Here is a 70,401-nt window from a genome sequence, read left to right on the forward strand (position 1 = left end):
GTTACTTTGGGCTTTCACTAAATATCAGCATATAGCCTAACACATTTCATCTACATCTTTTCCACTGAAGGTCAGTAATGCCAAAGAGCTCAGGCATATTAAAGATATGAATAACATGTTCCACCTTTTATTGACCCTTTTCACTCCCTGTTTTCTCTCTCACCAAGAGCCACTGCTTGATCCTGTTGGTGCTTTGTGCTAAAACACGCTTTGTAGTAGGAAGAGATAGTTTCTATGGAAATTTAAATGGTTTTGACAAAAACAAAAATTCCACAGAGGATTTGTTTCACATTCAAACAGTTACACATATGCATAACCAAGCTGCATCATTATGCTGAGATGATGCAGCATTTTAAAAGTGTAGCTTGGATGGTTTCCAAAGAAGAAAGAAAGGCCAGGATGTCCAAGACTCCAACAGCTTACATGCTGATCCCTTTCTGACCCGATGTCCAGCCTGAATAAGTGGATATATGTAGAGTGGTGGCCACTGAACAAGTCTCCCTATCTATCTACCCTGCATTCATACTAGAACATTTTTTAAACAATTCCTGCTAGGGGTGGAGCAACAATGTAGTAGCAGTCTAGCAAGCATGTTAAAATGAGGGCATCTTTGTTTCTGACAAAAAGCTGTCAGAGTTTGAAATAGCACATTTTAACAGGTGGCAGGCCCAAGCTCAGACCTAGCTCAATATGATCGATAGACGCAACTGAAACTATGGTTTAAAAGCAGTCTACCTACCAGTGCTCCATGTGCACTGATTATACAAACACATTTTACATACACACATGACCATGTAGTGGTGAATAAAAAGGTGGGGGGAAACTATGAATTCTAGTCTGTGATCACTAAGGCTAAAAAACCCACCAATATGCAATTTGTATTTTATTTTCTTGAAAAGACCCTATTTTCCTTATAATTTACACCAGTCTGATACTACTTGATATAATGTAAGCTATATCAACTTCAAACTGATATCAACTTAAAAACTTGAGTCAACAATTTCACAAAAAATGGAGGGTTAATTGAGTTTAGGTGTGTTTACCCACTACTACATCCCTGTAAATCACTCACATGCAAAATGGACATCTATACACACCTTCACATGCAAAACTAAATTGGAGCAGCCAGGCCACACAGGCTACCAGAGGGCAATTAGAGCATGAGCCCTAGTGGCCCCTGCAGCCTAGCAGCCGGGGCCTCCTGACACCCCTGGTGAGGCCTGATGGAGTGGAGCCTCATCTGCCTAACGGCCTGGCAAGGCTCCACCGGCCTGGACCGACACAACAGGTCTCCCTCAGGCCGGCTCCCTCTGCCGCAGCTTACATTGGCCTATTGTACACCAGCACTCATTAACGGCACTAAGTCATGTTGGTGGCTCGCTAATGCATGTGCGGAAAGAAAAACAGGATCCACAGTCACAGTGTTTCTACAGTACTGCTACTGTATCTTTATTCCGTATTTTGCACATGGAACACCAAAGTCAAATTCTAGAGACTTGAAATGAGTAGAATGAGTAGAAATGGATGTGTGGTGATATGGAAAACTGCAGAACAGATAATTAAACATAATAAACAACTTAAACATTGTCACATTTATAAACGTGTATTCTAGTCAAAAAGAAATGTTCCTTTTTGGTTTCTTTGGCTTTTTGGTCCACTGTTACCAACAGGGATTGTGATAACAAAACAAACAACAAAATCTATAAAAACAACACAGTGTGGGTGCTGCCATTTCTAAAGGTCATAATATACAGATAACATTGCTGATGATGACAGTTCATCACGATATCCGCAATGGATTTATTCCATACCAGATATCATTCTGTGGCCAGGGACATTTGTCCTTCTCTACTGCCTCAAAGCATTGCGGATGCACTCCATCATCACCTTTAGATATGTGTTAGTTAACCCTAAGCTACATAGTATTCTTGACAAACAATGGAAAGCATGGGTAAAATGTTTTACGAGTTCCTGTTCCCTTAATTCCTTAATATGGGTGTTAACATTTGATGAAGTCTTCATTTCATCTCGTACTAGTTGTCCTCTCTCTCTTCATAAAATTCACAAATGCACTTTATATGAGGGATCTGCATTGGTTATGTTCTACAAGAGTTTGTTTTCTAACGAGAGCCACAGACAAAACAAATGTTGCTTCATTGGCCCAGCAGAGTGACACATCAGGTTGCGCCCCTTTGCATCGACTCCATGCACACACATCAGACTCACATACTGTATAAACACACACACAATCTGACCATGACCTTATGTCTCTGAGCAACGTAATGCCCTTCTGAATAGTTGTGATCCGGTATAAACAGCAACCAGTTGCTACTTCCAAGAGGTAAGAGAGGTTGCCAGCACCCATTAACTCTCCCACTCTAAATCCACCTGACTACAGTCAACATTTTGTCAACATTGCAATGAGGAGCATCCTTTGCTAATAAGGATATGAGGATTAGTACAGTGCATAATAAGCAACAACATTCATGTGTTGTGCAGTATCTCTAAATCAGAAATAATATAAATGGGCAAGTTTGAACAGAGGGGCGCAGTTTGTCAGGTCTTGAATAGGGTTTTGGGGGCATCTGAGGGCATTCTGTCTATTGTTGAGAACCTAGGGTTAATCGCTTTAAAAGCAGTAATTAGGTGTTAAGAGGTATGCTTGTCTGCTCGAATTAGCCTCTGGGCCAGATTACGCTCTGTGACTTCCTGAAACCTCCCCCATCACAATCAATGCTCTCCAAAGGGACATGTTTATTATGCAATTCTAGAAATATAAAACATTTATATTCCCTTTGAATCCAAATCAAACTGAAGTGGGAGAGATGGTTCTAAAATGCACATGAGCGCGCCCATTGAGAGTTTCAAAACAACTAAAAGTGTTTTATAAAAAAATCACCCATCATGGGAGCTCATTAATACTGTGCAAAAAGATGGATCAAGAGAAAACCTGATCCAACATACATACGGGAAGCATGACAGAAAAAACTCTCAGAACAAACAAAATTAAACCAAAACTGGCTAGTTCTGAGGAGGAAAAGCATGGAGGCATTTGCCAGCAAAACCCTGTCAAACCGCCTGTCAGGAGACCTAAATAAATTTCCCTGACAACCACAGTGTTCATCATCCCTCATAATAGCCATATAACCAATATAGCCAGTTCAGGAGAGCGGCAAAATCTGATAGGGAAGCCAAGATATTGGGAGCTAGGGTTAGGGTTAGGGTTAGGTATAGGGTTAGGGTTTAAAAAAAACTTCCACAAAACAAAACAAACAAACAAAAAAACAAAAAATGCCTAGAACACCTTCCCTGTTAAGACAACAAATGTACATGTATGTATTTGTTGGAGAAGTTTGTTTTCAACTAAAAATACTGTCAATACTGTAGTCTGAAATGCATCAAACAAACATATTCAACATTAAACTCGCCACACAAATTTCCAGTGGCAATCAAAATATCCACATAGAGCATTATCTCTTTTCTAACAGTGTCAGAACTTGGACTAAACCAGAATAAGTGTGTGGTAAGGAAGAATGTCAAATATGAGAAAAATCTTTCCCATTTAAAGTCTAAAACACTTTTAGACTTTTAAAACATTTAGAGTTTCAATCATTTCCCCTCAGGGCTGACAAACTGTTCATTCAAAATTCACTCCATTTTTAAAGTGAATTAAAAAAAAAATTACTCTTCACAGAAAGTTCATTTTGAGAGTTGCTCGTTTATTGTCACTCCAAAAATATCTGACTTTCAAACTCCTTTGGTGCCATGTGTCCTCTCCACTGCAACATGAAACCAGCGGTGAAAAAAACAAAAACAGTTTGTAAACATTCACTGGAGCAGCTTAAAATCAGTCCAGAGTTGTCTCCATCAGATCACATGTGTTGCCAGGTTTTATCCATTGACTGAATGTGCTCTTTGGCCTTCATCCTGAGTGCTGCTATGCTGGAGCTCCTCTCATCCTCCATGGGGTATTTGTCGGTGAAGCTGGGCGGGCACTGGTAGGGGGGCGGGGCCATGGACTGCATGCCTTGCACCATGCCTGGGGGGGTGTTGAGGAAGCTGTGGCTGGGATAGGCGGGCTGCAGGCCCTGTGGTGAGCCCATGAACCCCGGGATGGTGTGCATGGGCGTGGCACTGGAGATGGGCGAGGTGAGCCAGGGGTCCAGGGGCATCGGGTTGGTCATCGGGCCGACGCTGGTGGGCATCGGGGGGCGGTTGAAGGACAGCATGGGGGAGTCGTGGAGCTTCATGGTGCTGGTGTCCATCTTCTCTTGACGCCTCCACTTGGCCCTGCGGTTCTGGAACCAAACCTGGACAGAGAGTGACACAGTGAGAAACAATGATACGGATGCAGTGACAGAGAGGCATTGAGACACAATGGCAAAAATCATCAGCAGTCATAAAATCACAAAATCCTGGAGCGACTCAAATAGATAAATAGGCCAAGTTTCCCACAGAGATCATTAAAGTTTAATGTAATCTAATGTCCTTTTTCACCTAAGCTGTCAAGTAGCTATTACAATATGCTATAGGCATTTCCAATAATTTTCATTCAAATAAATTTGATGCCTAAATCCCTGAGATAAATGAAAGATGTGACCGTGGTTCTGCTGTCATTCTGTTGTCACTTGTTGGTAATGGTTAGGAAAATGCTATATATATTGGAATAGAAATTTTCTGACAGATGTTCAAGGTTCAAGGTTTATTTGTTCCAAAAGTGGGCAATTGTTTTTGTTAGGTAGAAGGACACAAAAACATAGAAAAGAAAGGATGGGGGAAAAATATCTGATGACTAAACTCTGGATGCTACTGGTGGTGTAAACTCTGGATGCTACTGGTGGTGTAAACTCTGGATGCTACTGGTGGTGTAGCATGCAGAGTTTAGTCTAGATTAAAAATACTAATTATTCAACATTTTAGGGATATGGTTAGGGTTAGGATTAGGGTTAGGCTTTGGTTACAGGACAGTGTTTCTACCCACTTGGCCACCATTAGGCAATGAGAGAGTCCATACCTGAACACGGACTTCAGGCAGGTTGACCTTCATGGCCAGCTCCTCACGGCTGTAGACGTCTGGGTAGTGGGACTTCTCGAAGGCCCGCTCCAGCTCATGGAGCTGATATGTGGTGAAGGTGGTGCGGTTCCTCCTGTGCTTCTTCTTGGGGTGGTCATCCTCTTTAGCGGGCTCTGGAGACCCCTCAGCATCATCCACCTCCTTCTGCAGGTTGCTTAACTCCCCGTCACACTTGTCACTGGAGAAGAGGTCCGATTCTGAAATGAAGAAACGACAGAGAGGATACACATAAATATCAGAAAGATTCAAGATATTGTACTTGTAATCACTGCTAAAAATTTGTTCAGATTTATTTCACGAAATTCATTAGCATATCACCATGCTTCTGTAATTCTTGCACTTTATAAGGATGAATAATATTTAGTTTAGCTCCCATTTTCATTGTGGATGTTAGTAGTAGAATGTCAGAAACTAAACTAGTAATAATATGACAGCTAGAGATTGCCATTTGTTCTTGTATGCAGATAATTCTGCCTATACCAGTGTTTATATGAATCCACACCCATCAGAGTTAATTCAACACTTTTAGATAGTTTTGAACAGCCGCCCAAAAGGCATATCAGCTCTGTGAGTGAACAAGCAACGCTCCAGTCAAGACTTGTCAACTCCAAATAATTGTCACGGAAAAATGCTGAGCAGGCTAAGGTTAGTAATTGGTTTAAAGACAATAGGCTATTCTTGAATCTTGGCAAATCTTATTTGGATCACCAAGGTTGAGTAAAGCCAGGACTAAAGGCAGAGCAAGGTGGAGCGGAACAAGAGCTAGTTGGCAATTTGGGATGGGTAAGAGTAGAGAGACTGAGGTAAGGTGAGGTAAAACTGCAGCATTACATTTATAACCACAAAGGCAAATCTCTGAGCCAAGGGCTGTCTCAGGTTATTGGCATTCAGCTTTGTGCAGTGCATTTTTAAATATGCCAGTCAAGCTTGGTGCAAAGTCTGTCCATGGCAGTGAAGAAGAAGCTTTAGGTGCCACAGACCTGGTTAGTGTCATAGGTGTTGGCCCCAGGAGTAACAGCAGGAGCCGCTTTAAACTCACAATTAAATGATAAATAACTTCTTCATCTTGTCAGCTAATTCTCCATATCATATATATATACCATCATATCAAAATCCCATTATTTTTTACTTCCTGCAAGGCGCCATATTTTTATTTGTTACTTCAAAGCGTACCATTAAAACGTACATAAAAATGACCACAAATAACACATCACAGATTTTTATAAAACCTGCAACTTCACAACTTTCAAAGTGAAATAAGTGGCAGCATGGTATGATGGTGCATTTTTGGGTGTTCACCCCTAACCCGCTGCATTATATCCCACCCCAGCATCCTGTTTCAATCTGAAATATGTCAGATTATGCAAGACATCATTGAATAGAATAAAAATGAAAATTAAATGAAATGAAATTTCCTTATTACTTTAAAGAGCTTGGTTGCCGAAGTACCAGAAAGTTGATGTTAGTGGGATGATATCTGGATCAAATGAGAGTCAGTGTAGCCCAAACCAGGTTTAACATTATTCATTGTCCACAGCATTTCCAACATTAGATCCTCCCTCCTCTTTATCAATTATTTCCCTCAAACTGGGGACAGTCACAACTATAAAACCTAAAAGATCAAGCATTGTTAATCTGCATACTGATAGATTTAAAACTCTGATTACTCTGACTCTAATACTATAGGCAACTCTGGAGCAAAGCAGTGGAACAACTTCTTTCTTGACACCAAACAGATCTTTACAGAGAACAAGAAATAGCATGAATACATTTTCTCAGGGTACTTTGAATTGTCTCTGTTCTTTTGTCTAGTTTTAAGACAAAGTATTGACAGCATTTTTTTTTGTTATTGTTTAAGATGCATCTAGGTTTTTAACACATTTCAAAATGTCTAGAAAGATTCAAAATATGCCTGATGAGCTAAACTAGCCTGATCAAAAGGCAAATTTTCATCTTCTCTTTTTACAATAAAAACAACTTCTCCATTGATGCCCTTTATACTGTTAAAACACCTAGGGGGCTGCGGAAGTGAAGTTGGGTATGAACTGCAGGGGGTCAGCCTGGCCAAATGACATCAGTCTTTCACTGAATTCTTCCCTTGCTGTAATCCCACGAGGACAGATGCTACCGGTTAAACCTGTGAGTCCCCGCCTCCTCTAATCTAACAAGAGACCTCACTTGGCTTCTGCGCAGTCCAAGTAAACAGTCAAAGTCCAGATTGTCTATTCCAAGAAATGGATGGATAGAGTGCAAGCGAGCCATGTGTGTGGCGAACCAAAGCTCATTAATCATACCAAATCGTTTTAGGCAAGATTGTCATGAGATCATTGGCTTGGAATAATGATGCCAAGCAGCAAAAGCAGTGTCCTGAAGGTAGTTATTGTAATATTTAAAGACTTAATTGCACAATAAGTTTGTATACCAACAACTGCAGCCAATAGCCATACTTTTAATTGCTTAATGAAATAAACCCAGTATTAAGATAACAGTGTTTTTCAACATCAGCATTAACCCATTTTAACCTTATTAACCATGGATGTCTTGTGGTGAACTGTAGTTTAAATTTGACATCAAGTGACACATTTTCATTAAGATGTAAGTCTGTAGGTTGGTCTGCATTTAGCACCTTTGTCGGTGCCCAGGACTTTATAGGACTTTATATTCAGGCTACAGATATCAGCCTCGACTGCATCAAAATCATAAAGTCAGCCGTCCATATCGGTTATCTCCAGTGAGCAAATTGTCATAAATCCAAAAGTGTGGTATTAAAAAAATTAATCCCTCAGATTGATTTTTCTTTTGAGCTGTTAATTTAATTTGATTAGCCACTGTTGAGCCTTTTTCACGTATAAGCTGTCAAGTAGCTGTGGCAATATACTGTATGTGTCAACACTGTCCTTCATTTTCTGCTACTAAACAGAAACAAGCATGCATTTGCAACCATTCAAATAGAGCCATGAAACAAAATACGTAATGCTCAGGGGGTCATAGGACAGAAATGTAAATATGTTGACCCAAAAACAGTAGGACAGGCCTTATGAGTTACAAGGCCTTGTGGCTTGACTGGCATGCAGGATGTTGCAGCTTTGTAACTATACTGTTTTCAGCTTTTAACAGGAATTACAACCCATGCAAAGATCAATAATGCACACTGTTTGTTTTTAGGTTGTTTGTAAAAAGTGTTTGTAAAAACGGAAATTAACAAAATCAGAGATGTCATATAGCTACACTGTCAGTTCAACACATTACCAAGCAAGCTAGAAATGCTAGTAAAAAAAAATATGAAGTTGGCTACAGCAGACAAGAATTCAGCTAGAAGATAGCAAGTTAGCTATCAAGTGGTCATTTTGTTCATTTTCAAAGTAGCAAAATAACTACATAATGAGAGTTATTAGTTATTAGTTACTAGAATAAAAATTTGAAAGAATACAATAATATTACATCACCTAACTTTAGCATAGAGGGAGTGAGTATGACATTTAAAGCGCCATTTACATCACAGCAAGGTTTCAATTGGCTGGTTAGGATATAGCAGTAAACCAAACGTGTTGGAAGATTGAAGTACGTATCAAACAACACCGTCAAATGTAACCTCCCTAGTTACTGTTGAAGTTTAGTTCAGTTAAGTTGATTGCTCTTTAGCTCAATAGCTAGCTACAGACTAAGTTAACTAGTTAACCACAAGCCAGGATGCTCACTAGCAAAGCTAACATTATCTTTGGCACAAGAACAAGCGTGGGAACATTGTGTGGGAGTATTGTGTTGTAAGCCGGAGACACACTACAAGACTTTAACAGACGTAGGGTCGCTCCAGTTTCACTTGTTGCACATTGTGAGCCAAAATCAACCAAACCGAACCATGATGAAATGCGTCAGACAGTGTGGTCTTTCCTTAAAACACTCACCATGGTAGGAGTGTTGTGAGGTGTCACCCAGGCCTGGAAGGTGCCCATAAGGGTCTGTTGGGACCTGCTTTTCTGGGTCCTCCGGGTTTTCTCCATTGGCCTTGTGGCTCTCGTCGTCTCCCACCGGCTGGAGTAAGGGGTCCTGGTCTTTACTGAATCCCAGTATGACATCGATGCTGTGGACCCTGCCTCCACCACTCGACCCGGCACCTTTCGCCATGTCATAATTGTCCAGGCAACCATCGTCCACTATTCCCAAGGTATCCATTGACAAATGCATCCGAGCCCTTGGAGACACTCTCTCTCTTCCTTGTCAGAAATAATAAAAATGCCGCCAAGTGAGACAAGGTAGAGCCGTGGTCCCTCTTCTCAAGCTTTACGCAAGGCCTAGCGAAAGGGTCGTATTCTTCTGTAATGTTTCCACAACAACAGAAAGTAGAGACAATAGAAGATAAAACTCTTCTATTATTGTCTGTAAAAGAGAGAGTGAGGAAAAAGAGAAAAAGTGAGAAAACTCTTATAGTGTAAAGCTGTGCACATAGATTTGAAAATCATTCAACAGTTTGCTTACACTTTATCTTTCCGGGCGGTTCTTATGAGTTTCTTTTTATTCTGATCTGCAGTGTTACATGGTGATGAAAGAGATTGTCAAGATGAGATATGTATTGGCATGCAAGTTCCCTTGGTTTGAATATTCAGATAAATTAAAGTAGTTCAAATAGGGATTGTGAATGCCTTTCCAAGCCCATTCATGTTATTTTCTTTAAGTAATGCTATTTTAATATTTTTCCAATTACTTTGTCTGACGGATGAGCCCATTACAAACTGTCATGTGTCGTTCACTACAAGCAGGCCATTATTCTGCCAACGCATTGAGACAGACTTTTTTTCAAAGAAAAAAATAAATAGTAGAAGAATTCAAGAGTGAATGATTAAAGAATCTTTGCATTGCATACTGACACTTCTTGTATCACTGTACAGGACAACTGAGTGACAAAGTGTGGTGAAGTCTGAAAAAAAAAATCTGATTTCTAACAATTTTTGGATCATGTCTTTCCAATTTATACATCCGCTTTTTTCATCATCACTCTACAACTCAATTTTATTTAGGTACAAATCAATGTTACTTTTAATTTAAAATCCAACAAAAGAAATGTGAGAACTTGTTTCGCGACACAAAAAAGCAATCTGCATTTGAACATTAGTTTCCTCACTAACCGGAATACATATAATTAACATAGAAACCCAAATAGCAATATCTGTTATAATTGACAAAATGTACAGTCTGTAAAGTAAATAAAGTTATCTTACCCTCGTTCAGGTTGCTATCACAGGCTAGGCTGCGCACATGTCGGCTCTCTAGTCCATAAGTAGACAAATGACACTTCCGATATCTACTGTAGGCACTTGTTACTCCCTGTTAAGTCCTTGAAATCCCCTGCACACAAGTGAGCAAAGGAGCCACTATTGGAGTCCTGTGTAACAAGCGCATGGAATGTCTTTCTCTGCTGACAAAACTCTCCTTAACCACACAGGACACCAAAGCTTGCAGAGGAATGGTAGTAAAACCAAAGGGTTTAAGAGGTTTATTAATTGGAATCCTTCCCCTTTAAGAATGACTGACAGTTGTTTTCTGGTCAAGTAATTGCTCCAAATGTGCCCTGCATTCAGACCACAGAGGGAGGCCATTGCTAATGAAGCCTTGACAAAACTTGCTTTCAAAAAATCTATTGTCTGAAAGATAATGGCTCGTACTGAGAGTTTTCACTAATCCCTTCATTATAGACAATGTAAGGGAGAAAAGACACAGAGATGGTCTTTAACTAGAATGGCTACAAACAGTAAAGACTTGTATTCATAAAATAGCTTTATTCAAACAGGTCCTTCTCTATAAGCACCTTCGTGTTTGGAGTGTGAAGCTTCAATAGAAAAAAAACAGTGAACCACTTATAGTTCAGTGATATTTTTATTTATTGCGGGGGAAAGAATAAGCAATGGTTTTAATTATTTACATATACATTATTTCAGAGATATGGCTACTTTAAGATTTACTGTGATTAGTAACTTGATAGTTACTCTGATTAGTGCTGATTCTTTATGCAATAATAATAATAACAATAATAATAATAATAATAATAGTCACATGTCTCACCCTGCATGCTTTATGTTAATACTGAGGGACCGACAGGGAGTCAAAATAGCACTGAGTTAAAGTACAGGTCTAGTGGAGAAAATTAATGAGTAATACCCCTCTGTTCAATCTAATTAAGTCAAACACACAAACACAACACACATTAGTTGACAAGAGTGAATGTTTAAAATGTTCCAAATGAGACTGTGACACACATTCATACTGCTTACACCTGCTTCAACGTTCAAGAAAAAAACACACCTTGAAAAACATGGCCTATTAGATGAATAATGTAGTCGTAGCTGCTCGGCCGGTGGGACTGGACAGTGGAGTTGGGTGCACTGGGGGCGTTTCATCCTGCAGCCTGTAGGTTTCTCCTCTGCCAGCTGGCACATCCAAAGCTGTGGTAGCTACAGTCGGTGTCGCAGAGATCAACCCTATCCTTAATGAGCCTAAAGACTTCACTAGAGATTTCTCTGACCTCACCTCTCCTATCTGAAGATAAATTTAGAAGTTCTTTGCATACCAAACAGAAAATCCAACATGGAAAAGTGGTGTACAAACGTCAGTTTGAATATCAGTTTTGCTCTTTAAATGTCTCTTCCTATGTCTTCAATATGTACATTTCATACAAGAAGAGAAGCTGTTGCCCAACCAGGTCTCTCTTGAGAATGAGACCCCGTGTCTCATTGAGATTACCTGTCTAAATAAAGGTTTAATAATAATAACAATAAAAGAAAGCAATTAAATAAGTTTGGAATAATAATAAATGTTTTGGAAATGATGTGTCATGTGACTTCGCATGTGTCAGTCAAGCCAAATCATAATAATAATATTAATACCATTATTTATAAAGTGCCCTTCAAAACAGAAGTTACAAGGTGCTGTACACAGATAAAATGCAACAGCACTGTGCATTATAAGATATATAAAAACTAAGTTTCATGACACAAAACAGACACAAAACAACACATTAAAATACTTGCTGAAAGGGTGGGACTTTTTAAACCCCAAGACAGATGAGTCAGATTTAATGTTTGGGGGGAGAGTTGTTCCAGAGAGTATATGAGCGAATAACCAACAGAATAACCAACAGAATAACCAACAGGCGCTGACATTTATTATGAAAATGACTGTGAAAAAAAGCCTCTTCCATCCGCTGAAGTTCAGAAGTTCAGGCAGGTGCCTAGAAACTTAAGATCTCTCTGCAAGAGTTGCACGTGCTTGCAGCAGAAGAACAACTTTCTGGTAAACGTTAACAAGTTTAAAGTCATCTACTTTCTTGGAAAGTGTTTTCCAAGAAAGCATTGACTGCAAAGCCCATTTTGCCTGTGGGTGCTAAGCTCTGTTGCCAGTAGAATGAAATGAATTACTTAAAAGGTTCACCTGTGGCAGGGCTTTGCCACGAAGTAGGTAGCTGCCATATGGTGACTGTAATGAAAGTCAAGCATGCGGAGAGCTTTGCACAGCCATCTTTCTCTGTTCATCAACACTCTGCTTTCTCTGTTAATTCATTTATTCATCAATTAATAATGTACTGCTCTCATTACCTCTGCCAAGGAGGTAATGTTTTCACCCGCGTCTGTGTGTTTGTCCGTCCGCCCGTCTATTAGCAGGATATCTCAAAAAGTTGGGCAGGGATTTGCACAAAACTTGGTATGAAGGTTGGTTATGGGCCAAGGAAGAACTGAGTAACTTTTCATGTTGACTGGCCAAAAGAGGGCGTGGTCTTCCACAAAAAGATGCATTTTTGTGCATTTCAGAACAGACTCACATAATATTACAACTTTGACAAAAGGCTGTGCTGGGAAGAACCACTGGGCTGTGCCTTCATACGGTTTTTGTAATGTCTCTGGGTGAAGCCTTGCAGGGTGTTGTCAGACATGGCGGAGGTCTGCACTCTACTGAACATTTTCTAATTTCATGCAGCTTTTATTTTCTTTTTCCTTTAAAAAAACATTGTTATGATTGGGTTTCTATTGTTTTCTGTGATGTAAACTCTTACTGTGCCACTATTTCAGAATATTCATCTAGCAATGCAAAATGCATTAATGTTGCTAACACAGCATTAATTGCCTTAGTAAGCTGACACCTTCAGGCAGTTCATGGACTTGGAGGTGGATATCCTCACTAATTAGCAATGCAGGTAGGAAGAAACTTGGCAAGCTAATTACATGATCCAGTTGTAGTCAGGAAACTCGGACACAGCTATGATTTTCATGTAATATACTATCTACAGTACGTACAGTATGTTGCCTGTCAGAAAAGCCTAATGAGCAAATTCATCTTATGGGAAAAAACTAGTTAGCCTTACTACATTGTGGGATGTTTGCCTACTTTACTACACATGCAATAAACTATTCTAGCCTTAAAAATTGCCGGGAATATACCTGAACTTGGTACTAGCAGATTCCAATAGAAATCTATTGGAAATCTATCTATTGGTAGCATTGTGACTACTGTGGGTCAAGGCTTTTTAAGACCTGATATAAATTGTATTTTAAAAAAATAAAAAAATAAAAAAATAAATAAAAAACATGTCAAGTTTAATACTGACTCTAGAAAGAGTATATTTATTTGTTTTGTTTTGTTTTGCAGCAGCATTGTCACTGCAGTTGACTCCAATTTTAGGCAGCAAAAAAGGCCAAAGATGGTTCTTCAATCTTCACAATGTGCAGACCAACTTCAACATCCACTGTAATACAAGGTATGCGGTGGCCATTTGAGGAAATCCTTAAACAGGATATACACAGTCTCTAATCCCTATCTCAGACAAATTAGTGTTGTTAGTGCTCTTTAACAAACTTACCCTTTTACAGTTTAAGAAGTTCTGTATTTGGAAATGCCATGTCACGGTAGATAGCCTACATTATGTTTCACATAAGCACACATTCAGGTCTAATTCAAATACCAGTGACAGTCTTCACTGGTTGATTAATGGCTAAAATGCCTTTGAGACCCACTTGATGCTCCTGATACTGTCAAAGTCTTAAGTGAAGTAATTTGACAACATAGGTGAGGGAAACTGATAATCATTTTATCACGTTAATATATTAAGGCTGTCCCTCTTTGCTTGTTTCCCCATTATCCTAATTGAGTACAAATTGGTTAAGAGGGTGCAGCGTAGCTATCAAGCTGCTTAGTTTTATCAGATGACAATTTAAGCCCCCGAGATCCTATTAGGAAGAAAGCAGCTAACGTTTAAAGGCGCTGTGTCAGCTTACAGGGGGAAAGGGGGATGGGGAGCAGCAGGGGGATGACAGAGAGATGATGGAAAGGGAGGGTAAAAGGCTGAGAGACTTGTCATGTGATCAACTGCAGCTAAAGTTGTAGAGAATAGCTGACTCTGTTGCCTCCTGTACAGTACTTGGTGTGCACACTGATATGTGCTTAAATCCTCTTTCTGTTTTGGATCATTTCATGTGACCCAGTTCCTGAAATACTCTGGCCTCATGTCACCTCTCTTGGTTGTGTTTCCGGGACATACATGAATGTATGTCCACGAATGTATGTCTCACTTTTACATACATCTATACTGCAGCTTGATGTACCACCATTATGAAATACTTTATAGTTTGAAATGTTTTATAGGTTTATAGTTTGAAACCACTTTTCAGAACCTCAAAACATCAATTGTCAATGTGTCACACAGGTAGAGAAGTAGGGAAAATCCTAAAAGTAAATAAAATAAATAATTAATAAATGAAATGAAATAAAATAATGATTATAATAATGACTTTGTGATAATTGTGGTTTTTGTTTTGTTTGTTTTTTTGTTTTTTTATTGTGTTAAACAAAAGTATGTGACTGTTAAACAAGTAGGCAAACAAGTAACTGGGCAAACAGTTTAATCCTGGATTATGTGTTCCCATCCCAGGCTTAAGATAATGAAGTTTGAATTCTTAATATACTATTATATTCCATTTGAATTGCCACGAATAGTTATTGACAACCCAAAAACCCTTTCTTATCTGAACCGATGTTATCAAAGTGAACCACACCCCGACAGTTTTTGGCTTTAACTGATAAAATCATCCAGGTCCGCAGTCGGTCCGCATCCTTGCTGACCCTGCTCAGGAAAGGTTCCTAAATTTGTTTGATTATCATTTAATCCCATGTGTTTGGCCTCATTAGGAGAGACAAAACCCTTTGAAACATTCAGGTACTTTATCTTTTAATCTTTTGGTTTGTCACAATACTCAAAGGAGTTAACCCTGTCTCCACTCAGCCCAGATTAGGACCTTCCTTGTACGGCCGGGCCTCGCTTGACCCGCGGTTCATGCTTCCTTCACTTAATGTCTAATTCAATCTCCAGTCACAGTCCACAGAGCGAGGATCAGTGAATTGGTAAGCTTTTGCCTTTAAAACAAAGCTGTTGAGGGAATCACCACAAAAAGGACAGTTTATTTAATATTTTTAACAGATGCAGATACAAATTCAGTAATTCTTCACTTTTCAAACCAGGGTTTTCTTACTGGAAAATACAGCTAATGATTTCCTACATAAAAATGGCAAAGGATTTTTGGGAAGTAACTCCCAAGAGCTGTGAGGTAGGGAAACCATCCATATCCCGATTTATTTACAACAGCAAATACCTGAATAAGAAGAAAGGTGGACCTTGCTGGATTCAAATCTTTAGCAGTTAATGAATAATCACTTCAGCAGATTCAATTCAAACGGCCTGAGACTTCATTTCATATCGTCAAAATTGCCAAAGTCTGACAGTTGAGTGTGTTCACATGACGGCACACTTCTCCTCGGCGGCCTGCTTCACCTCTGTCATTGTGGTCTGGGCTTTGGTTTTCAGCGCGTCCACATCCATGTTCTGAAGTTTGCCGAGAAATGAATCGTTGGTCTCCTCCTCTTCCGCGTCTTCCTCCACCATCTTGGCGAGGTCCTCCGGCAGGTCAATGTCGTCTCCAGCCATCTGAACTGTTGCGTCGTCTTGAGCACTCTGTGACAAAAAATAGCAAAAAAAATAATAGAATAGTATTAAATTCAGAATTATGGTCAGACCTCAGTTTCTAGAGAATCCAACAATGCTAAGTTTTTAAGATGTGGCTGTACTGTACTGGAGATGAAGGCAATTTACATTAGATAGGGTTAGGGTTAGGGTTAGATTTGAAAAGGGTTACGACTAGAAATGTTTTGTACTTTGAAACATGCTGAAATATTAGGTCAAAACATTCAGTTCTACTCTATCAAAAAACAAAAGTCTTTATGCAGTCTCATTTGTAGGCTGATCAGTCGAGGGGAGTATAACTTATCGTAAGACTTATCTACTTACAGACAGTGAAAATAAACAGAATTTTGAGGAGAAAGAAATGGGACTGCACAGCATGAGCTGTATAAAAATCCAGTATTATGTAATTATAGGTAATTAATATTTCATTGTCATTCTTATCCAAGTGAATAAAAAAACAAAATTTCTTAAATGATACAGTTTGCAGCTCTAGGGGAGACAAACATTTAAAATGCGCATGAGACAGAGAAGAGTTCACAACAAGAGCATTCAGATACCTAAATTATATTATACAATCCTTTAATCTGTATTTTGTGATTATTTTGATAGAAAAATTGGCATCACACTAGGCTGCTAAGTGCTGGCTTCATTCAGCCTAATTGGACTTAAAGTTGTAGACAACTTTAATTAGCAACTGTAGTAAGGCTGATTACCAATGCAGAGCTGGTCTGTTTGTAGACCTATGGAGAGGCTGTTTTTACTTTGAGACCACCAGAAAAGCTTTAGTCATCATTCAATCTCTTTAAGTCTCTTCATTTTAACAAGCAAGATGAAATTAGGGATCATGAAGTGTCTGGACATTCACTTGGCTCCTTACCTCTGGAAGTCGGTATTTATCCCTCAGCGCACACCGTAGATTGGCCCTCTCTGCCTTCTTCATGGCAAACTCCTTATCACGTTCAATCCTGCAGAAGACACATAATATGAGACAGTCGATTCATAGTATTCTGTTTCATCACCACACGGCCATCTTGGTAGGAAAATAACAGGTGATTGTAATAAATTAAGCGGTGATTACAATGAAATGACAAACATAGCCAATAGGCTGTGTGTATTGTAAAGTGTCATATTGGTAGGAAATGCATGTGACATCATGGGAATACTACGAATAGCAGAAACTGTATAGTTGATGTTTTTTGTTGTCAGAGGGCATATATCATTAAGTCTTGTATTTTCTGTATTTTTTTAACAGTCCGTAACAGCCAACAATCAATTCAATCTTTAGAAAGTGAAATTTCAAAACATCACTCATATGGCAACTGAAATAGGATATACTAAAGGTGAAATGTATCAATATGTATCCATTTACTGTATGAATAGAGTGGTAGGTTTGCATTTGTCCCCATATCTCTACTAAATCTGCGCTCACACTGCCTCTTCCCAGTAAGCCCAAACAACTGGACCCCAACAGAAGGACAATGCATTAAGAGGTTAAAGGTTAGAGAAGGTAGCAGGTGGCTTTGAGTAAAGCTTTCCAGGAAGGTCAGTGTCTTATCATCAGCAGTATTATCACATTACAGTAATGTTGTTAGCTAGGGAAAACATTTCACACCAAGAAGGGCTGATCTGAGTCAATAAGATCGTATCTACCCCATCAATCAAACATTATCTTATTAAACTAATCAGTTGGATTTGTTTAAGCAAGTCTGATAATTGCTTATTTTCAAGGTAATGCCCGTCCTTGAAAGAAATTGACATAATTACCCATATGATCTTGGACAACTCAGTCTGGATTTGTGAGCAATGACCACAAGTCTCTCCCATTTTACAATAGAAACCAAAGATTCAAAAATCTTTTTACTTGAATGATAGAACAAGCTGGTGGGCATTAAGGCCTAAATGAAGGGTCTCTTGATGACATCCCAGGTTAGAGCCATGGTTAGTTCGTCTCTACTTTTGTGTTACAGTTTTTCATGCTTGTAATTTTGTATTGATCTGTCCAAGAATTTGAGAATAACTTGAATTCTGTTGAAAGTGGATTCATACTTAACACCTGATCTGAGTATGGAGTTAAAATGTTTGCCTGAAGCATGTGGCTTTTGGTTGTTTACAGTGAAAATTTGATAATGCAAGGAATATGAGCTGGAATATAGCAGGAATACAGCAGTTCTATATTCTATTTCATTCGTAAATCATGATTATCCCAACAGTGTCTGCCAATGGGATTTGCAACATTTCAGGATTGGTTATCAAACAAAATTACATCTAACTCCTTCTAGATCTGCTGAAGTCACTAAGTGATGGTAGGATTTTTATTAAGTCCTTGTTGAACTGTACATGTCTGAAATACCTGTGGTAGTAACTTTTATAGGCCAGCTGATGGACCTCATGCAAGATCCATCATAAGACACAGTAACACAGTAACACTGTAAATTTCCCCATTGTGGGATTAATAAAGGATCTTATCTTTATTTTAAGACACAACATTGTGTAACAAACATCATAAAAAGACACAACAATGGACGCAGACTGTAAAAATAACTAACTAGTTTTACTGAGAATTGCTTTAACTTCTTAGCTAATTTCAACTCTCATGCCTAAACTTCAGTAATACCTGCTACCCTTCACTGATTGTATTGTACTGGCTTCAACTTCAACAATTCAAACAATTCAACAATTCAAACAATTCAACAATTCAACAATTCAAACAATTCAAAACTAACAATAACAATATAACATGTAACATGGGTGATGCAGGCACCTCGCATGTTTCAGTTGTTTTCACTTGTTTATCCTTAAGGCCAAGTAGACCAAATACATATTCTTATTTGCCATATAAGCTTGGGGAGTTAATGCAGGGGCAAAGACAGTTACTCACACACACGCGCGCACGCACACACACACACACACACACACACACACACACACACCCTAAACCTAACCCTAACCCTAGCCCTAACCCTAACCCTAGCCCTAACCCTTAACCCTCACCACATACCTAAACCCTTACCCTAATTTTAACCTATTCCTAATTCTAACCTTAACCCTAAAATCAAGTCCTGACCCTAAAATAGCCCCTTAAAGAAGGGAGGACCGGCCAAAACAACCTCACTAAGCAAAAATATCCTCACTCTGAAGGTTTTAAACTCAAACTGATTCTCACAAAGATAGAAGTACAGGAACAAACACACACACCCACACACCTTTGTTGCACATTACTACCATAGATTTGTACTGTTGGCCACTAAGCAGCTGCACTTTTTCACTTCATTCCCATTTACCCATCCGGTTTTGTGAGTTGAACTAGCATCATTCATATCATAATCCTACTCCTCTATCTGTAAAGTAACTGCCATCACCAATACTATAGGGGAATCTCCATATTGCCACTGAGCTTGACCCATGTCTATTTAAGGGTGGTCTCTTCAGGCTCTGACTCCCTTTTAATAAGATTAGCTACAGCTTGGCCCACAGCCTTAGTTACTTGATGTCTTGGCCAGGGCAACACTCCTTATTTCCCCCACTGCTGGGCCAGCTATTGTATCAATATGAAGAAGGTAGCAGCATTTACTGTGCTTGATTAGTCCATCCGATTTCAAAGTATTTATTTACCAGCGATACATTAAAAGGTCAATACAATAGAATACAATACAATAGTTCCCAGTGTGTGTCGCTACAGTGCAGCACAGCCACAAACCAGTGCCAGTATTCATTCTCTCCACTGGAATCACTGATATGGCAGTTCAACAGAAGGTAAAACCTCTGAAAGTAGTTCAATCCATTTTAGCACTGTCTGTACTGTGTGTGCTGATTTACTAGAACTGTGACTCAGCTGCAGACCTAGATACTGTCTCTTATGTAGATAGAGAAATTCTTGTTCTTATTTCAGTCAACTAGTTTATTTGTTTTCATGTGCAATCCCTAGTTTTAAGCTGCTTCATTAATTGTTGAGAACAACTCAAAACAGATGGATAAAATACAAGTCGCAGAGTATTTTGTAACCACTTGAGATGGTATGAAGTGACTTAACTGGTTCTGATTACTTTGAAAATTTAATACTACATTTTCTAGTCCAGTATATAAAACAACAACCTGATGAAATCTTGCTAGATTTGAAAACAATTGGTGCAACAACTAAGAATGTAACTTCAAACAACTTCAAATTAAATTTTCAAGAAATACTTTTTCTACAATGATTTTGCAATGCTATTTCAACACTCTACTCACCTCCTCGAATCACAAAGCAAGTTTAATTAATATTTATGTGTACAGATGCTTATTGAATTGACATGCATTTGCATATTTTCCACCATAACCTACTTTGCACTTGAATTTACATAGGGGAGACCGGGGATGGTTGTAGCATGGGATAGTTGTACCACTTTCAATTTCTCCAATCAGGAACAAGCTACAAATCACCTGATTCACTCTGCACAAGTTTATAAGGAAAAAACTAATTTTGAGGTAAGAAAGTATTTTTTTTTACTTCATTTATTTTTGTGATAGCATTGCCTGCTTTATAGTTAAATTCATCAAACTTAAATCATGTTAATTATGTGTCTATGTAGATATCTTTCATGCAAGTTGTTAGTGCTAATGTTTTAGCTGTTAGCTGTAAGGTAAGCTAGTTCATGACTACAAGAGTCTGGGTTAGTTGTAACAACATGTGAGAAAATGTTACAACCTACCCCAAGCTAAATTTTATTTGTATTTATATGTTTTCTTTGAATTTCAGTATGCCTAGGTCTTAGAAGAGAAAGACTGACAGGGGGGTGCCTCTCAACATTTTGAAGAGAGCATCAAATGATGTAAAGAGCAGGGAAAGTCCATCAGATCTGTGACAAAATTGTATGGCATATGCAAGAGTGCAGGACAGATAAACACATAGATAGACAAGCAAGCAAACACACACACACACACACACACACACACACACACACACGGGTGCAAGACAAACAAGCACAAACACACATAAACAGACAAACACAGACACACACACACACACACACATACTAATATTCAGTTGTTGAAGTTGGTGCACATTTGCACATTTTGTTCAATGTTATTATGTTCAAATGTCTGTCACTACTATGACTGACAGTAGCTAACATACTTGGCTCACACACACACACACACACACACACACACACACACCAATTATGTTAAAAAGTCATTTAAGTGTTGAATAAAAAGCTTTCACTATCTTAAGTTTTTGTCATAATGCTTATTTCATAATGTTACATTTCACCCCAGGCTATGTTACAACTAACCTGGACTATGGGGTGAACTTCTTCTTCTTCACTTCTTGTGTTAAAACCATGCATTTTCTGTTTGTGTTACAGAGATAACAGCTACACCATTTAACAGCAGACACATGTAACTAGTTTGTATCACATTTTGAACGCACTGGCTTAAAAGAGCTCCAAGATACAGACAGAAATGTCAAAAATGTTACAACCATGTCAGTAAATGTTCCCTATGAATGTTAGATTTTGATTCCTGAAGCTTACTCTTACTGACCATTCAGTTGATTGAAAACTCACAACAACAAAAATCATCTAACATAAAATTAACTAATTAGACCCTGAAAATATTATTTTATTTTATTTTATTTATTATTTTATGTTATTTTATGCTGTTTTATGTTGTTTTGTGTTCACTGAAACCACATTAATGTATCAGATCAACTAGAAATAATTAGTACCTCCTCAGTTATTCATCTTTTAATTGTAGCTATAGATTTCATTTGACTGAGATTCTGTAGCTGTGTTTTCAGGGTTTCATTCATTCACTGAACAAGATAAAAAATGTTGACCTGGCACACTTCCACATGGGCAGTGAGATCTTAACTCAAATTTGCTTATTTACTTAAATGAAAATACCCAACGCATCAGAGTTACTTGAGATTATAAGGTGATTAAATAATTATTCTTTTAAAGCGCGCTGGCTAAGAGACGTTTTTAACAGTGGCTTCCTGAAACAAAGTTATTATACACAGCGCCTAATCTCCTTCTCGGGCTAATTTGAGCCCCGGGGAAAATAAACCCCCACCTGAATCGACCTTCTAAGCCATGCTTCCTTCTGCTGATGTCACACACACACGTCACACGCAGCCACTCAAGCAGGAAAGCTCCTATGGCTCAACACACTTTCACACACACACACACACACACACACACACACACACACACACACACACACACGCACTTGTAAAACTGAAATCAACTGCTGCTATCAATGGTGTCAGTTAGTATCAGCGGTTAGAGTGTGAGTGGCACAGAAACGCAGTCACAGAAACACTAGCTTTTACATAGATTGATATTAATAAAGCAATGTGATTACAGAAATGCATATGTCAGACCTGGGTTCAACAGTAGTAGGGAAAATTCAGATAATGTTAGGTAAGTTATCAATCACAGAATAATACATTAAATTGACGATCAGACAGTGTGTCTAAACTTTCTGCTACTCATCATATTGTCCTTTGTAGCAATTTCAGCCATCTGGAGGGGTTTGATACAAAGGGGTTATCCATTGTTTTCTATCCTCTATTCTTGTGAATGAGTAATCATTGTTTTCTATCCTCTATTCTTGTGAATGAGTAATCTTGTTTTACTTGTTCCAATGTTATGATTTTGAGGTTTGCGCTTATTTGATTGTCAAAGCACTGGAAACTGTTTTAAAGTTGCACTAGGCAACTTGGGCGGAGAAGATTTCTTACCAGTGTCCATACAAGGGCTGGGCGATATGGACCAAAAATCATATCTCGGTATTTTTAGGCTGAATAGCGATACACGATATATATCTCGGTATTTTCTACGAAGTGGGCTAAATGTTCAGTTGTAAGTAGGGCTGGGTGATATGGACAAAATCAAATATCACAATATTTTTAACCAAATACCTCAATATCGCTATTGCGACAATATTGTAGGGATGACTATTGGTGCTTTCACAAAATATTTACACAATGAGATTTTTGATAAATAATCATCAGTAATGTGGATATAATGACTAAGTGGGTAAAGGCAAATAATAGAACAGCTAGAACAGTCTGGTAAGTTCAGAAAATTACATCACTTTACTGTAATGCAACCTTTAAAACCAGGAAAAGACAACACTTTTGCCATATCACGATATTACGATATCCAAAATCTAAGACGATATCTAGTCTCATATTATGATATCACTATAATATTGATATATTGCCCAGCCCTAGTCCATACCCGACACCAGAATTTAATTTTGGAAAATAGAGCAAATGTACGTGGTCTCAATTAGGGGGGCTATTGTTCTAGCTAATACATATATATACTGTATATGTGTGGCACAGCTGCCTGACAAACACTATTAAAAAAACAAACAGTGTTAGGAGTGTCAGTTTGAGTTATACTGTTGCACTGGATACTGTAAGTCAAGTCAATAGGCTTTAGACTTTCAGAAAAAATTATATTCCCTGTGGTGTGTACAGTGTGCCATGACATGTCATTATTTTCAGCCTGCCATGACTCAAAATTAAAAAAAAAAAAATTGGATATAAAGAATGTAAAATAGTGGACTGAACTGAATGATTTGAGTTGTTTGAATTAACATTTTTATAGTGCAGTTATTCTATTCTTATTCACTACTAGGTTTTGCTTGTTTTATGGCTGTGTGAGACGTGTTTCAGAGACAAACATGAAGTGGAAGCCTACTTTCAGTTACGCTAATCACACTCCCTAATCCCCATTTGTTGTAGGTCCCCTACATTTGCATGTAGGTCATATCACTTTCTCTCTAATAGCTTGTCACTCTGTCCAAGCATTCAGCAATGAACATTCTCTCTCTCATTTTGTTCACTTATGTCTACAAAACATCTTTACACAACACTATCATGTTATCTGTCTGCCATTTTAAAATGGTACAATGTAAATTACTTCCTGTAACATGCACTAAAATATTTAGGTATTTCATACAGTGTTTTAGAGCATAGGTGTCTAGTATATATACGCCATTTACACTAAGCACACACTGATTTTGCCATTCACACTAACCACATATTTAGTCTTTGTTAGGAGTGTAATCAGTCTTCAGTCTTGCTATGTGGATGTAATATGAGCATGTCTCTGCTTACTCACTTCTCCTCCACCATCTGCTTCTGGTACTCCTCAAACTCCTCCCTGGACATGCCTTTGGACTCCGGTGTTTCCTTTCCATCTGCTGCGGCCTTCCCGTTGTCTTCACCGCCTCCACCGGTCATATTCTTCAACTTATCGCCCAACATTTGCGTCATGAAGAACGCCATAGCTCAGTTCAAATAGATGTGATTTAGTCCTACAGGAAGGGGGGTTAGGGGAGCAGAAGGCCACTGGAAAGGAACCCAACTACTTTGGTAATGTTAAAATCCAACCTTAATGGAAGCAACAGAACACGATTAAAGCAACAGAAATATGGATATATTAATAAGAGCTGCCTGCTGTAGTAACTTTCCAAATTGAAACCATGGCTATTGTCTGTCTAGATGATTAGATATCAATGAGTATCAATGAGTTGTGTCTGGAGTAAAACCGCTCAAGAGCTTAGCTCATAATTGGCAGCCTACTGACAATGTAGTAGCCTTCACCTTGACACAAGGTCCAGCAGGACAGATGTAGGTCACTGGCTGTCCAGCCCACTGACCACTCAACACTAGCTACTAGACTACATCTAGGGTTAAAAGGTCATAAATACAGATAAAAACAGGAGAGAACACATTGTAAGGTAGTAATATCCTGTAAATGTAAACACATACCAGTAGTTGCTAATACTAGTTACTAGACTCAGTGTAGGGTTCAAGGGTACAAGTAAGGTTCCAAGACTGCATGGAATATGTATAAGAAAGTGTGTAGTAAGTATTAAGTACTAAGTAAGTACTTCAAATATAAATATTTCTGGGTTCTGGAAGTCATGCTTAGATGCGACACACACACGCACACACACACACACACACACACACACACACAAAGAATTAGTGCATACATTTTTTCAGAATGGATGGCCCAAGTAGGAACTGAACCACTAACACCTGGCAGCTAGTGCTAGTGCCACACTGTACTCATTGATCCTTATAGGGCCACTGGTCAGTCAAGCGACCACTCATAAAATATTCACGCTCATACAATAATTTCACTCATAGTATGGGACCAAATTTACCAAACTGCATTTTATTCTTGCACTGTATATTGGGCTAGACTGAGCATTTTGGAATGTTATGACGCATGCACAGTCACAAAACATGCAAAAAGCGCACATGTACACATGGACACAAGGTTTCTCATACTGGTTGAGAGGTATTTTCTGTGACATGATCTTAAAAAATGAGAGGGATGCTGGTTGTGCTGTGATGATCTAGTGTTAGTGCAGGTGCATGGAATAAAGCTTCAACTGAGGTAAAAGGAACAAGGTATATTCCACAGACGTCTGCTCTCTGGTCTTCTTTTTTTCACTTGCACCTTTAAGTTTCTCACCATTTTTTTTTTGTAATAAATGTGATTATTTTTGACTAGATTTTTTGTCCCAGCCCTTTTGTTTTTTGGCAGTGTGCAGAATATAACTCTCCTTTTACCCGTAACGTGATCTGACAGGACCTCTGTAGCTAATGGACTGGTGATTTAAGGGAACTCAAGACGCTGTAAGATATTTTTTACGTCACTGATCAACTGTCCACTTCTAATACCGTACTCCCCTTTGTCTCCATCCAAGTCTCAGTGTTGTCAGACTGCTCTTGATTTGCCACTTCCTCGACCTCAGAAGACCTCTCTACCTACCAGAGAACTAATACGGCTCTGGACGATAAGCTTGAAGGACTCAAGATCATCTAATTACACTGAATCTGTTTAAATTATACACCTTCTCTGTGGATTGAAGCCAAAGTGCCTGACTTTAAGGGAGTATTGTAAAATATAGTTCCAGCCCTTAGATCTGATTGGCTGAATCACGCCATACACGCCATTGTAAAAAAATACACATACACCTGTAACTGCATGACAGTTTATTTAAATATTAATGCGATGACCAAGACTCACCGCTCATCCCTGTAATTAGGCTATGTGTCTCTTAATTTGGCTGCTATTAAAGAGATATATTGCTTGGCTGAGGAAGGTTAGTAGGCCTATTATTATTTATCTATTAGCAATTGAAAATATTTTAACACTTGTGTTCTTTCTTTTTTAATACAATGGTGTGTTACTGATGTTTTATAAAAGAATAAGCCACCCAATTCCCTACTTACAGTGATTTTAGAGAGGCTATACCTGACGTCACACCATGCTTAAAACGCGATTTAGCTCTTATGAAATCACAGTAAATCACAGCCTGTCATGGCTTACTTCTTAAATTAGCCAAGCTTAGCCCAGTGCCACTTCGTGCCCCTCGCCAGTCTTACCTCAGCGCTGTCGTCACCCACCATGGTCATCAGGAGGCCAATCCAGGTCACACAGTCAGGGGAGAAACACTGCACCCCTCTATACTTCTGTACCATCAAACTTCATGGTTTCTCGTGGTTGAGAAGCACATTTTCTGTTCTTAATTGAGCAGTATGCAATTAATAAAGGCAGTACAAGTTTTTTTGTATTTTGAAAAATTAACTAGTAGCTATGATCTTTACACCTTGCTGCGTGTTCATTGCCACAAATGTACTGAGGTAGGCCTATAGAATCTGTACTAGCAAACCTAGCTTATAGCATATTATATCCATACATAGATGCACTGCTTATACAACAATGTGCCCAATTATAAAATGTGTATGAGAAGAGAATTATGAAAGTTGTGCGAAAATTCACAGCTGAAGGTGCTAAGCTAAGCTAGGTGTGAAGATTCATACTTAAAGTTAAATCTCCATAATAACAGATCTTTTACTTCCTTTGATTAATTAAACACTGCTCAGTAAAAAACAGACATGATTTGTAGATTGTATTATTTTGTCAAGTGCCGTAAGCCGCAATGAGTTCTACATCTGCAACCACAGGGATTGTTTTTGCTCTCTGTTCCAAAGGTCTGAAGTGAATTGGACAAAAGGGGTTTCATGTATTCTTCTCCCTGTACATATACTAACTAATGCAAATTGATAAAAGCTGAAAGAGCTGCTCTCTTTTGGTCAGAGAAACTGATTTGAAGTGTCTCATCAGGAGTTTTCTATGACTTGTTATGCCAACAGCTCTAGAGATTTGGCTGCTCCTAGCAGGAGCAGACAGCTCAGCAAGATGAGTGACAAGTGTTGGGGCGGAATCTTGACCAACTGCGGGAGAGGAGGGCGGGACTAACAATACACTTCCTGACTCTAGGCGAAAAGTTACACATTAGAGCTTTAATAAATGATTGATAGCACAAAATGAAAACAAATTGTCCCTTTTTTTTTTTAAGGATTCAAGTCCTTAATTGACAAAATGATAACACTTTTACACACCAGATCTACTATATGTTAAATGTTGAATTGCAGGTAATAGTTTTTTTTTTCTCAAAATATATGCCACTGTATAATAAAACCTTTCAAATCTTTCCCCTGCTCAAAGATCTCCAATATAATAGGTTATGGTTACTTGCCATACTTTCTGGAGGCACAGCAGAGTACATGGTACTGTGCTACAAAAGTGATTTAGCACAGGTTATATTTGAGGTTAATCCAAGCCGTATGTATTGTATCTGTAAAAGGTGATGCAGTGTTGAAGCAGCAATCCTTGCAGCGATTCAATCTCTCTTATTTCTTAGAAAAATGAAGTGGTTTCTGCTAATTGATTATAATCATTGAGAACTATCCTATACTCTTACCGTAAACTGAATGTGTAATGTATGACACCCTTCACTCACCCTAAACCCTTCACTCATGACACAGTGGAAACACTGCATGGTGGATTGTCACAAATGACATGTAATACAGGCTTTACTGTAAATGGGGTGAACAAAAGGTTAATCCAACCCCCCTGTATTATATATGTAGAAGGTGGCTCAGTATCCTGTGCTGTAGCTTTGCAGAGCCGAACAGCTTGTCTCATAATGAGCTCTCTGGCACCATCTAGTGGGAGGCAAGAGAACACGCAAAAAATAAATATTGCAGAGTGACCCAATTACACATAAACATGTATAGAACTGAATAGTACTCTGTGGTACTGTTTAGTATGAAACAAATATGTGACTGGGGCTGAAACATAAGGTTATTGTGTTTCCTCAGCAAAAAGCTACAGGATACAATAAAGGGTCATTCCACCTGACTGACTGTTGAAAAAAACTCAAAGCACTTAAGAAAGCCAAGGTCACATAACAAACCTGATAAGCCACAACAAAGCAGACAGTGCACTTATCAAGCTGTACATGTTTTTTCTTGGGAATAAGCTCTTTAATAAACAAGCCTAGACAACATTTGGGCATGTATTCATTATTATTTTTTAACACAATTACTTTTCAAGCTGTTTTCAAGCACCTAAAGGTATCCACTCCATATTCAGCGTCCATCCTGAAATAACCGCCAGTGGGAGCAGAGTTCAAGATCTGCATAAAAAAATTTTAAAAAATGCTTTCACCACAAGTCTGGGCATATACTGAGGTATTTCTGAGCTGCGCAAAGTAGCGTTATTAATAGAACGTTGTAAACACACCCCAAAATGCACTGCAGCAGCCAATAGGAGGAAGAAGAATGGAGAACTATGGCAGCTCCACCGGGCGAACGCAGAGCCAGAGAGATGCCACTCTGTGTTTACTGACATAGCCCAGAGCTTAGTGCAGCTGTGGAGAGAGAGCGGGAGAGAGAGAGAGAGAAAGAGAGAGAGAGAGAGAGAGAGAGAGAGTGGAGGGGGGGAAGGGGATTGTGGGTTGCAAGCATCACAGGCAGAAAACAGGAGAAAGGAGGGGAATTCATGTGGAGGAGGGGTTTTATCCAGAGTGAGAGCGCTTAAAAGAGATGGTGAGAAAAAGTGAGTGAGAGAGAGAGAGAGTGAGGGGGAGAGAGAGAGAGAGATGCTGTTGCCAGGGAACAGTGGTGAAGTAGAAACGTCCATCTTTAACAGCTTGCAGGGGGGATAAACACATGTTAAATCTCGGACGCGAAATGGACTGAAAGCGGAAAAGAAGAAGGGAAGAGAAAACAGCCGTTCCGGACTCCCAGGACGTCCCATGCGATTTCGCCACACCGTGTCCCAACACCCAGCAGATCCAAGGAGAAGGTAGGCAGGTGTGATTACATAATAACACAGCTCCCCTAAGGATGACATCATCACAGCAGGATTAGAGCCTGGGGAGAGGGGAGGAGGGGAGGGGGTCGACACAGACAAGACCCAAGCGGGGGGGGGGGGGGGGGGGGGGGGGGAGGAAAAAGAGTGATCATCATCATCATCAGACGAGCTAAAAGCGCGGGGCGAGGATTATCTTTTGTCCAAAAACAGCATGGGATCTAACTGATAGTTGCTGGTGCTCATAAAGAGATGAAAGCGGTTGGCGGATGGTGTGTGTGACCCAGGCTCTCCCATCCGCTCTCTCCATCAGCAGCAGCAGCATCAGCACCAGCATCAGCATCAGCTGCCTAAGTCCTGCAGCACGCGCCTGTCCCACCTGCAGACGTAAACAAAGATGACCCGCTCTCTCCTCGGATGCCTCTAAGGAAAGGAGGAAGGAGATAAAAAAAAAGAAAGAAGAACAACATAAAAGCCAAACAGGGAATCTTTTCCAAAACGGCGAAGGAGAAGACTCCTGTTCTATGTGAGTATCCTGACCTCACCTGAGCTACGGTTTCTAGTTTGTTTTTTTTGGGAGAGGATAATGTGATTTTCTCCGGGGCAGGCTGCATGGGCGACGCACCGAGAGAACATTCTCAATGGACGAGATGACATTTAATGCTTCGCTTCATTCTGCTAATGTGGTTCAAATTACTGAGACAATGTCTGTCTCCATCCGTCAGATAAGGGAAGGATGGCTGTCCTGATATGAAAGCTCCTCTCCTCTTTCTCATCACGACTGTCTCCTTGCCTATTAGACGAGTTAGACTGCCGATGAGGAAGGCTGAACTCTTTCTATGTAGCCTAATGTCATGCTATCTCTGCCGCCTCTTATCACTGATGGCTCTATTAATGCTTAAGTAGAATTCTCCATAGCTGTGAGGCATGTAAATGATTTCACAGAGCAGAGGAGGAAAGAGTACTGTGCCGTTTTACTCAAGTAGTTCTACATGAGTAAAATGCTACTTCATTTCAGTTTTAATCATGGCAGAGGAAGAGGACTTGTCAAGAACATTTAGGGAAAATAGTTGATTAGTAAAAAAAAACAAAAACAAAATACACAAGCACTTTGTTTCTTTAGGGCAAAAACCATTAACATTGTGTGCCATTATGGAACAGTACATGAAAATAATTAGATGGGTTATTACCAGCTTGGTTTGGGTATGGTTCCTCTTTGGCTCATATCAACAAAACTACGGTGTAAGTAGTGGGAGGTTAAGCTGAGAACTCTTACTCTATATAGTCGATTACTATATCTTATTAGATATAATATATTAGATCTTATGTAAAACTTACCCAAGTAAAATCAGGGGTAAATACTCAATTTATTCAAGTAGAAGTAAGAGTACAGGCTTTTAAAAATACACAGAAGAGGAGTGTTACTCTAATAATCTACTCAAGCACAGTAATTAAAGCATTTGTAACTAGTTACTTTCCACCTCTGGGACAGAATATGAGGAGCTGTGTTTGGTCAGCAGAATATGGTGAATAGCATGCAAGATAGTCGGTGGGAAAGGCGGGCTGTTCCACCATCTGGACGCAAATCCCAAGCAAACACGTGCCGCTGCAACGTTGCTTTCTGTCCGTCAATCAGCAATTCACTGTATGAGCAGCTGGAGCCTTGGCAGGAGACATCTGCACAGACAACAAGCCACACGCACTAATCTGCCGTTTCTGTGTGAATATTTCCAGTTTATTCTCAGCCAGTCACAGGATTAGAGCAGTCATGAAGTTTACAAATTTGTGAGCTTGGAATTATAACGTACCACCTTCATTCAAAGGAGTTTTATTCATGTTAGAGTTTTAAAAATGCCCCACAGTAGTAAAACTAATGGGAGGGTTTTTCTGCAGAATCTAATTTCAGCCACAAGTACAGACCTGTTTGTGTAGTGACGCTTTACTAAATGAAAAACCTTTGTATCAACATGTCAGGTGGGACATTATAATCCCAAGGTCATTAGTATGAAGACAGTGCCTCTTTGATACAGACATTTATCAGCCTGTATGACAGCATTTTTTAACATCACAAGGGACTCACATCACTCTCTTACTCCACATTTAGCAGAGAAAATGTGCTTTTATCAATTTTATCTGTGAGTGTGTGAACCAAGGAAGGAACCTCAAGTTGAAATTTGCATGAAATACCATCAATTTAGCTAGGGGGATCATTCATTATTCATCGTAGTGACATTTAGAGCTATCTTCATCTTTTTCCTCATCTTCAAACACTGGAACCATCTCATAGGATCATATTATTGTAAACACTTTACCACCATCCACCGTCGTTTAAAATCTAATCACAGCCCAGCAGTACCAGCAGCATGTAGCCTAAGGACAGAGGCCTTTTAGTCTCCATTTGCCGATTTTTTCCATATGGGCTCTAATGTGTCTGTGCTAAAGTGCATCAGTGCCATGCCAGTGGACAAATGGACTGTGGAAACGTCTGCTGCGTGAACTCTGGCCTGGGCCGTGATGTGACGTGATGTCGGGAGGAAACTCGTCCAACAAAACCTATTTCTGACACGAGACTCGCACATGATGTTCAGTCTCTCTGCGTGACCGCTCCTCGTATGACGGCCCACAGCCCAAACACGAGGCACGATGTATATAACGCAGCGCTTTACGTCACATGGCGAGGACACGCAGTGTTGAATGGACAAGTCTGTCATTTCTGATTCATTATTTGGTTACATAACGTATGGAAGTTCAGATGATTACATATGCTGTGGCTGCGCAGAAGTTTTGTTTGTGCCGCCCCGAGGGGCTGCATGAGCAACGTGGTGGTTTATTTTTGTCTCCTTCCTCAGGGGGAAGTAGGGGAAGGTAAAGCCACTGTAACTTAGTTTTCCCAACTTTTTTTTTTTACTGTGACATCATTGTTCAGTATTGGCCAAGGCAAAATCACACTGGGGTTTACATAACCTTTAACCTTTATGCTTTTTTGTCTATTCTGCACTAACCCATCTCACATTTCCCATCCAGATAGTAGTTAAAACTTTATTGAACACACTTTTAGTTGGATTCTTTGTGCCACCTATGCATTTGTATTTATTCATATTGCTCCTAATGACAAATCTGTTTTGTTAAAAGTACTGTATAGGTTTGGCTTTACTTAATCTTTTTTTTTTTTTTAAATTAAGGACAGATGAAAGTATGTGTTTTCAGTGTTTAGAATGGTTTCCTCCTGTGTCCGAGGGATGACGATGTTTGTGTGTTTGTCATCCACAGTGAGCTGAGGCCCGTCCTCCCTGCAGAGGATGGGTACAGCAGAAGCCACTCTACGCATGGACAGCATGGAGGTTAAAGACGAGTGGCAGGATGAGGACTTCCCCAGGTGTGTGTGTGTGTGTGCCCTGTCAAATAGACTGGACAATGATGGCTAGTAGTCAGTCACGTGTCTTGAATGGTGAAATCAAAAGGCAGCAGGTGTGTTCTCTTCTTATTTATAGCATTATGTATTACATCATGAGGTTGCATCATGTCATTGGATAAAATAGCAGGCAGCTAGGACAGAGGAAAAGAGATGGAAAAATAGTGGACCACGAACTCTCCTATATTGGGAAAAGTAAATCATATAGCAGAGGAAATGTATTTAAATAGGGATGAGAATGAGCACATGGAGCTGAATTATTTCAGGATGTCCAGTGAAGTATATCCACATCATGTCACATGGTACTGTATGCTTAACTGTGCCATATTTGATGTCTGCTGTTAGTCATCTTGCTATTCATATACAGTACAATGGTTCATGTAACTGCAATGTCCTGGGTTCAAATCTGGTGCATGTCATCTCTCTCAACCTTCTCTCTCTACTTAATAAAGTCAAAAAATACAAACAAATAACAATAAAATTAAACTTTATTGATCCCTGTGGTGAAAATAGGTCATTACAGGAGCAAAAGTAATAGGATTCAGCAGAGAAAAAAGACAAAAACTATATTTTTAATTTGTCAAATTCAAACTTTCACTTTCATTACACAGTAATCTCAACAACTGTCTTGTTCAGTGATAATCAGAGCTTTTTATGACTGTTTCTCTATATATAATGATGAATACAGCTGGAGAAAGTATAACCACGGCTCCTTCAAGTTTGGCTTTATGCTGCACATTGTTTTTCTCTTCACCACTGTTTAATATACTCCTCTATATCTCTCCCTCCTGCCTTCTACTTACCTCTACAAGGCTACTGGCAACATAATTACAGCAATTATCCCAATAGCCCAATAAACTGGCCCAGACATGTGGTGTTATTGGGTGTGTTGGCATTGTGTATGCATGCATGTCAGTGTTTGTATGTGTGTCTGTGTCTGTTAGTGTCTGTGTCTTTCTCTGTGTGTGTGTGTGTGTGTGTGTGTGTGTGAGTGTGTGTGTGTTTGTGTGTGACTGCTATCTACTGTAACCTAGCCCTCTTGTCGCATAGCACCGAGGGTTCAGTTGTCTTATTATAATGTCAGAGGGGAGTTGGTAATTGCTGGTGTTACTTTCTCCAGCGACATCTATTGTCTCCAGTGCCACACTGTAGTTAAATCACAATAGAGCCTCTGCAAAACAAGAGACTGGGAAAGAAAATGTTGAGAAAGACGATGCATAGTTTACAGTTTATTTCAGTTTAAAGTGTATTTAATCGCAGTTATTTATCTTGAATGTTAATGCTTATAACCAGCAATTATAAAGAGCACAAAACAGTCATTAACTCTGTAGCAGTAAAACTAAATGCCAAAGAGAAACTATAATTCATATAATTTTCATGTAATGACATTCTATATCTTGTGTGTGTATACTGTGTAGTGACTTCCTATTTACATTACTATTGTGTTTATACTTTTATATAAATGTGTCTCTCTCCAGGCCTTTACCAGAGGATGGAGACGTTGAGTCCTCATGTAGCCTCACTGACAACAGAACTAGTAAGTAAAGCTATTAAAACACAACAATAGATATAGGAAAGATCTGTTGCTTAACATCACCTTTTCTTTGTCTCTGGAGAAATATCTCAATATTGTATTAATTTATGACCAATGATATCTGAATTCTTTCTCCTAAATCCCTTTTAGGAGCAATAAAGGGATAAACAGGAGAATATACCTCTGCATTCATTGTAAGAAGAGCCTAAAAACAAAGAAGAAAAACATGATATCTCATTTGTAGGTTGCTGATAGACCTCTGAGATGCTTCTCCTTACTGTCCCATTAGAGACTTAGAAGAGAATGAGGGCATATTGAGAATGTAAGAAACAAAATATGAGAAAATGATCAAAATCTCACATTGATTTTAAATTAAACTTGTCTATGTCTAGGAGAAGTGAAGGAGAGGAAGAGGAGATCTTATAGGATACTGCTTTCCTCTGGGTAATTACTACTTATCAAGCATGTAGTTTTCATTTCAAGTGAGGTACATCTAACCTCCTCCTAGATCCCCCCACGACTCTGAACGTGGGAGAGTCCATGGCGCAGCATAAGCGTCGCACCCTGGTCGCCCCGGAGATGAACCTGTCCCTGGACCAGAGCGAGGGCTCGGTGCTGTCCGACGACTTCCTGGAAACGCCCGACGACCTGGACATCAACGTGGACGACATCGAGACGCCCGACGAGACCGACTCGCTGGAGTTCATCACCAACGGCAACGAGCTGGAGTGGGAAGGTCAGTCAGGAGTCAAATGATGTTGGAAATCTGAGTTAACATTTAGATGTTCAGTATTTGGGAGGTGCTGAATATTTGTGAGCAACAATTTGTAAATCCTTTTAGGAATATGTCATACTTGTGGCATCCTGGTGGCTTGTGGTGCATGTGATATTCTGAGATCAAGTCCTGCCTCAGACCTGTGCCCTATGTCATCCCCCTTTCGCTTTCCTATAAACAAATAAAATAAAGCAAAAATAAAGCAAAAATATATCAATAAAATCATATTTGAACAATCTTGTTTCATGTCTAACCACCAGTAATCATGTTGTAAACATGAGAAACATTGAACAGTCTCATGGATTTGTGGTGATGACGTAAAAAAGCTTTTTCTGAATATGAGAAAAATATAGTGTGAAAATTTGTTGTGTGAAAATTATTCAGCTAATTGTCAACATTCATTCAGAAATATGTTAAGGCAAGGGGGGAGAAATGGTTAAAAAACTGTTGTGGTGTTACCTTGTCTCCAGATGACACCCCTGTGGCCACAGCTAAGCGTCTTCCTGGGGAAAGCGAGGAGGAGAGAGATTCGTCTGGTCGTCTGTGGAGAACGGTGATCATCGGTGACCAGGAGCAAAGGATCGACATGCAGGTTATCAGACCGTACCTGAGGGTGGTCACACACGGAGGTTAGCAAGGGTCTCGAACATGTGTGTGTGTGTGTGCTTTGATGTGTCTGTGTGTTTTCATGCGTGTGTGAGTATTAGGGTTCGAACGGTATGGGTTGTTGTACCGATATTTTTAGACTAAAGTCACAGATAGCCGATATTTCATGCTAATGAAATTCTCTCAGAGTTAGCGGCTCTTTAAAGCAGGATAGCCTATTCAATGGTAGAGGAAACTCTGGGATGCATTAAGCATTTAAATGATTGAAAAATTGAAAAAACATAATTGAATTCAATAAATTTGAAAAATGTGCAAATAAAACACAATCTCACTAATAAAATCTCATAATAATACTGTTTTTCTGTTGCTGAGGTCAGAGAGAAACCTGCATCATATCGGAGGTGGATGACATGACTGGCCGATATTTGATATTTAATAAAAGGCCAATATCAGCCCAATATATCAACAAACCTAGTGTGTGTGTGTGCCTATGTGTTTGCATGTGCTCGCTTATGTGTGTGTGTGTGTGTGTTTATGTGCCAACTCTCCCACTATGAACTGAATGTAATTTACGCTGAGCTCTTGCAGAAACCTGCTGAATGTGTCTCTTTCTCTGTCTCTCAGGTTATTACGGCGAGGGTCTGAATGCCATCATAGTGTTTGCAGCCTGCTACCTTCCTGACAGCAGCTGTGAGGATTACACTTACATCATGGAGAACCTCTTCCTGTAAGATCCACTTTCAAAGAACCCTTACATTGAACTACAGTATGTTGTACAATGGGCTTCTTTCCCTATTCTTTGCCTTTATCCTTGGTTTCATTATATAATCATTCAAAGGATATGATAGAAAATAAATGCATTTAATCTATGGAATTCATATTTTAAATCTTGACGTATGAATTATGAATTTGTTGTAGCATTTGACACCAAAAATGAAAGATAAATCAGTGTAACCCCTTGATTTTGGCATAAAGATCAATTTTCTGTAAAGCACAACTCTGGCTTGTATTTGCTTGTGACCACAATTAGTGGATAAAAATTGATTGTAAATGAGGTCCAGTGTCTTTATCTAAACCAATCAATCAATGGGAGCTGACTTGTCTGTGTTGTCGTCAGGTATGTTATCAGCAGCCTGGAGCTGCTGGTGGCAGAAGACTACATGATAATTTACCTGAATGGAGCGACTCCTCGCAGGAAGATGCCTGGTATCAGCTGGCTGAAGAGATGCTACCAGATGATTGACAGGAGGTAAGACACATAATAAATCTGTGTTGATTCTGAGGCTGAAAATAATGACAATAGTAATGATGATAAGGGAGAGGAGGAGGAGGAGGAGGAGGAGGAGGAGGAAGGTCTCACAACCACTTACCTGAATGTCTCCTGCAGGCTGAGGAAGAATCTGAAGTGTCTGATCATTGCTCACCCATCATGGTTCATCCGCACCGTCTTGGCCATCTCAAGACCTTTCATCAGGTGAGGACCTCGTCTGGATGTGTTTGGTGTAGTTTACGATCCATCAGTCTGCCCTTTGAGTGATGTGGTGGCTGAGAAACCGCTTCAAAGACCTAAGCAACAGAGAGAAGATAGGAGATAAATTACAAAGCCATGCCATGATGCCGGAAAGCCATGGGAATATAGGATAGCGGCTTCATCAGGCTAAAATTTCGCATTTCAGCATAAAACCTCCATCAGAGCACCAATACAATAATGGTACCAGCTTCTATTTTTATACTTCAATAGTGATTTCCCACAGGTGTATGGGGGCGGTTAAAATGAATATATATGCAGAGTTGCAAACTTACAATTCATAATATCTGATCCTATCTACCATGCTACGATGCTGTGATGGTGTGTAGTTTCAGGCCATCACAGAGCTCAAAAGTCATCACAATCTCTGCAAGCTTTATCATAATCAATGTAGCGCAATGAATGCACAGGAAATAGTCTTGATAACATCGTTCCCGACACATATCCTCAACTTAAAGACAACTTTGTGGCGATGATTTGTGACAGTAATTCTGTAATGTTGCCCCTCTGCAGTGTGAAGTTCATGGATAAGATCCGTTACGTTCACACCCTGGAGGAACTCGGTCGGATAATCCCCATGGAGCATGTGCAGATCCCTGAGTGTGTGCTGCAGTAAGTCCTCTCTGCCTCCAGGGGTCACCATGGAGACACTGTACATGTCCATCACACAGGCTGTGGTGTGCGATAGATGCTTAATGCAAACTTAAGAGAAAACACTCACAGGATCAAACCAAACCTGGGTCAAACAGTATTTGCAGATAATTGTTAGCAGTTATTTTGATGTGCATGGGCCGCCAGATGGGTGGGGTTTACCACAAACTAGATCAAGTGTAGGGCGTTGTCAGACACAAAGTATACTAAATCAACTTTCAAATATTTTCCTATAACTCTCTAAACTCTGTGTCCTTTGTGGTAAATACCAGGTGTCTGAAACCTAGGTATGCCAAAACAAACCACAACATAATATTTCCAAAGACTATTTGAACCCTAGTCTGTATAGAAGACAGATACAGACGGCTTCTACAACAGTGTGAAAAACCATATTGGCGCGTCATGGAGTGAGTTCTAGTTTATCTTGAAATTTTAATAGCTGTCGAACAAAATTATCACATTTACTTTTCAAATTGTGGAGATTATAATCAAGATTTTTCCTCTAAATTGATGCAACCATGGCTTGATGGTGCAGCTCTTTCTGTTTGTGGCCCTCTGGTAGAATCAGAAAAGACTTCTGGACATTTTTAAGCAATCTGTAACTTGCTCTTTTGTAGTTTCACTGAAGTGTGTCAACCAGAAAGCTTGAGAACCACTGCAGTAAACAGCATGCAAAGACTGAGTATAAATGGTCACATTATAACAGTAGAAATAATCTTTGACTCATCCATGTCAATTGCAGTAGTGTATGATATTAGCTATACTTTCCACCTCTGGTGAGAAGTATGTCATAGCAATGCTGTAAACATCACAACCTTTATTCTCATTTATCCAAGGTATGATGACGAGAAGATAAGAGTGCAAACGGAAAGGTGAGCAAGAGATTTTGATGTGATTTGAAATCGAAAGGAGAATGAATGTGTCCTTGTTTCTCTGAACGCCTCCCTGAAATGAAGCCCTGATATTCCTCTCTCTGACTCACAGACTTGAGCAAGAGCAGCAGCAGACGAACCCAACACTGCCTAAAGAAAGGTGACCTAATTTCCCCAGTACATACGGTGCAGTGTCTGCATAAATAAAGTGTTATTGTACCACAGCTACAATGCAAAATGTCCAGCTTAACAAGTAAAGTAAACTATCGTAAAGTAAATTAAATTATCACACTCCATCAGCAGTTTTTTAAGTTGTTTTTGAAGCAAAAACTCTAGATGCTATTAAATTACAAGTTCAAATGTTATGCAAGAAGTTACATAACAAATCAATCTTTGCATCGTTTCTCTTTGATTTCAATGCAAGCAATTTCTGCAGCCATGTGAATGTATGTTAGCAACAGAAAGCATAGCCTTCTATAGGTAAACTAGCAAAAAGTTCATGGCTCGTCTCTATTCTCTCATTTCCAGGCCAAAGTCGATGATGGCGGAGGTGGGCCGTGACATCTGACATTAAGGTAAAGGCTCTCATCGACCCCACCACCACTCCATCAACTTCTCAGACTGGTTTGTAATGTCAGCCACTGTAACTAAACTCTGACATATGGGGAAATGTTCCCTTCTGCACTCATATGGGTGTGTGTGTGTGTGCAGAAGGGACATGATATACAGTAAATCAGCCGGTTGGACCAAGTGGCCAGTCGCAAGTTTGAAGTCAAGGCCCGGGTCCAAAGGGTCAGCTCTCACGTCAAGACCCGAGTTCCAATTTGTCATATCAGGTCGAGACAAGTCGAACCACAACTAGAAAGCGATCCAAGATGATTCAAATCCAAATGCTAACTTGCATGCACTAAAGTATTAATTTACAAAAATGTGCTGTACATCTTCTCCTAATTATAAACGAATATTGCAATGCAGCAGTGAAACATTGAGAAAGCAAAGTGTGTTTTTTTTTTATTGTCCAAACACAAATCAAATTAAGTCTGTAGTCTTAGAATGCAAGTCAAAGTCATTTCTCTCTTTGCTAAGTCATATTTCAGGTCATTAAAACTGTGACTGAGTGAGACTTGAGTCCAAGTGATGTGACTTGAGTCCTCAAACCTCACATTCACTCCATACCGGCTTAGTCAAGAGCTGCACCCCATGTTACATAAAGCACATCTGCTGGTCTCTTTAACCCGGTCTGTACACACCTGATCGATTCTATTTTTAATGGGCTGTACTACCAAGCAGCAGTCAACCGAGGTCTAGCAAATTGATCCGCTCCTGCACCGCACAGCCTGTACTGAAACCAGGGAAATACCCGGCGCAGTGAGGAAGGCGACGCGTGGGGGGGTGGGGGGGTTATTTTAGAAAGCCCCCCTGCCCTGTCCTGTCCTGTGCTGTGCTGCTGACCGTACCTATCGGCCTCCATATATCACAGCAGCTATCAGCCGCTCGCTTGGCTGGCGTCCCTGGAATGGTCGCAGGCACTATCTCCTATCAAAATGCCAGGGAAGGAAGCAGGAGCAAAATAAATAGGCAAACCTGATATGTGTCATGTTGGATTTAGAAGAATACTACTGACACACTGATGCTATTCTGACTATGGCGCTGCTGATTTTGGTGATTATGTCAGGGATCACGGTGATAGTCATGGCTATATTTATGGGGATAGTGGTGATAATGTTGGAAAATGATGATGCATAATTTGGAAACAGAGAAAGAGACTAAACTTTCTATTTTTACATTACAGACTTTCTGTGGAACATATGGTCCATTCATTTAAATGGGAGCCTGCCTAGACCATCATCACACACCCATATACAGAATTCAATCTACTGACTGGATCCATCGGCTGGAAGACAATCATTTCTCAAAAAAATCATTTGTTTCTTCAACTTCATATTTACTTTCTACAGTTAAAACTCCATGTAGACCAAAGCATAATAGGTTGTAGTAGAATCCTGAACAGAAGCAAAAACAGTAATCCTTCCTTGCATGACAAGTTCAGCTTTATCTGTGATCAGCTAAATTCTCTACAGCATGATTTGGAGACAACATGAACTGCAACTGAAGGACCTGGATGAACTCAAAAGCAGCTTCCAACACAGCTGGGAACTTTTCAAAGTGTACATATACTTGTAACATATTTTTGAGAAAAGTGTTTGCACATTTGGCTTTGATATGAATGGCATGGGTGTTATTTGGTTTCATTATTGTTTACTGAAAAAATAATGTGCAATCATTATTTAACAATGATGTTCTTGTTAGACCTAAATGTTACAGCTGCAAAAGTGTCTAGTATTACAATTTACATGTTTTCCAAAGTTTGATATGCGGGTGGCATGCTTGTTTATATTCCCCAGTCTCTCTTATGTTTAATTTTGTCGGTTTTTCGGTCATTTGCCATCATGTTTTACAAGGTACTTTTACAAAACTGAAAGCGTACATTGTTACAAATGAGATTAAATATATTTAGACAGTCAAACGAATTGATAAAAGTGTTATTTATGAATATGTGCCATTTATTGTTTGTAAGAAAATAAATGAGTAAACCAAAACAAGCTGTTGTCCCGTGGTTATTAATCCATTCTCCCCTGTATCCAACTTTGATATTTCACATGAATCAAGACCAGATGACTTATATTTGCTTACATGCTGGTCTTTGTCATTCCCTCTAACGAGCCTTGCCCCAAAATGTTTTTGACGTTTCCCGATGATTTATTAGAGTCATTATTATGATTTATGAGAGGGCCGTGCATCTCATTCTACATGTTGACCGAGTTAGTTGATGTTCATTGTGTCTATAATAAACAGTCCTGTGAGCGCCAGCTAATGAAAGTGGCCGGCGGTCACATGGTGATCACATGCCGCTGTTCATAGGGGTTATTTGGACATGATACTCTTGAAGTGACCCTTCATTATTTTTACATGTAAAGTTGCTGTGATCACAAGGTATTAGCACAATATATAACTCATGATGAATTGTATTGTCACTGGGGTTGCCACAGAGTTTTTTTACTTTCCCATGCATGTTCCCTGCAAATGTTATCATTCACCTTTATTGTCCATTATGCTAAAAAGATAACTTTTGCACAACTGTATATATGTGCCAGGTGCGTTGGAGGGGAAAAGATAAAAATCAAAATCTATAGACTCCTGCACACTATCTCAAAAGGGTTTTATTTCAAGACACGTTTCAGTCAAGTGACCTTCGTCAGGTATCTGTTCATTATGCAAAATCAATCCGTCAATCAATCAATCAAGCAATGATTAATTTGTTTAGTCATGAAAAAGAGCACTTACTTCAATTTCATTAGATGACGTTGCATCATGAGTCTCTTGGCCTATAACCATATAACCAGGTTATTTCAGCAATACCATTAAAATGGAAAAGACAGATAGGCAGTCAACACAGGAAAGGGTCTGTTTGCTGAACATAAGATTCTGGCTGATTAAAAGGGAAAAATATGGATGGAAAATTATGTTCTTTATTTTAAGAAAGCCAGGAAATTTAGTTCATTTGACATTGCGCTTCAGATGGGTTTGTCCTTGGGATTTTTTTCTAAAGGTTTTAATAGTTTAGTTGGAGTCGGGCATATTAGAGTAGAAATCCAACTTGTTCATACAAATACTGTTCAACCAAAAGGCTCGGTGCTGATTGTCTGTCCTCTAAGTCCAGACAAGGAAAAAATATGTGTACCACATGGTTCACATGGTGGACCACATGGTTAGATGCCCTGTGTCTGCGCCATATGGGTCAGTTTTGTAATTTTTCTCCCTAATTTCAGACTACTGCAGTGCATCAAGACAGTGCTGATCAGTTTGATAGGGGAGGTTAAAAATGTTATGATCACATGGTGTCAACAACCTTCACTTCACTCCATTGAGACTGTCATGCCATGTAACCTGAAGCTCTTAACATGAGAGCATGTGCTCCGATAGCCGGGACTCAAAGTTCAGCTCCTTCACGCTTACAATAATAACACCGAGATAAGACCGGTTGTAAAAGAACTTGCTCAAATACTGTACAAAGAATATAAACACGAGGTTAGACTGGCCGCATCCGGAGCTGTGCAGCGTATATCTTTGTGTTTGGGCGGGTTGATAAGCAGTGAGCGCTGAAGATCAAAGAGACAAGAGTGTGTTTTAACAAGGATCCTGTGAGACCTGCGCTATCAGACAGAGCCTTTGGCACGGCTGGAGGGGCTGTGGCTTGGTCACATGGCAGGGGGCCATGTATTCCAACCGGTTGCATCAGAAATATGTGTGACGCAGCAGGCAGCCACACACCGGCCAACTAAATATAGTGCTTCTGCTTTTCACCCACCCAGACCTGTCTAAGCATGGAAAATTTCCCCCTCTCAAAAACCAAATAATGCGGTTTTGCTCGGCATTGTGACACAGATGTTAAGGAAATGTGGAGTGATTCATATATTCTGGCTTGTATTGAGCACTATTACCGTAGATGTTAATGATTATACAGTTAACATAGCCCCACCCCCACCCTCCATACCCTTTCTGGGAAACATTTTACAAAGACTAAATAGGATAAAGTGGATCTTCACCTACAGAACCAGCCATCTAACGTTTTTTAAAGCTTTTGAAACCACACTGATCCTCTGTTCAGAGAAAAATAATGATTTCACAAGCCACAAGTTATCAGCATCACCAGGCTACAACAATTTCTCATTCTAACAGCCTTTCTGCAGCACTCTATGTCTGTCTGTGGCTCTTTAAACATCCAAAGAGAAAATTAAAGTTGCAATCCACAGCTTAGTCCCACCATCATTTCTGTATTATCTTCTAGGAACACTGCAGCTTTCTGACACTAGGGTGTTGGGTGTTAGATTTGTCCTGCATTTGGTTGGCCCGTTTCACTGACCCGACAGCAGGTGGAAAATTGGAGTTCTTCTTTCATGCAAATCCACAACTTCTAAGACCTCCTCTCTCTGGTCACATGGGCTGTACAGTAGCGGTTTATTGGCTGCAGGACAAAGAGGATGATTGGTTTGAGGAGGGCAAGAGGTCGTGACGTGCAACGTGACGCTGCAGCTGAATCCCTTATATACCCAGCAGAGAGATTGTCTATCAATGAAGTAGTAAAAGGGGGGGACATTTTGGCAGGAAAGAAAGAAAGGTTTTCAAATCCTTTGACAGAAAGTTTGGTGTGGTTGGGTTCCCTTCTTTTATTTACTGAATTCTAAAGGAGACCAACGTCCAGAAGTGAAAATGAAGTTCATCATTGGCATCGGCGGGTAAGTCTCAGTTAATTCATTTGTCTAGCACTTAGCTCTTTTTTGTTGAGATGCTGCAAAAACTTCAAGTGTAAGTTAATATTTGTATGACACGACATTCATCTTCATTTCAGAGTGACCAACGGTGGGAAGACCACTTTGACAAATAGACTAATTAAGACATTACCAAACTGTTGCGTGGTGCATCAGGATGACTTTTTCAAGGTAAGACAAGCAAATGTCGCTATTCTTGTGAGCTTTAAAACTAAATGTAAGCTACAATATGTTTAGTTTAAAGCTATCTGTTGTATGATATATGTTGATGTATTCATGTTGAGTTAATACAAGTATTCATTTTGATGTAATCTTAATTTTAAATTTGCCCCTGAGCACTTGAGAGCAGTAGTCATTTGCATTTGACATTTTGTGCTCAGAAGTAACCCACCTGTCAGACCTGCAGATGTACTGACTGTCATCTCAGTAGCCTAGTAATACATCTGGCTGATTGTCTCCTGGACAACCAATGAAAAGGCTGAGCGTCCCCACTTAAAGTCAAACTTTGTGCATTCATGTTGCAAGTTCTGCAACCATCTTTTGGCATCAACATTAAACTCATTTGGCCTAATGTTAGTTTTAAAGAAGCCATAGATTTTATTTCTGTCACATCCATCTTTTATGCTGCATTCAGTGTCAATACACAGTAACTGTTGATTGACCACTGATCAACATTAAGTTTTGAAACATCAATGACTTTCACTTTTTTCATCTTGCCAACTGCACACTCAGTACCCCTTCAATTACTGTAACAGAGCAGTTATGGTACTTAAACCTTCTCAGATGACCATATGCCTTACTGCTATAGTGGCGCAGGGGTATGAGGATGCAGACTAGGGCTGCACAATAAACCGGAAAAAAAAAAAATCGAAATCGCAATACTGACAACCGCAATTTCCACATCGCGAGAGGCTGCTTAGGCTTCTTAGAGGGAAATGTGTTTCAGTTTCCTAAATAAGGTAGCGGTTGCAACGTGAGCAAAATACGTAAGCATCACCATCCCCCTTCCCTATTTTTAAGCACGGAAAAATAAATTATGTAGACAAAACTGTTTCCAAATGTATTGCAACCGATATCGCAATCGCAATATTGATGAAAAATATGACAATCGCAACATGATTTTTTGTCAACACTGTGCAGCCTTAGCAGGCCACTTTTGGTGGAGACGAGTCCTTGACTTGTCCTGTCCAGGTGTGATCAGCTCCAACTGCTTACTAGGTTGCAGCAATGTTTTATTGGTGACTGTTATTTCAGAAACCCGATCAAATAGAAGTCGGGGAGGACGGCTTTAGACAGTGGGATGGTAAGAGTGGATTTCACGTAGGAAAACCATGCAGTAATGTACTTTTTCTTTCCTGCACATTTCAAAAGTTCTACACTTTGGTAACCAATCAATCCTAAACTTGTAATTCTACCATCTATTCTGTGAATGCTACAGACATTCACTAACCGTGACTAATGTGTGTTGAAGCACATTGGTGAGCAGGGTTTGTTCCATGTGTGGTGAAGTGTGCCGTTCTCTCTCTCTCCCTGTTCTAACAGTGATCACTGCCCTGGACATGGAGGCTATGGTGAACACTGTGAAAGGCTGGCAGGAGAACCCAGTCAAGTTTGCCCGTTCCCACGGCGTCAGCCTGTCACCTGAAGCCGAGGAATCCGACCCAGAGAAGACGGGGCTCCATATTCTCATCGTGGAGGGGTTCCTCCTTTACAACTACAAGTGGGTCGCTTGCCAACACCGAATTTCACCCTGTGACACTCTACTCTCTTTTGTTTTACCTAAGCGAGCGCTGTAAAATGTAGCCTTCGGGCCTTTTCTATTCAGCTGCATTGATCCCTAAAGCTGTTCACTAAACTGAGCCTCGGTTCCTTCCTCCAGGCCTCTTGTTGATGTCTACGACAAGTGTTACTACATTTCCATTCCATACGAGGAGTGCAAAAAGAGAAGGAGGTAACAAGCTCTTTGAGTGACTTCGACTAGTTTCACTTAAGTGTTAAAAGCTGTATTAAAGGTGTATAATATGTTAATTATTCTGTCCCTGCAGTACAAGGACATACACAGTCCCTGACCCCCCTGGCCTGTTTGACGGCCACGTCTGGCCCATGTACTTGAAACACAGGAAAGAGATGGACAACAACTGCAACTGCATAGGTAGGTCAAGCCAATTCCTCACCTGGGGAAGTGAATGTTAATTGAATCCCACCAGAGCTTCTCCTGTGTCTCCCTTAATCTATCTACATTCCTAATTTCTAAATTTAAAAAAAAAATACTCAAGGTGAGTGGACTGCCCACTCTCCTTTTAAAAAGAAAAGTATTTAAACGCCGACTATTGACTATACATAAATTATCCACTATAATTCAACTGAGTTTCAACCTTTTCTTGATTGCCCCACAGAGTACCTTGATGGCATGAAATCAAAGGAAGAGATCTACAACCAAGCGTACGAAAGCATTCAGAATTCTCTGCTGAACAACTTATAGGTAAATGAAAATCCTGCTGTTGTATATAAATAATGTTATAAATGTTGTACTCCATGTTAATAATTGTTGTCTTTTCTTTCTCCACAGCAAGACGGGGATGACGGAGGGACTTGTGTATAGACTTGTAAATATCATTTTGAGTAATGTGTAACACCAGTAACATACTTCTTGCCTATATGATTTTTGATTTGTAAATAGTAAATAATCATGTAACTTATTAAGAACTGACGGCAGAAGCATTGTATTTTGTATAATCCAATGTAACTTTTTTCTAAAAGATGAACCACCTCTGGACCGCCCAGTGTTTAACATGCAGAACGGGTCTCAACACTGACCTTGTGTTTCAAATTAAAACACCCCACACTGGGAGGAAAGATCTGTGTCCCAACTTAAAGACACGACTGAATCCACTTCATGTGTCCTGTTGTTCTTGCTAACACTGTTTATCTCTGTATGAACACCATGAAACCCACATACCCCACCCATGTAGTTCACATAAAGGTGGTGTTAAGTCTGTAGCTGTTAAAATTGACAAACCTCAACATGCCTTTAACAGCACAAAGTTTTATGTATGTATATAGGATTATTGGTTACTTATTCCTGAGGCTCTTGAATGAGCTTCTTTATCACCCAGATTAAGTAATCTTAGCACCATAATAAAAGAGGCTGATAAACAGTGATCACAGTGGATTGCTTCCACTAAAAGACTATTGAGGCATTACCGCAGTCAGCGTCATGTTGTGGTGATAAGGAGAAAGACACAGAGGATATAGGATATATAAAGATGATGGGTCCAGTTTATGAAAATGCTGTTTGACTTAACTTCTGTCGTACTTTCATTTCAAAGATTAGGATAAATAAACAAATGAAAATGGCATCCATACCTTGGACAATGACAGTAGCTTTAGCTACATGATACATAAAGAATAAAGACATAAAGAGACAACTTTTCATAAAACCCGACTTTGCTTTGGATATGAATGCAAAATTTTTACGTGAGAAGCCTTTATAAGGCCCATTGTCTATGATAAAAGCTTATGAAGAGAAATGCTGAATGCAGGCATCCCAGCATACTGCAGTAAAATATAACATCAAAAAGAAAGGCAATATCAACTGTTAAGGAACACAGTTTTCAGGACAGAACATGAAACAGGTTGGAGACCTGCCTCCCAGGTCAGCACTTATTGACAATAAAAATGTTTTATATCATTAATCCCCATAAGGAAATTCTCTTTTCATTTGCCCCCCTCTCCACAGAGAGGTCAAAGGTCAGGCTCAACCCCCACAGAGCTGGTTAGGGATTCAGTGTCTTGCAGAAGACACTTCAGTGGGTCAGATCCTTGCTGACACAGAGAGGTTGAACCCTGGTCCACCGGTTAAAGAGCAGTTTCCCTTCTTATTATGCCACCCTGCTGCATTTATGATACAACAAGTAACATGAAACATACCTCTGTCTATATTTTTGCCTGTACCCATGTGAAATGACTGAGCAAAATCACTGTCTGACCCCCATTTCCTAGATTTTATTCATTCTATTACTGGCATCAACTTCCCTCAAGAAATGGAAGGAGAGTGCCTGGCGCTCGGTCTGGATAATGGCTCGCCAACAGATCAGGTGGCCTTTTGAAAGTCATCCACAGCACTCAGCCACCCAGCCAAGAACTATGTGCAGAGAAATGAGGGGAAACATACAGCTGCAAAGTCAAGTTTTATTGGTAGTTCAATATCAGAAACCCAGTGAACTGAATAGTAACCTTGAAGGCTGTATTTCTTGTCTGTATCTGACTACACAGCATGACTTTGCAAACCATAAAACAAATAACCTGCTTCTGGCAGGCAATGATGACTAAGCTATCTAAGAATTTATCTTCTGAACGTATGATCAAGGATACAGAGCCTGTTAACAAATACATGTATAATTCTTCAGTGCCTTGTTGAATCTCTATTTCTTCATCTGATAACTTTAGAATTGAATAGCCATTAACCGAAAGCGCTTTCTAACTTCAGATGTCTCTATACATTATTCTGAGAAAAGCCTGGCCAGCACTGGCAGAGGGATAGTGGGTGTGTGTGTGGGAGAGGGAGGAGGGGGGGCGAGTCAGGGTCTTGTGATGCGTTTCTGGGAGTTTTTACATGCCGCCAGTTGGCCTGGTGCGGAGGGTAGCTGGCCTGTCAGTTTATATATAGGCCAAGTGCTCGGAGTGTCAGGGGAGTAAATTTAGCTACTGTATAGACATCCACTTACTGATCTCCTCACATCCACTCAACAGCCCACAGCCCGGCCTGACTCACTGGCCAATCCCCACTCCACTGGGTGGGTAAAACAGGAGGGGAAAGGTGAGAACCTTTGGGGTGGCATGTGCTCCAACGTCACCCGCTGCCATAGCAACCCCAAAGTACAGCCGGACAGCCGGGGCGTCCATATTTAGGCTGAGAGGCAGGGACACGCGAGATGAGCAGCTGTCACATGCTTTCGACCCCCCTGTTTGAAGACCTCCTGACGCATGTGAACAGTTGTGGTTATGACACCGTATGAGAGGAATATTTATGGCAAACCCCCTGTGGCATATATGAATTTGTACATTCATCTTTATAATAAATGAACAGGTTGGCCTTGTGTTACTCACTGAGATTTCAGCTTAAAAAAAAGGCCAATAGGTCCGTGATAGGCTGAGTGGCACTTGAACCTGATCAGTCTTTACGCAAGGACAGAAACCTGATGAGGCTCCTGACAGTGAAATGAATGGCATCCAGGATCAACTTCACAGCACTAATTCATCATGTCACCAGGGGTTCACACCCCAGCCAAAGAGGAAATATACTCTTTAAGCAACAGTTTGGCATATGAAACATGAGACATGCAAAAAGCATCATTGGATTATTTATAATTCTGAAATTATTCTTTATAGTCCAGAATATTTTGTTTTATTTTTATTATTGATTATTACTGTTTATTGTCTCCATTGCCCAGTGCATGAGCCTGTTATTAAAATATTCAAATACTACAAGACAAAATATAAAATACTACAAGTGTTTGATTGTGCCAGATGGTGTAGACCAATGCCAATTACAAGTTTATCCAGTTCTATAGAGTTTAGAGTTCTATAGAGCAATTGAAAATATGTTTTTATTTCATTATTGTGCGGATCTTTGTTCTGTAAAATAAAGTTAGTGATGTTAATGTTTTATTCGAAAAACTGTTAATACAGTGGTTGGCAACAGTAATTAAAATAAAGATAATCATATCATCAAGCTTGCTAAAGGCCAAGATAATCCTGAACCATATCATATATTCACAGGCTTGGCAACAGAATGGCAGCCAATTTATTTTATTTTTTTTTAGAAATCTTATTTGTATTGTGCGTATAATTTACACATGCAGCTCTCTACTTTAATTCGTGAAAAAAATATTTGGGGGCCAATGGTAAGTCTGCGTGTAAAATGAGCTCTGAGAGCGGTTTCAAATCATTAAGTGGTTTAGCTCGCATCACTGAGGACTGGAGACTAATTTGTCACGTGTAGGCGATGTGCAACGGCAGGACCATGTGAGTCCACCGAGAAGTGAACAAATACCAGCATGTAGCTCAAAGTTCAAGCTGATTTTGGAAAAGGTTAATGTATGAATATCAAATCTGTTGATCTACAGTCCCGCATTTGTAAAAAAAAATATATATATATATATATATATATATATATATATATATCATCTTTCATGAAGCATTTCCATTTAATTAAACTCAGTTTGGGCTAAAAAAAAATAAAATAACATACAAATACATTTAGACAGTATTTTGAAGAAATAACTAAGTGGTGCAGTCAAAGCCAGATGGAAAGCACAGTGTGATTTCGCACTAATTTGCTCTTTCAAGAAGCGCCAGACGCGATGCCCACCTGATGGGAGGTTGACCCACAACACAGTGGAGAACTTGATTAAATCCTTTTCCGAACACTCTTTCAGTGCAGCATCTCTCACCTGTATTGTCTCCCCATGATCGGTAGTATACCCTCTGGATTTATCATTTAGTTGTATACTCCTCAGAATGGAAGTGTGAGGCCTCAGGGGAAGACAACAGGTATATTCCTTGGGGGGAGGTTTCTTGTGGAGAAACCATTTTTAGACCATCATCTTCGTTAAATCTCACAAGAAGCAAAGATCTGAGCAGCCCTGGATACCTAGATTCATGGGATAAGATATATTCAAAGCGTAAAAGAATTAGTCTCACTGGTCGGCCGTATCACACAGGGAAGCTGCAGGTGTTCCATGAAAACAACCAGATGCACCAAGATATATGTGATCATTTTATTTTCAAGCACTCTTAATTTACAATAAGATTAGTTCACGTTTTTGTGGCAACAGTTGATGTGATTTGTTTACTTATTTTTTTCAGGTCAGACACACAAGTAAAGACTCAATTTAACATAAATACTTACTGGCTAAATTTTTGTAAATGTCCTGCTCGGGAAGTCTTGTGCCAAACCAGTGCCGAGGATTTGTCGCTCTTATAAGACTGGGCGGCCGCGCGGGGCGTTCCCGGACTCGACTTTGGAACAAGTATGCTAAGTATAGAAAGCAGACACACCATGTGCTTTTGCCCTATTTGGCCGAGGAAACGCACACCCTGGCAATTCTTCCGAGGGGTGACAAATGGAAGAGCACTGCATGACTCTACTGTTCATCTGCTTGGGTATCCTATGTATTTGTGACCCACATTGAGGAGCCTAACGAGTCCCAAATCACAGTAATATTCCTGTTCAGACTCATATGTGCATAGCATTTCTATGTGCTCATTAGAGAGTTTATACTGACCTCATTGTACTTCATGGTCTTTTTATCTCATATGGTATCACTATAATATTTCTATTGGGGCTTATACTGTCTTTCGTACTGTATAGTGAGTTCATAGCTAATGTAGTGGACTTGATTTTTTTTTTTTTTTATCTCCTGTGCTGTCACTATAACATTCCTATATTAATAGTAGGCTAATGTATAAGGACTTATAGTTTTCCTGTTATATTGTAGGCTATATTTGTTGTTCTAAGGTTTAGTTCTTTTTTGTTGCTCATATGCCCTGTGTGCCAAAAATATGCCCATGACGCACGTTGCCAAATGCTTTTTACGCACAGCTGATCGTTGTCTTTCCCAGCTGTTTTACACTCGTCACCCATAATATCATCCATCCAATTTTTTGTCCAAGATTTGATTTGTAAGAAGAGATATATTTTATTACCAGTATGCAAAAATTAATTAACATGGGCTTGTGATCGGAAGGTCACCTGCTCGCATCCCTGGACTCGTGGGGAAAATCTGGGCGTGCAGTGAATGAGTGGCTGTACTGGGCAGCTCCCAGAATTGAATGTAACTGTATGAATGCCACGCAGGGAGGTGCAAACCACCTGCACTGAATGGATAAAAGCTAAAAAATAAAAAATAAAAGTCCATCAGTTGGAAAAGTTTGATCTAGGTCCTATACACTCTTGGAAACAACATTCACAGGCGCGTCAAGAGCAGTAGCGTCTATGGAGGAAGTATGCCGCCTAGTGGTGAAACATTACACTGTACAAGGCCTGCATGAGGCATTCAAAGTTATTGAGTTTTCCATGCGCTGTGCACAGATCATTTGAAGTGATGGGATTTGGTTTTACAATATACTATTTATTCATATGGAATCTTGATAAAATCCCCTTCATGAGACTGAAATGAAGGGGAAATAAACGGATTCTCCATCCTTCCTGGCGAATAGCAAATCATGTCAATCACTTTATTCTAAGACGAGGATATTTAGGTTTTTAAGGTCGTTTATTTTAGCAAAATTTCTCACTAGATTGGCCATGTCGGACGAAACTTACAAATATGTCTTGTGTAGTTTATATGTTAAGTGGAATGTGTCCATCAGGCTGATGTGAAAACGAATAGAAAATGGCTTTTTACAAACGATAACCTTGTTTTCGTTCTACAATATTAAAATTCAGGGAGAATTGGTCACAGAAAATACCAGGATGAGCGGTAAAATTCAGATGACCTCAGTTGACACCCGTGCGTAAAGTTTGCTCAGTAAACGTCCTTGTGTAAGGCTTGTGTAACAGAACTTAACACGGAGAGGAATGGGTTAAACTTTCTCGTTAGAAAGTTCGACTTTCTGTGCATGCGTAAGTAACCGGGCTGAATTTGATAAATGACCAGAAAAAATCCAGCCCTCCTCTCCTGTTCAATTGTCAGTCCTCCTGAGAACTGATATGTTGTGCCGCTTAAGAACTGGAACTGATAGCGCGCGCTTGCTTTTCATCCACTGTGTGCAATACATGTCATAAGCTGACTTATCTGTGACTTCCGAGGATTTTAACAAGTTTTACTGCCATGGCAAAATGGTCAATTTTATCTTTATACTTTCTCCAAGGACTGGTCCCGCTCATCACCGGGCAGCAACCTCAGCGCACTGGCCCTTGGCGGCACCGGATTCAGTGGGAGAACAACGGGCAGGTATACAGTTTAATGAGCACTGGGTCAGAGTACCACGCTCCGGTACGGTCCAGAAGCCAGTCGAGGGTCTACGTGAGCAGCAGGAGAGATGGCACCGGCTGGAACCCCGTGCCCGGAGCACACGAAGGAACAGCGCACAGGAGAACCGGACAGTCTGAGCCAGGATCTATTGCACTTGGACACGACGGCAGACAACATGCACCCGTTAACGGTCGTGCGTCAGGGGCCAGACAGCAGCCTGAGCTCCCGCACCGACAAAGGGTTGCAGGTTATCCGGGCGCACGGCGCTATAATCCAGAATACACCAACAGAATCAATGCCTCAGCACCGGGGAGTTTTACTGAATTCTCGGGCAACGGGGTGCCCAGAAGAGGAGGTGTCTCTCAGGATGCTACTGCACAACGCAGAGGCAGCGAGCCAGGGCCTGGCGCGCAGTACCAGCAGTTACGCGCGGTGCCAGAGGCAACGTCTGTCTCCAGGCAACCCGCGCAGCCGGTCTCCATCTCAGAATATCCCACATCTGAAAGGGAATCTGCAGCACCCGCTCCTTTCCCTGCGCCTAGTGAGGATGCTTCAAACGAGCCAACCACTAACGCGGAGGACATGGTTAACGACGACCCTCGAAACCCGTTTAAAAACCACAGGAATTCTGTTTTCTACAACATGTATCCCTCCAGAGGAAGGTCAGTGGCTCGCACGCGCCGTCCGCCTGGCACAGGATATGGAACAAGATATTTCCAAAATGGTAAGAATCTGCCTTAATCCACCTGGAATGAGCTGGGCCAGTTTACTTGACATGGATTTAGGATGGTCTTAGACTAACATGATGGTCCAGTGGGTGTCTCAATCGGGAAAAAACGATATTCAATCAAAACAACCATTATTACATAAAACAGGCAATCTAGGATTAGATTTAATCCATTTCTGTGAAACCAGCGTTTCAAATATGGCTTTATGAACATTTTAAACCCAGTTTGCACAGCCCCAAACTTCTTTGGATACACTGAGAGGAAAAAGTTGAATGACAAGTAGGGAAAAAATCTTATTCTGGGCTGTGGATCCCGGAATGATGGTTCAAGAATGTAAAACATCTTGAATTACGCCAACGAACACAAACATACTACAGCTGGTCCTTTATTTTCAAACAGGATACCAAATTTGTTCTGTCTTAGCGGATTGTCTGAAATAGACAGCATTAAGTTTGCAGAGATAACAAACAAAAAAGATTGTCCCTTTAATCTTCTTCCACAGGACTGCCAGACCTGGTCCCGGACCCCTATGCCATCCAGGCAGGTGCTTACATCCAGCGTATGCAGATGTATGCTCTACGCTGTGCAGCAGAGGAGAACTGTCTAGCCAGGTAATCTAAGGTGCCAAACCCAATTCACTTCTTCAGTACACACACAGAGACACGTAGACACAAATACAGACACACAGACACACAGACACAGACAGGCACACACACACAGGTATTTGCTTTTTTACTCTGTTAGGAGAACTTTCAATTGTGTTAGCACAACTTTTGATTGTGTTAGGATAGCTTTGTTCGAATAACTTCTGGTGATAGAGTTAGGATTACTGTTTGATCATATTATGGCGCAATGATCCTCCAACATGATGTCCTGCCAAGACATAAATGTTCTGGATTGGTTTTCCCAAAAGCATTCAGCACAATGGAACAAAACCTTTGCGCTCGGTTGCTTTTGAGAAAACCAGGAGTTCAGCCAGTCGCACTTTCCAACACAGCTTATGCCCGTTTCCCTGTGATCCCTCCAAGGTCGGCGTACGGACCCACAGTGCGAGACATCGACTACAGAGTCCTGCTGCGGTTCCCCCAGAAAGTGAAGAACCAAGGAACGAGCGACTTCCTTCCTGTGAAGCCGAGATACCAGTGGGACTGGCACAGCTGTCACCAGTGAGTTTGTTAACCCTGGAAGAGAACTGAAACAACAAAAACACCAGTTAAAAACTTGTTGTGATTAACATTCAGCTCTGGTAACTTGAAATTCCTCGCTAAAACCATAATCCTGCGACCTTAAGGACATTCTTACATTCTGTACAAGCCATGCCACAAGAAAGAAGCTCTTATTCTATTTTAGTCTATTCCATTCTATTTTATTCTTTACCTTCTTCCTACAATCATCAACCTCATGATGCCAATAATCCCCATCCCCTCGCCCCCTGTCCCCACCCTCAGGCATTTCCACAGCATGGACGCCTTCAGTAACTACGACCTGCTGGATGTCACTACTGGGCGAAAGGTGGCCGAGGGACACAAGGCCAGTTTCTGCCTGGAGGACACGGGCTGCGAGGCCGGCTTCAGGAGACGCTACGCCTGCACAGCCCATACACAGGTGAAGAACATCTACATTTTAGGCATTTAGATTATACTCTTATGCTTAAAATGATATATAACAAAAACATGTTTTGTCCTCAGGAAGTTCATGTATAAACTAGAAAAGTGTTAGATAAAGAAATAAGACACAGAATGAAAAGGTTACTTTTTTTTCATGGGTGCAGATTGAAGTTTTAGTTACAGTAATCTCACTGGCAATGGGCGGAGCCAAAGAACCTCAGTTTTTCAGAGCCCAAGCTAGCTGATGGGCAAACTTTATGGGAAAGTAGGAACTCTGGTCAAAATATGACTAAAAAATATAAATGGTAATGACTTCTTTTTTTAGTCATGTCCGTGGTGTCCATGATGTTGGAAGGTCAGCAGCTAGCTAACTAGCTTACCTAGATAGCTTTAGGCTAGTATGGCTAGTTTGAACTTGGAAGTTCAGCTAGGCTAACTAGTTAACCTAGATAGCTTTGTCTGGCTACATTGCCATTTTGGTAACAAGAGCGCTAGGCTTCAGAATATTAGCTATACCACCTCTCTTACCTCTTGCCTTTTTCACTGGGCTTCGGTCTAACGTTACTTAGCCAGCAAAACTGTTGCTAGGCTCCGCCCATTAAGGTTTAACTCAACCAATGAGAGTTTTTCTGCCTCTGGAGCGCCTCTGACTGAACATCCTAGGATGCAAGAATATTTGTTATATCTATTGTCTGGGCACTGTGACTTTGACGCTTGCACTCCTTTCTATTGGTTACCATAGCTGTTCCAATACATTTTTGTGTAACTAAAACTCCAATCTGCTTCATTTGCATTATTTGCTGTAAGACTGGTCAAAGTAGTCTGATGAGTCTTTCTGATTCCATGCTAAAACATACTGTGGGGTTTTGTTTGGATTGCAGGGATTGAGCCCAGGATGTCATGACATCTATGCTGCCAACATTGACTGTCAATGGATTGACATCACTGACGTACCTCCAGGAAACTATATCCTAAAGGTAACGTGTCACATTAGAATTTGTATCTATTGGCCTTCAGCCGTTTATGGATTTTTCTCACAACATGGCTGTCCATTTCACTAAACCGCCTGCAGTGCTGCTCAAACATTTTTATTATATTTTCAGGTTACTGTCAACCCCAATTTCCACGTCCAAGAGTCAGACTTCACCAACAACATAGTGAGATGTGATATCACATACACAGGAATCTACGTCCAGACACGCAACTGTCGAGTAGCAAGGTACTGCAAGACTGTTTCTGTGTTGAACATGAATACACTGTGGAGTAAAACTGATGTAGCAAAACAATTCATACCCTTTATCTAGCTCAACTTAAAATGAATAAAGAATCATACCAAATCAAATCAAATTTATTTATAAAGCAGCCACTACAAATCAAGTTTGTCACAGTATACTTTACAGAGCAAAGAACAGGTCACAATCAGTTCAGCTGAAAAAGGGGAAAACAGTCAAATGTCAGTTTTAAGATACAGTATCAGGCAGATGTGTGTGTGCATGTGTAGATCAGGACATTTACATGTTCACATCTGTCTATCTCTCTGCTTTTAGGGGTTGAAACCTTCAGTTCCTGGACTATTCTGAGCTGCTTTGTGGCAACCATCCCTCCATGTACTGTATAGCAACGACAACACTCTGACTAACTAATAATGTAATTAGTAAAGCGCCTAATACAGGTGTTATAATTGTTTTATAATTCTGCGCTACATTCCTCCCATTGTTTCTTGTGTTGCATTTATCAGTAATACATGCAAATCTGTTTACATTGATTTTTTTTAAACTATATGTTTTTAGTAAGACCATCAGATTTCCATAGTAATGTATTTTTACTGATGTGCCATAATCCATTACTGAGGGACATTTTCTGTATCTCCTTTGGCCTTGAAAATGGAATAGAAGTACTGTGCTCACATTATATTTTTATTGCTTGAATGTTGTGTTTTTCTGCTTTGAGTTGTTATGTGCACGTCATTTAGTTTGTTCCAGTTTTATTTAACCACTTGGTGGTCATATTAGTAAATTGCAAATATCTATTTTTATGTTAAGTATTAAGAGTAGTATGTTGGAATATCTTTATGTGTATGTGTGTGTATGACTGGGTGAATGCAAAATATGGGAAACTGTTCTGTAAAACTGTTTATATTGCTAAAACATTGTTGATTATATTTTTTTTGGGTTATTCTGATGGTGTGCTGGATTTAATACAATAAACATGGCGAGGAGTACGTTTATTATCATGAGACATTTTTTCCCCCTTCTTTTGAATGATAGCCAAAGGCATCGGCTCAAATTTCGGAAAATGCCAGAATATCACGTTTTCCCCGAGTTTAGCAGCTGATCTCTGAAGATTGTCACTGGGATTGTAGATGCGTGTCCTAGTTTTAGTATGAAAATGCCAAGGACCGGTGAAGAGAGGGTTCTTTTCACAGTTTCAAGCCCTCTACTTCAGCATAAAAAAAAAGAGCTGTTCATATATTTCACCGCTCTACAGGGTTGAGTGAGTATTCCTTCCTCGTACTGTTGAGTGGAGGGCATTGCTGCGAGTGGTGCGTGCAGATTGTGCCGACAGCGCCCGGCCTCAGAGACAAACAGGCCTGCAGGCAGAAGCTGGCGGCATGTTTGCTGACAGACCGCTGTGAAGACACAACCCTGAGGATCTTATACTGCCATGTCATATCTACTAAAGCACAGTCAGAGCAGAATGAATGGGGGCCTTTTCTCTCCCTCTCCCCCGTTCTCTCTCTCTTTCTCTGTGCTTGTAAATGGGAGTGTAGCCCAGCTGCTAGTAAAAGGCTCCTTCCTGGCCTACATTTCATTGCATCATAGGTTCATTCATGTCCATAGGGAATTGTTTGGGACGACACAAGTTTTAATGGCACCGGGAGGATTTTGTTTGAGTGGGAGGGTTGATACAGTCATACAGTGATATAGTCATTCAAAGCTGTTTTTACCGAGGACAAATCTGTTTTTGCAACAACCACTAGACTGTTTCAAATACATTTTGCAGCAAAAGAATCAAATGAGGAACACCCAACCTAGGTACAATGTATTCACTGTATGGAGTAGGTAGCGCTTCCACTCATTCAAAGATGTTTTTACCTAGGACAAATCGCTCTTTGAAACAGCAGCATTACATGGCCTCCATGAAGAATGAATTGAAAAATACCCAAGATGCAGACAATGTATGCACTGTTGGGACATACAGATGGAGGATATTTATGACGAGCAGAGAGCAGAGTCTTGGCCTAAGAAAGTGAACTGGGAAGATTAAGGGCAATTGAAATGGTTTACACTGGACTCCGCCAAGGTGCGTCCATGCCAGAATAGATTGTCTATGTTATTGAAAGTGTCTGGAAAATCCCCCCCAACTCCTTTTTAGTCCACTCCATTCCAGCCTGTCTAGGAATTCCAGGACAATATTTACAGACAGTGACAATCTCAGCAAAGGATCACAGTGTTGCAGGGGTGAAGCTGAGAGTCACTCCAACAGAAGTCGATTGATTCAAGCCATGGGGGCATCACACATTGTATACCCTGATCTAACGAGCCAATTAGATGCTCAGTGTTTGGGTGACTTTCTGCCTCGCAACTCAGCTGGTGCTTCAAACTGGGCTGTTCCTTTTTGGACCGGCATGTCATTTCAAACATGTCATGCTGTAGAGAAGACAGCGACTGTTTGCTCAGCTGTGGGGCTTGCAGACATCTGGACCGCTCTCTCTCTCTCTCTCTCTCGTTAGCCTTACACAAGCACACCGTGCTGCTGGCAGAGGCAGGCTGGCACCCTTCACCTGGCCACGCCTCATCGAAACCTCGTTACCCCAACAAATACAGTCCAGCGTACAGGTAGGTAAGGTGAGGACGGAGCTAGACTGTTGTCCTGCCAGCTGCCTGCGGCCTACCTCATCCCGCTACATTGAAAAGTGCTGCGGAAAACGGAGACATTTTCCGGATGCATCTGCACGTAGGTGGGCAGTGTTTGGAAAGGTTATGGAGGCCGGGGTTTGGTATTTGCAGGTCATATTTCAACAAAGCGGGGCCACGTGAGGCGGGAGGACGCAGCGGTGGAACGTGCTCGGCCGAAAGGAGCGTCTTTCTTGACAGAGGCCGGTTTAGGCACGGAGCAGAGAAATTCCTCAGCAGTTCTGTCATCTCATTGAGATTAAGAAGAGTGCTGAGTTCAGCTGTAGCGCAGTGAGAGTGTAGAGGGCCCAGACCACCAGACAGACAGACGCACCTGGCCGCTTCCTCGCCGGGTTCACTTACATAACCGGCAGACGCCGCGTTCGACGTACAGTGCAAACCTGCTCGCAAATGTGGAGGCTGAAAACTCCCATCATATGTCAAGACACAACACAGAAGAGTCATCTGTGAGTGGGACTGATGATGAATTCTGTTTCTGTTTCCAGCTGGGTGGTACTGTGACTTGGGTGGTATTTGGAGGGAAGGCTCAAAGGATTTGCTGTTCTTTGATTGTTGATCCACTGTTCTGTCTGTCTTAGGCTCTTCATCTTTCACTTCAAACACTTGTATTAATTTTTTCTTAGAGACGGCCTTTTTTGTGCACTTTCATCGACCAGAAAGAAGCCCCAGTCAAACTGGAGATGACAAAACTGTGCTTTGATTGTGAGAGTCTCATTTCTTGGCATCAAAAGCTAGCAGACACAAGGATTTTTACAATATGAATTTCTTGTTTGACTGTCTTTGAAATAATGTGTGGTTTGTTGCCTTGAATGAGAAATTGAGAATTAATAATTGATCACAAACGATGAATTGTAGTTTTGAATTAAACCCACTCACCTAATTTTGTTACTTTGTCTCAAATGTGTTTGCTGGTCATAAAGGAAAGTAAGCATCAATGACAACATTGTGTGTGATATCCAGGTGATATCCAGGTTATTATTAAGTTGGTTCCTTTCAAAATGTAATTTGTCAGAGATTACTAATTACCTGCCTCACATTGTAATTCATAATCTCAAGGTCAGTAATGCAATCTAATTACTTTCAGTTACTTTTAGGTTACTTTACCTGCAAAATCAATAGAATATGTGAATAATATAAGTAAAACAGACAATTCATCTAAATGTACAGACAATACACAGACAGATAATGTAAATATCATTATCGTCACCATGTAAAACAATGATTACCATCATTTCAAGTTGGGTGCAATAACACACAACTTAAATTTTACTACCAAAATGTCCTTTGTCCATTTAGTCTCTAACTAATCCAACAAGTAATCACCGATATTTTCACTGTGATCACTGTGTTTTTCCAGTCTGATTAACAGATTGCGAATCAAGCTACTGTGATTCAATTATTAACCAAACGCTGGTGGTACCTTTCCATGACTGACCCTGCATTTTACAAGGCTTATTAGCACCCAGCTGTTGTTCAGGACCGGGGCATGCCCTCTGAGACAAAGACCCCGGTTGTTCAGTACACTGTAGTTTTCCATCCAGAACCTAAACACACCGGAGAAGAATACACTTTTGCACAAGCGGCGCACACCTGTGGTATTAATAGCACGAGGGCATCCGACTCATGTATTATTTTTGGTTGGAGGAGACAAACGGGAGGTGGCGGCACTGAGAGTCGGTGTTGTTCTTGGTCCGAGACTCTGTCTGACATACCAGAGTCATTCCACTATTTACAAAGGAGGCACGGCCAGCGGCTCAGCCGGTGTGCCTTCTGTCTGACAAGATTAATAGAGAGTGTATACGGAAAGGCACACACTTGGACAGCAGGGCATGGCCTTCCTCAGAGCCCACTGGGCTTTAAGTGCCTCAGACATTATCTGAGATCCAGGCCTCCAGACTTGAGAGTGACTGCTTGGAGGATTGATGGGTGTTTCATGATCTGTACTTGGTATTCGTACAGCGTTCTGCACAAGACTTTTCATAACAGATGTTTGTTTTAAGAGATAGTTTTTACGTGAGGGGAATGGCTGAAAGGAAGCTCTGTTACGGAGTCACAACTTTTATCTCACTGACAAAACAGGCCTCTCCTATGAATAGCAAGTGAAGTGATGTTGTATCTGGAATGTGTGAGATATTCCTACACAGTTCATGACTAAGCCATGACAAATATTTAGCTTTTGCGTATGCAAGAGAACGCTGAATTCAGCAGAACACACAATGAAGTGGCACACATTTATTCCAGCATTTATGATTAATTAGCCTGTCCTCTTATCAACTCATGACAAACTAGGACATGTGGGGGACAAAAAACTTGATTGGTGGCTTTGACAAGTAATAATGGCTGACCTTGCCCATCTCTAACCTTCACTGGCTTATCGACTTCTCACAACCTCGCTTCTCACTCACCTTCACAACACAATCACTCTAACCTGCAAGACACAGACAGTTAGGGACGAAGTGGCCAGGTGAGTTAACACTTTGGAGTCGGACCGCATCTTTCATCCATCAACATGGCTTGGCATCAGTGATACAGAAAGAAAGACAGACAGAGAGAAAGAGAGGGAGAAAGGTTTTGTGAGGTAGATGGATTATAATTCGAGGCGGGCATAATGAGAGAGAGAGAGGCGAGAGGGGCGATGAGAGTGGAGTGGTGAAAAGTCTCAGACAAGATTTAAACAAACAGACGCTGGCCGGGCCGGTCCAGGACACAGCAGCGTCCTGACAGAATAAGGCCACAAGAGATCACACACTGCCATCTTCAGATCAGCCTGAGAAATATTCTCATAACTTTTACAACCATTTGGGACACACACTTAGTTCATTAGGCTCACTGTAGCTGCAAGAGATAATGCATAAATGATTTCCCAGATGCAGAAGTAATGAAGTGCTGGCATCATTTCCTTTATTTCATGTACAAATGTGGGACATTCAGCGGTCAATGCAACATCTCTAGAATTAGATAATTGAGACAATGTCAGAATGATTTGTATGAGAAAAGTACAGAACAATCCATTGCATGGCAATGTAATTCTTAGGTCTTCATTCACAACTTCCCCGCCCCCTTCTCTGGTTCTTCTTTGGTCATGTAACAACCATGGATGTGGTGGAGAGTAAACCAACCTAAACTTTTTATTTGCAAAACAGTTTTCCCACCTTTTTAAGATAATACATACCTTAATAATGTAAAGTCATAGCATACATTATGTTAGGTAGTATCAGACTGGTGTAACCTGCATGAAAATAGGATTTGTTTTCAATAAAACACAAAATAAATTAATACTGTCATGAAAAAGTACCTTTTTGTTTATATTGGTGGTTGTTGGGTGGGAGTTCATGGTTTACTTCTCTTATGCGCCACTACATCACTAGTAACAACACAAGTATAAACTGTCAGAGGGGTTGGACCGGGAAAGGTTTTACTGCCGCTCTTACTCCCTCCACGCTTCTGTGCATCACATGCTTGCATAACACAGCAGCTTGACTCTTGGGGGAGTTTTCCCTTGGAAATATCCCCACCTTCAGGCCGAGCTCTGTTTCCACCGGTTGACAGCTTGTCTCAGTGGCATCAGCTCCTGCTGGAAACATCATAAAAAAAACATCATTTAAATTCAGAACCCTGCAGTGAGCCCCTGTAGCTCCCCGATGAAATATGTGTCATTCATTCTTCTTTTCAAGGCTGTTCCTTTAACGCCGTTCATTGATGGAGCTGCAGAGAGAGGAGGATGCTAATCTGGGGAGGGTTCATCCCTACTCTAAGTGAGGTGTGTGTGTGTGTGTGTGTGTGTGTGTGTGTGTGTGTGTGTGTGTTTGTTTGTGTCCTTGTGAGTCATATGGCCTTGTTGGCTGAGGAGCACTATAAACACGCTTTATCATAATTGTGCTGTGGCAAGGTGTGTGTGTGTGTGTGTGTGTGGTTGCTAGCCAGTTTACCATTGAACCTCAACTGAGTGACTAATTCAGATGATTCAAGCTGTTAAAATCTCAACAGCACTGATGCTTTTATAAAGACTTTAACAGTGAAAAGGAAGGAGAGTGATGAACAGAAAAGATGCGTTATACTTCAAACTAATTAAACCCATTAAAACCAAGGGATGCCAACCGATTCTTAAACACATGCAACACATGCACAGTAGATCTGTTTCTTAGAAATCCCGTTTGAAAGCCTTGACCTGAAGTTGCAGCCTGCGCTCGTCTCTTATAACCGCCTCCCTCTCTCTCTCTCTCTGTCTGTCTGTCTCTCTCTCTCTCTCTGTCTGTCTCTCTCTCTCTCTCTCTCTCTCTCTCTATCTCTGTCTCTGCCTCTCTCTCTGTCTCTCTCTGTCTCTCTCTCTCTCTCTCTCTCTCTCTCTGCAGCAGCAGTGTGGAGAGCTGCTCGGCACGGTGAACGCTGTGCGGTAGTGCTCGTGTTTGTACGGACATCACAAATATAAAGAGAGTTTGCCTCATTCCAGTCTGGCACTTGGCCAGGGGTTTTATGATTAAAACCAGATTGTGCTTGCCCAACTCAGAGAGGCCAGAAAAATAGATTGCAGTTACGCATACTCCGCACAAGAGGGAAGCGTCCACACAGAAACACGTACATGTCTTTAAAAAGGTGGCCTTTTTGGGGATACTTGTATATCTGCTGTTTGATTTAGCACTCGGAGGGACTGTTTGAACGTTTTTATCTTGTTATAACAGTGAGCGCACTTTTAGTTCACAGTCAGTAATGATACATCTCAATGGCACGAGAGGGAAGGTTGTGTTCCTTGAGTCAAGCCTGTACACAAAATTATTCCAATTCTGAGTCATAGCTATTATCATCCTATAAATATAATGACGCCTCTTTTGTGTCAAATGATTCAAATCGAGCGGCTGTGGGGTCTTCCTGTGCCAAAAACTACTGAGCTCCAGCCAACTCTCAGTTCCCTACAAGTCATGACTAAGTTACACTGCAAAAAATGTCCATCTGAACGAGATTTTATCTTCCATTCTGTCTTTAGATCGTTGAATCATTGATCGTTTTCATTGAAACAGGTGAGAAAAACTGACAAGGGGGTTTAGTTGTACTTTTTTCAACACACCATAACTTATTTTGAAAATTGTCTTTGAAAATATTTGGAAATAAGGCTGATCGCTCTACTTGGTTTGCAAAAAAAAAAAAACTTTTTCAAGAAAATTCTTCAAAACTAGTTGAATATTCCTTTAGCAAGTGAAATGGTCTCAATCTGTTGGCTGATTTTGTCTACTTGTGTAATTTAAACTACAACTGAAGTTTCAGGACTCAATACTAAATTTAATCTCTTGTGAAAACGGACACGTTTTGCAGTGTAGTGAAGACGGGAAATCATGTGACATCAACAAAAGCAGACACATTACTCCCTCCCGCCCACACACACACCACACACACACCACACACACACACACACTTACTCTTTGTGTAACAGGGGGGGAATCACTGCAATTCATTTACTGACTTAGAAGCCTACGCTGCCAGTAAACATGGCAAACGTCATCAGCTACGAGCACTGACGGAAACATCAACATTGTAAAAGAAAAAAAAAACAAAAACCCATCAAAGTCCACTTGTATGTGAACTTACCATGAGTTGTTCCCCTGCCTGGTCCCGCTCTGACCTCCACTCTCTGCAGCAGGGTCTCATGTTTCAGGCCCCCATGGCACTGGGGCAGACCACCCCCTCCTTCACACCATGCTGGTGCTCTGCCGGCCTCCTCTCCCGGGGTAGGCAGGGGTCCTCACGGGGTTGGGAGGCGGGTACGGCCCCTTCCCGCACCTCCCGTTTTGGGGGTACGGCGGAGGTTTCTGAGTTCTGGAACTGGAGGTGCTGTTCCCTATGATGACCTTAGGGTCCAGGGTCCGTGGGGGAGGGGCCTCTGGGTGGGTGTGGCCGATGTGGTTGGAGTCTCTGGGGGGGTACAGGTGGGGCGGGTGGCCGTTTACGCCGTGGTTGATGTCTTTACTGTGGCTAGCTGGGGCGACGCGGCTGGTTTTGACGACAGACGCCGTGTGGACGGGGGAGGGAGAGCTAGTTCTTAGGATGATGCAGTCCTCGTCGATGTGCTGCGACACCTGGAGCGGACCAGGCTTGTGATTGGGCACCAGGGCCATGCTGAGGTCTCCAGGGTGGAAGGGGCCGTGAGAGTTACTGGGTCCCCCCTGGGTGATACTGGGCCCCACCTCGCCAAGGTCAATGTTTGCTGTCAGACGATCAATCTGCTGAACCACCTGAATGACAATAGAGAGGGTCAATACGTATCCATACACACACTGTACCAAAGACAAAGTTTCTCCTGACCATGCAACTATGCTGAAGAAGTAATCAACTACCCAATCGATCATTCAAATCAAGGCAGATTTATCTAGATGTCTTTTGTTTCCGATTCTGTCTCAATTTGCATCCATGATGTAGATTTTCTTTTTGTTTTTTGATGGTGCTGCAATACAATGCTAGGCCTTGCACAGAGGCATTCAGCTATGAGTCCATGCTATTTTACAGCTGCGTGCAAAATGGATACTGTAAAAGCAAGGCATAATTTAGTAACAGTCTCAAGCCAGGCTTTTTAATGTGCTGCCCGGAACACTGCCAATTTCAGCAGCTTTCTGCAAAAGGTCAGTGCAAATCGCTCTCAATCAATGCTTCGGCAAGAGATGATGAGTGAGTCACAAATAATACAGTCAGCATGTACACACACATGGAGGTACTCTCATGAACGCACGTGGACACACACACACACACACACACACAGACACACACAAGCCATGTCAAACTGACCCATAGCTGTTTTTGTGAGCTTCTGAGCTTTTAAATGTCACATTTACATTTGATCATCTACAAAATACTTGAGATATCTGAGCCCAACTCAGACCTTCACGTCAACAGACCCCATGTAAACACAAACCCAAGGTATTTACACAACTTTTAATAGGCCCCTCCTACCTCTTTCATCTCCACGTGAACCTGCTTCAGACCCCCCAGCACGTCTTCCAGGTCTGTGACCACTTGTCGGATCTGATCCCGGACCGAATCCTGTCTCCCCTTCTGCTTCGCTACGTCCGAACCGTGGCGCTGGTGGTGGCTGTCAGCTGCGGGTTTCAAGGGTTCCTGGCTGAAGGTGCCAGGCGGAGGGACGCAGGGCCCCTTCCGTCTGCTCTGGTTCAAGTGTTTCTGCGGGACTTCGGTGGAGAAGAAACCCTTGTGAGAGGCGCCGCGTCCATTACAGCCCTCCTCTGATCCACCCTTCAATCTGCTCCAGTCCTGATGGCTATCTCTTTCCTCCACTCCCTCATAGCACACAGGCCTCGGCTCACAGTGGCCATTGGGCATGTGCAAATGACCTGCTTGGGGACCGTGTGTGTGCGGCTCTAAATGATAGTGTTCGGCTGCGCATCCCCAGCCCTCCTCCTCCTTCTCCTCCTCCTCCTCGGAGACATACTTGACCGTCCGTCTGTGTCTGTGGGCCTGACCTCTGACCTGTGGGGGTGGGAGTGGCTGCGGCGGCTGCCCGGTGTTAAAGGGGCGTGCCCTCGCGTCACCCCACACCACACAGCCACACTGTTTTCTGACAGGCGGGTAGTGTCTCGCCCCAGGCTCCGGCGGGCAGTTCCACTGGGCAGGGTTCAGGTCCCAGGGGTAGTTTTGGCTCAGGTCGTCTGGCTGGCTGTAGGGGCCCGGCCCTGCGAACACAGGCCTCCTCTGTGGGCTGCGATGACCGCTCCTCTCAGCCCTGTCCACTGCGAAAGCTCTCCCTCCTACGTCTTTAAGCCGAGGAGCCTGGATGTCTCTCCTGTGGTCCAGCGATGGGTGGTCCGCTTGCGTCGGTGTGGGCCGGTATCCTGGCCCGCCGTGGTGGTGGGGGGGGAACGGCGGCTCATAGTGGACGCAGTGGTGGCACTGGCAGGGGGTGTTGTGCTGAAGAAACCGGTGGTGTCCCGCTGCCCGTGTGCCTTCTGTGTACATGTCCAAAGGAGTCCAGAGGCTTGTGTGGAAAACGCCTTAGAAAACAACTGGTTTCCTCCCCTCCCAGCTCTCTCCAGCCCAGTCATTCACTCGCTCTGTTTTCCTCATCTGCGTCTTTCCCACAAGAAAACTTTTCTTCAGCTCTTTTTTTTGTGCCCAAGACTTCTCTCTCCCTCCCTCCCCTTCCTTCCTGGCCGTTGTTTCCCTTTTTTCTCTCCTGGAGTTGTTAATTTCAGCACCCTTCCTTTCTTTCCCTGGACCTCCTTCTCCTACTTCTTCTAACTTTTTCTTACTCCTTCTTCCTCCTAACCCTGTAGCCCTCTCTCCTGCACGGGGCCCCTCTCCACCTCCCTCCTTCTCCCTCTCTCTCTCTCTACCTCTCCCGCCTCGTTGTTCTGTCTCATTTGCTGCTGCAGGCTTCCCGTCTCTCTCTCTCTCTCTCTCTCTCTCTCACTCTCTCTCTCTCTCCCGCACTTGGCTGTGTATTTCCCGTTTCCTCCCCTCCCCTCCCGCTCTCCTCTGTTTCTCCACCTCTTACTCCGTCTCTTGCCTCTGGTATATTCTCTCACACAGTCGGCTGTACCTGAAATTCTGAAATCCTTCTTTCCTCTCCACCTGAAATCCAGCTGCCTTGTGCGGCTCCTCCGGTAAAAGACGGCGGCTCCATACAGGTTTGTGTGTGAGAGAGTGTGTGAGTGAGTCTCAGCTCCGGTGCTGAGCTCATTAGCCCAACTAAAGCCTTTGCACTCTGCAATTAAACGCTGCCTGGGATTCCTCAGCCACAGACTGAGAGGGGAGGGGAGGGGAGGGGAGGAGAGAAACACTGGGGGAGGTGGGGTTTCTAACATACACAGACGAGGGAGCAGACAGCACACTGAGTAGAGGAGACAGAGTCACTGCCTTTGCACAGGGGAACATTTTTCACCATAGATGCTTTGTAGTTCTCTCTCTCTCTGTCTCTCTCTCGCTCTCTCTCTCTATCTCATTTTCTCTCTCTCTCTCTTTGTCCTTTGCTACTTCTGTCATTCCCACTCTATCATTCTCTCAATTGAAGTGAATTCAGTTCAGCAGTTCAGCTAAACTTCACTCTGTTGAGACACGCACAGACAGTAACTCTGCATAGGAAAGTATGCATTTTTCCCTCTCAACCCCATACCCCCTTACAGTGGCTTTTATATCCAATTTATAAAGGACACTGTCTGACAAGTCCAAACATTTGCTCCAGCTCTGTAGAATTCATTCATTCTTAACGGAGCAGCACATGATCATTATAAACCTCTGTTCGGAGTAGATGACCATAATCTCCGGCAGAATGGAACAAAAACTCCTTCCAAACACAATCGGGTTGGTGTATCTTCACACGGAAAGCAGGACGAGAAATCAAGAAGATCTCTGGTGCTTTCAAAAATAGCATAACATGCCTGCGCTGCGGCTCTTTGTCCACAATGGCTGAGGACAGGCGTTTATTTTCAAAGAAAATAACTGGAGCTTTGAAAACAATGGGTTGTAAAAAAGAACTACTGAGAATAACAGCAGAAGAGGATGAGGGGGATTCATCTACCCCAGCGTGAGCCCTGGACCATCCAGCCCCAGCTGTTGAGAAGGAGGGCAAAATAGGTACCTCATTACAGAGATGAAGCACGCAGTTAAGGCCCATTCACATCCTGAGAGATAATTACAAAGATTACTATAATTATAAAAAGATTTAAATCGATCTAAGTAAACACAATGGCTGTGTTCCCACTACAACGATAGCTATAAAAACATCCAAAACCACAACTATAGTAGTATATATTAGAGTAGCCTTGGTTCGATCTCAGCAATGATTAACACATTCAATCAAATTAAAGGTCTAAGGAACAATGGGGTGAGAGAATTTGGTAGCTGGTATAGCGATGCTTTATCTGCTGAGGAACATATCACAGATATCGTTGCAGTGTGAATACTTGAGCAACAAGGTATCGTTATAGTTTATAGTTATCTTTATAGTTAGCGCTCTAGATGTGAATGGGTCTTGAGACTGATTTTACCCTAAACACAGTTTCATACAGGAACACACACATCTACATCCACACACACTCAATAAATATAAATATAAGCAAAGCTGGAATTAATTACTAATTAGAGTTGTTACAGTAATTCCGCAACTTTTTTGTAGTAAGTATTTTTTGTAGATTAGTAATCATACTTTTACTTAAATATGTTTTGACTAAAGTATTGCACTTTGGTACATTTTAAATAACATTCATTAGAGAGTACAAATGTTGTAGGCTCTCCAGAAGCATCGGAACATCTGATGGAGCCATTCGCAGTGAGCGGTCAGTCAGCCGAGAAGAGAAGAGTAATCTGTCTTTACTTTAGTTTGAAACATTTTTTTTCTCAATTAGTTTGAACTCTGTCCTCTCAGCCTTTTAGAATTGGATGGAAAAGTAACTCGGTAACCTTTTACTCAGAGTACATTTTAAATGTAGTCAAAAAAATTACTTTTACTTAAGTAGATTTTTACACCAGTAATTTTACCCCTACTTAAGCAAAATTTCAGCAAAGTAATAGTACTTCTACTTGAGTAGGATATCTTGGTACCTTTCCCACCCCATACAGTTCATAGAAAGTCAGATAGACAGAGCAGTCAGATAGGAAAAGGCACAGTTACACCTCAACATTTCATCTTAATCACAGTATTTCTCAGCTTGTGCTCCAGAGGCAGATCCTTCACTCTGAGCTGCAATCTCAAAGGACGTAGGTGTATGTGTCCGCACTGTCTGTCCTCATATATAAATGGATGTAGCGTGCGCGCGTGTGTGTGTGTGTGTGTGTGTGTGTGTCTGTAATGGTCTGCCTGCTTGCCTCAGAAAGGAAAGCCCCCCCCCCCCCCCCCCCTCTTCAAAGGCCTGGTTGTGCTGCTCTTACATCACACTTCTTTGTGACGGCCTGCCCGCCTCCCGCTTGGCTGCGCGGCTGGAGGGCAGCGGCCAGGCAGAGAATGGGAGCCACACTCTGCCACTCTGCAGTCCATGTCCTTATCAGGGTCAAGACGACCTAATTAGCGCATATGGATACTTCTAAATGAGTTTAGTACAGGAGCTCAATATGGCGTTGGGGATGGTGTCAGATGCCGTTTGGCCTATTTACCATCCTGCCGAAGCGCGGGCCCAGATACTTATTGATGCAGAATTGAGTGTCCCACATCACACCGATATGCAGATTGTTGCTAATATGCTACTGTGCAAGAGATATGTGATATATTTAACGTTTT

General features: G+C 41.1%; 6 protein-coding genes across 10 annotated transcripts; 3 read left to right on the forward strand and 3 right to left on the reverse strand.

Moving 5' to 3' along the window:
- Positions 1-3,872: 3,872 nt before the first annotated feature.
- LOC139638126 (retinal homeobox protein Rx2-like) lies at positions 3,873-9,259 on the reverse strand. Its single transcript, XM_071512164.1, has 3 exons — positions 8,980-9,259; positions 5,015-5,271; positions 3,873-4,310 (listed from the first exon to the last, which is right to left on the reverse strand). Exons 1-3 carry the CDS (start codon positions 9,257-9,259, stop codon positions 3,873-3,875), a joined length of 975 nt encoding a protein of 324 aa, XP_071368265.1.
- A 6,295-nt stretch (positions 9,260-15,554) lies between these two features.
- Positions 15,555-24,499, reverse strand: cplx4c (complexin 4c). Its single transcript, XM_071512165.1, has 3 exons — positions 24,188-24,499; positions 16,951-17,038; positions 15,555-16,064 (listed from the first exon to the last, which is right to left on the reverse strand). Exons 1-3 carry the CDS (start codon positions 24,352-24,354, stop codon positions 15,846-15,848), a joined length of 474 nt encoding a protein of 157 aa, XP_071368266.1. The 5' UTR covers positions 24,355-24,499; the 3' UTR covers positions 15,555-15,845.
- A 4,444-nt stretch (positions 24,500-28,943) lies between these two features.
- On the forward strand, positions 28,944-41,083 carry atcayb (ATCAY kinesin light chain interacting caytaxin b). 3 transcript variants are annotated; one of them, XM_071512154.1, is made up of 14 exons: positions 28,944-29,242; positions 29,562-29,774; positions 32,519-32,624; positions 34,139-34,197; positions 34,703-34,930; positions 35,440-35,598; positions 36,200-36,302; positions 36,693-36,824; positions 36,963-37,049; positions 37,617-37,715; positions 38,591-38,626; positions 38,739-38,786; positions 39,155-39,201; positions 40,419-41,083. In XM_071512154.1, exons 3-13 carry the CDS (start codon positions 32,548-32,550, stop codon positions 39,192-39,194), a joined length of 1,068 nt encoding a protein of 355 aa, XP_071368255.1. In that variant the 5' UTR covers positions 28,944-29,242; positions 29,562-29,774; positions 32,519-32,547; the 3' UTR covers positions 39,195-39,201; positions 40,419-41,083. The 3 variants fall into 3 exon arrangements, with proteins under 3 accessions (XP_071368255.1, XP_071368257.1, XP_071368258.1); XM_071512156.1 differs by having other exon boundaries at positions 29,565-29,774; XM_071512157.1 differs by lacking the exon at positions 29,562-29,774.
- A 2,696-nt stretch (positions 41,084-43,779) lies between these two features.
- On the forward strand, positions 43,780-46,808 carry nmrk2 (nicotinamide riboside kinase 2). 2 transcript variants are annotated; one of them, XM_071512158.1, is made up of 8 exons: positions 43,780-43,923; positions 44,037-44,127; positions 45,211-45,259; positions 45,499-45,676; positions 45,836-45,907; positions 46,002-46,108; positions 46,353-46,438; positions 46,526-46,808. In XM_071512158.1, the coding sequence occupies exons 1-7, from the start codon at positions 43,898-43,900 to the stop codon at positions 46,436-46,438; spliced, it is 609 nt and encodes a 202-aa protein (XP_071368259.1). In that variant the 5' UTR covers positions 43,780-43,897; the 3' UTR covers positions 46,526-46,808. The 2 variants fall into 2 exon arrangements, with proteins under 2 accessions (XP_071368259.1, XP_071368260.1); XM_071512159.1 differs by lacking the exon at positions 45,211-45,259 and having other exon boundaries at positions 43,879-43,923.
- Positions 46,809-52,793: 5,985 nt separating this feature from the next.
- Positions 52,794-57,227, forward strand: loxl5b (lysyl oxidase-like 5b). Its single transcript, XM_071512161.1, has 8 exons — positions 52,794-53,184; positions 53,425-53,661; positions 54,168-54,276; positions 54,694-54,831; positions 55,114-55,270; positions 56,154-56,249; positions 56,376-56,491; positions 56,820-57,227. Exons 1-8 carry the CDS (start codon positions 52,794-52,796, stop codon positions 56,824-56,826), a joined length of 1,251 nt encoding a protein of 416 aa, XP_071368262.1. The 3' UTR covers positions 56,827-57,227.
- A 4,854-nt stretch (positions 57,228-62,081) lies between these two features.
- Positions 62,082-67,496, reverse strand: LOC139638125 (uncharacterized). Of its 2 annotated transcripts, none has more exons than XM_071512163.1 (3): positions 66,126-67,496; positions 64,770-65,413; positions 62,082-62,760 (listed from the first exon to the last, which is right to left on the reverse strand). In XM_071512163.1, exons 1-2 carry the CDS (start codon positions 67,143-67,145, stop codon positions 64,871-64,873), a joined length of 1,563 nt encoding a protein of 520 aa, XP_071368264.1. In that variant the 5' UTR covers positions 67,146-67,496; the 3' UTR covers positions 62,082-62,760; positions 64,770-64,870. The 2 variants fall into 2 exon arrangements, with proteins under 2 accessions (XP_071368264.1, XP_071368263.1); XM_071512162.1 differs by having other exon boundaries at positions 62,082-62,763.
- Between the last annotated feature and the right edge of the window lie 2,905 nt (positions 67,497-70,401).

The sequence above is a fragment of the Centroberyx affinis genome, unplaced genomic scaffold (genome assembly GCF_046629955.1).
Source record: "Centroberyx affinis isolate AG114_WGS23_722 - 3 ecotype Tasmania unplaced genomic scaffold, CSIRO-AGI_Caff_v1 ptg006129l_1, whole genome shotgun sequence".
NCBI lineage: Eukaryota > Metazoa > Chordata > Actinopteri > Beryciformes > Berycidae > Centroberyx > Centroberyx affinis.

Excerpts from the sequence above, each read along its gene's own strand:
- LOC139638126 (XM_071512164.1), bottom strand. The coding sequence starts at position 9,259 with ATGCATTTGTCAATGGATACCTTGGGAATAGTGGACGATGGTTGCCTG. Across the intron at positions 5,272-8,979 it reads CTCACAACACTCCTACCATG|AATCGGACCTCTTCTCCAGT; the intron begins GTGAGTGTTTTA and ends TCTTCATTTCAG. Across the intron at positions 4,311-5,014 it reads TGCCTGAAGTCCGTGTTCAG|GTTTGGTTCCAGAACCGCAG; the intron begins GTATGGACTCTC and ends CTCTCTGTCCAG.
- cplx4c (XM_071512165.1), bottom strand. The coding sequence starts at position 24,354 with ATGGCGTTCTTCATGACGCAAATGTTGGGCGATAAGTTGAAGAATATG. Across the intron at positions 17,039-24,187 it reads AAGCAGATGGTGGAGGAGAA|GATTGAACGTGATAAGGAGT; the intron begins GTGAGTAAGCAG and ends TGTCTTCTGCAG. Across the intron at positions 16,065-16,950 it reads ATAAATACCGACTTCCAGAG|AGTGCTCAAGACGACGCAAC; the intron begins GTAAGGAGCCAA and ends TTTTTGTCACAG.
- atcayb (XM_071512154.1), top strand. The coding sequence starts at position 32,548 with ATGGGTACAGCAGAAGCCACTCTACGCATGGACAGCATGGAGGTTAAA. Across the intron at positions 32,625-34,138 it reads CAGGATGAGGACTTCCCCAG|GCCTTTACCAGAGGATGGAG; the intron begins GTGTGTGTGTGT and ends GTCTCTCTCCAG. Across the intron at positions 36,303-36,692 it reads ATCATGGAGAACCTCTTCCT|GTATGTTATCAGCAGCCTGG; the intron begins GTAAGATCCACT and ends TGTTGTCGTCAG.
- nmrk2 (XM_071512158.1), top strand. The coding sequence starts at position 43,898 with ATGAAGTTCATCATTGGCATCGGCGG. Across the intron at positions 45,260-45,498 it reads CGGCTTTAGACAGTGGGATG|TGATCACTGCCCTGGACATG; the intron begins GTAAGAGTGGAT and ends CTGTTCTAACAG. Across the intron at positions 46,109-46,352 it reads CAACAACTGCAACTGCATAG|AGTACCTTGATGGCATGAAA; the intron begins GTAGGTCAAGCC and ends ATTGCCCCACAG.
- loxl5b (XM_071512161.1), top strand. The coding sequence starts at position 52,794 with ATGGCAAAATGGTCAATTTTATCTTTATACTTTCTCCAAGGACTGGTC. Across the intron at positions 53,662-54,167 it reads AACAAGATATTTCCAAAATG|GACTGCCAGACCTGGTCCCG; the intron begins GTAAGAATCTGC and ends CTTCTTCCACAG. Across the intron at positions 56,250-56,375 it reads CAGGAAACTATATCCTAAAG|GTTACTGTCAACCCCAATTT; the intron begins GTAACGTGTCAC and ends TTATATTTTCAG.
- LOC139638125 (XM_071512163.1), bottom strand. The coding sequence starts at position 67,145 with ATGTACACAGAAGGCACACGGGCAGCGGGACACCACCGGTTTCTTCAG. Across the intron at positions 65,414-66,125 it reads TTCACGTGGAGATGAAAGAG|GTGGTTCAGCAGATTGATCG; the intron begins GTAGGAGGGGCC and ends ATTGTCATTCAG.